Source organism: Camellia sinensis, chromosome 3, assembly GCF_055761805.1.
Source record: "Camellia sinensis isolate YWXY chromosome 3, ASM5576180v1, whole genome shotgun sequence".
NCBI lineage: Eukaryota > Viridiplantae > Streptophyta > Magnoliopsida > Ericales > Theaceae > Camellia > Camellia sinensis.
In genome coordinates, this window is record NC_138963.1 from 223,330,104 (window position 1) to 223,402,192 (window position 72,089).

The 72,089-nt window shown below is 34.2% G+C and overlaps 3 protein-coding genes, 1 long non-coding RNA gene, 2 other non-coding genes and 1 pseudogene across 15 annotated transcripts; 4 read left to right on the top strand and 3 right to left on the bottom strand.

Annotated features, from left to right (window-relative positions):
• The first annotated feature begins 17,250 nt into the window (after nt 1-17,250).
• On the top strand, nt 17,251-19,587 carry LOC114284320 (glycosyltransferase family 92 protein RCOM_0530710-like). Its single transcript, XM_028227219.2, has one exon. It carries the CDS (start codon nt 17,366-17,368, stop codon nt 19,016-19,018), a length of 1,653 nt encoding a protein of 550 aa, XP_028083020.2. The 5' UTR covers nt 17,251-17,365; the 3' UTR covers nt 19,019-19,587.
• Nucleotides 19,588-22,617: 3,030 nt separating this feature from the next.
• LOC114284319 (uncharacterized) lies at nt 22,618-28,037 on the bottom strand. Of its 2 annotated transcripts, none has more exons than XM_028227218.2 (9): nt 27,478-28,037; nt 26,867-26,903; nt 26,671-26,749; nt 26,497-26,542; nt 26,311-26,409; nt 24,882-24,950; nt 24,446-24,797; nt 24,187-24,341; nt 22,618-23,658 (listed from the first exon to the last, which is right to left on the bottom strand). In XM_028227218.2, exons 1-9 carry the CDS (start codon nt 27,880-27,882, stop codon nt 22,933-22,935), a joined length of 1,968 nt encoding a protein of 655 aa, XP_028083019.2. In that variant the 5' UTR covers nt 27,883-28,037; the 3' UTR covers nt 22,618-22,932. The 2 variants fall into 2 exon arrangements, with proteins under 2 accessions (XP_028083019.2, XP_028083018.2); XM_028227217.2 differs by having other exon boundaries at nt 26,867-26,906.
• An 8,727-nt stretch (nt 28,038-36,764) lies between these two features.
• Nucleotides 36,765-41,298, bottom strand: LOC114317282 (uncharacterized). 8 transcript variants are annotated; one of them, XR_014365320.1, is made up of 5 exons: nt 39,188-41,248; nt 38,837-38,903; nt 37,584-37,663; nt 37,413-37,504; nt 36,765-37,329 (listed from the first exon to the last, which is right to left on the bottom strand). XR_014365320.1 is itself a non-coding variant. In XM_082922346.1 (5 exons), the coding sequence occupies exons 1-5, from the start codon at nt 39,342-39,344 to the stop codon at nt 37,202-37,204; spliced, it is 498 nt and encodes a 165-aa protein (XP_082778472.1). In that variant the 5' UTR covers nt 39,345-41,248; the 3' UTR covers nt 36,765-37,201. The 8 variants fall into 8 exon arrangements, 4 of the variants coding, with proteins under 4 accessions (XP_082778472.1, XP_082778473.1, XP_082778476.1 ...); XM_082922346.1 differs by lacking the exon at nt 37,584-37,663 and adding an exon at nt 37,728-37,844 and having other exon boundaries at nt 37,413-37,441; XM_082922347.1 differs by lacking the exon at nt 37,584-37,663 and adding an exon at nt 37,728-37,844.
• LOC114284325 (small nucleolar RNA snoR101) lies at nt 40,718-40,782 on the bottom strand. Its single transcript, XR_003636853.2, has one exon. It is a non-coding gene; the product is annotated as a small nucleolar RNA snoR101 (small nucleolar RNA).
• Nucleotides 41,299-44,421: 3,123 nt separating the features above from the next.
• LOC114303263 (small nucleolar RNA snoR101) lies at nt 44,422-44,486 on the top strand. The gene has a single exon (XR_003643654.2). It is a non-coding gene; the product is annotated as a small nucleolar RNA snoR101 (small nucleolar RNA).
• Nucleotides 44,463-46,206, top strand: LOC114284318 (uncharacterized). Of its 2 annotated transcripts, none has more exons than XR_014365324.1 (2): nt 44,463-45,211; nt 45,450-46,206. It is a non-coding gene; the product is annotated as an uncharacterized LOC114284318 (long non-coding RNA). The 2 variants fall into 2 exon arrangements; XR_014365325.1 differs by having other exon boundaries at nt 44,699-45,211; nt 45,382-46,206.
• A 22,782-nt stretch (nt 46,207-68,988) lies between these two features.
• LOC145822260 (putative mediator of RNA polymerase II transcription subunit 26c) overlaps nt 68,989-72,089 on the top strand; it is a 4,252-nt pseudogene continuing 1,151 nt past the window's right edge.

Below are 72,089 nucleotides of genomic sequence, written 5' to 3' on the forward strand. Positions count from 1 at the left end.
TAATACAATAGAATATTTTAAATGAATTCGCAATTGGAATGGAATGAGATAAAAATAGTCATTCCTATTTCATTATTTGGTAAAAATATATATATATATATATATCAATGAATCCAACAAATATTGTATGGGGCCAGTGGAGGAGAAGATGTACTTTGAGTCTTGAGATTGTGATTGCTATTTTAAAATGTATATTTTGTCTTTTTTATTATCATAGAGGAACCAAATGAGAAGATAAAAATTCTGATACGATGACTATTTTACTTTAATTTTAGATTTTGTTAACATGTCTTAAGAGTATATATTGAAAAATTAAAAAATATTACTTAATTTAATTTTTTTTAATGTGTTCTAAAAAATTATGTTATGTTTTTTATTTTTCATTAAGATAAATCAAACACAATGATCAGATAATAAATAAATAAAAGGATAAAATATCACCTTGCTTGTTTCTACTTTTTAAAAAATACTTTTCAGAAAATTCTACTTTCTTATTTTCCGTATTTTTTTGTTTTTACTGAATTTTTTAATATTTTAAGCAATTTTTTTTTTACTTTTTAGACACACCCAACATAAATACACCTAAAAAGTAAAAAAATTGTAAAAAAAATCTTTTAAAAATTTACTAAATACCAAAAATATAAAAAAATATAAGAATTTAGTACATTTTTTGTATTTTTATGTATTTATTAATTTTTTAAAATATTTTTTCACAATTTTTTTACTTTTTAGATACATTTAAATAAGGTGAATCTAAAAAAGTAAAAAAAATGTTTAAAATTTAAAAAATATTCACTAAAAACAAAAAAAAACACAAAAACCAAAAAAGTCATTTTTTCAAAAAAAATTTAATCCAGAAAACACAAATTAAACACATTGAATAAATCTCAAAATATAATTTTGTAAACTGTTTAGTCTTTTCTTTATTTTTATTAACCCAAAGGTCTCATTAAAATGAAAATTACACAAAAAGGTAATCACTTACACGTTTGAATTTAATTTTTGAGGGATAAAAGTGGGTTTTTCTAAATATGAAATTACACATTTGGGCAATCCGCTCTATAGATGTTTTGGATTTTCTCTCTTTCTGGAACAAATCCCACATTACGAAAAAAAACGTAATACTTGAATATAACATACTAAAAAACTCCTTAATATACTTTTCCTAAGCGTAACACTCCAATGTAATACATTCCAATATAACACACACAAAAATTCCGTAGTGTACTTTTCTCAAACGTAACAATCGAATCAATATAATTTCAAATGTAATGCTCCAATGTAACACACATAAAAACACTAACCTAGTGTACTTTTTCTAACGTAACACTCACAGTTTGAAATTATACATTTATTCAAAATTTACTAATGAATTTTTGTACTCCCTTTTAAATGGTTTGAAAAATCCTATACTCTTTTGGAATAGTTTGAAGAATCTCATATCATTTTTTGGAGGATTACATTAGAGTATTACGTTTGGATGAAGTATACTAAAAAATTTTTTTATATGCTACATTAGAGTGTTACACTAAGGAATTGTTTTACGTTTGGAAAAACTATAGAGTGAATTACACTAACAGTCCTTATAATTTAGAGCTCGTGTCACTTTGGTCATTGACTTTTTAATTATAACACATTTGACATTGAATTTTGAATCTTGTTCTAAATAAAGACAATTGAAGATACCAATAATCAATTTCAATGGTAAAATCGTCAATTTGATAAAATATAAACTAATTTGACAAAAATAAATGTCAAAAATATATTTTTGAATTTTTAAAAATTATTTTTACTCATTAAAAATAAAATTATGTAAAATTGATAAATCTTTTACATATTTATTTATTTATTTATTTTACCAAATTAATTTTTATTATGTGTTTGGATGATAATCATGTAATAGGTGGGTTTTTTTATTTTCATTAAATTAGTTTTTATTTTTTCAAAAGTAAACTATGGCAACAATTTTGATATCATTATTAAATCAATCCATTAAATCAAAAAATTCAAAACTAAAAAATTTGTATATGTTAAATATATTGATTACACATTAAAAGTCTAACTATCACCCATTACATGATCATCATCCAAACACATAATAAAAATTAATTTGGTAAAATAAATAAATGTGTTAAAGATTTATCAATTTTACATAATTTTATCTTTAGTGGGTAGAAATAATTTTTAAAATTTTTAAAATATTTTTTTGACATTTATTTTTGTCAATTTTGTTTATGTTTTATCAAATTGACAATTTTGTCATTGAAATTGAGCAATGTTATCTTCAATTATCCTTATTTGGAACAACGTTCAAAATTTAGGATCAAATGTGTTATAATTGAAAAGTCAGGGACCAAAGTGACACAAACCCCAAATTATAGAGATCATTAGTGTAATTTGCCCAAAAGTATACTGAGGAGTTTTTTAAAATGTTACATTGAGTGTTACATTGAAGTGTTACAGATTGAAATTATACATTTACTCAAAACTTATTAAAGAGTTTTTGTACTCCTTTTGAAATATTTGAAGAATCTCACATCATTTTGGAATGAATAATCCCATATTTCAAGTTATTTTTGTAGTTCTTTTGAAATATTTGGTAAATCTTACATTTTAAGTCATTTTAAATAAAAAAAGATTTGCATATAAAAATTTATCGCAAATTTAATTTTCATTAGTTATGTATCTTACCTTTCTAGCACAAAAGGAACAAAATAAATAAATAAATAAAAAGAAAGAAGTATAATAGAAGACAAGAGCTCAACCTAAGCGAGCAGATCCCGGATTTTAAATCTCGGATCCTAAAAGACATGATCTCGGCCTAGATGAGTAGGTCCGAGAAAAGAAGAGCTCAACCTGAGTGAGCAGATCCAAGATTCCAGAAGATAAGATCTCGGCACCTGAGTTCGAGAAGAGAAGCGCACAATGAGCAGATCTCAGATCCCAGAAGATAAAAAGGAAACATACAATTTGGCGTAGTCTGTGGGAACTTAGAAGAATAGATGGCCAGTAACGGACAGAGGGAAAACATTGGGGGCGACACTCCTGCTGGGAGTGGCAGACTAATTGACCTTGACGTTGAAGGAGACAACCACAATACAGAAACTCATGACCAGGGCCACGGAGAGAAAGACGTCGGCCATGAGGGCGACGCTTCGAAGAGGACAGACCAAAGCAAGTATTATAACGAAGATAACCTTCAGGTATGGAGGGATAGGTGCCTATGAAGGGATGAGGAAGTAAAAGACTTGGCAAACAAATTGGCAGACCTACAGTCAGTGGTCAACTTCATGATGCAAAACAATGTCATGCAACCACCATACCCGCTGCAGGATGCGCCGATGCCAGCAACTAACACCCGGAAGGAAGGAAGAAGAACAATCCCCGAAGTCCCTCAGCACACCAGGAGCGGAAGGCACTCTCACCGACCTTCCAGGGAAGGCGGACGAGATGAGCCGAGACGAGAGGAGTCCCGAAAAACGTATCACACGAAGGACCCAAAACCCAAAGAACATCGGCATGTTCAAGGGCCGGCGCTTTGCTTTGACACAACACATGGAGAGAGATCAAAATGAGCCCACCACGAGGCCGAAAGTAGTGTGCCGAACAGATTGAAGTCCAGAGATAGCCGAGCTCCAGGAAGGAGTAAAGAAGACTTGAGAGATTACCTCAAGAGGAAGCAACAGAATGCTGAAGCCGAGGTAACTCTCCCGGTTAAGCCGAGGACACCATTCTCGGTGGAACTGGACAAATTTCAAGCACCAAAGCGATTCAGTATGCCGAGGTTCCAAATATATGATGGTAAGTCAGATCCCAACTTTCACGTCGGGCTATACCTGAATTCGATGGCATTATATAGTGAAAATGAGCCGTTGCTCTGCAAAGTGTTCCCCTCGTCCTTTGGGGAAATTGCATCAGATTGGTTCCATAAACTACCGAAGGGAAGCGTAAAGACTTAGGAAGGCCTGGCCGAGATGTTTGTGGCCAGGTTTGTGACGAACAAATTGCAGCCATTGAGGGTGGACGCATTGATGGCTCTGAAGATCAGCAAAGACGAAGGCCTTAGGGCCTATACGAAAAGGTACTATGAGGTGTTCAATCGAATACCAGAATATAATCAAGAAGTAGCGGTCGTGTCATTCAAGAACGGCCTGAAAGACAATTGTCCACTAAGGAAGTCTTTGGCAAAAATTTTGCCAAAAAGCATGGAAGAGCTCATGGCAAGAATTGAGAAATATGCCAGAGCCAAGGAGGACACATCGGGGAATAAGGAGGTAAAGCAGGAAAAAGGGAACGGCGAGCCGAAGCGAAGCCGAGGTGACAACGGATTTAACAAATCGGAGATAGAATTGAGGGGTAAACAGGCAGTGACGACTGTGTTCCGAATCCCAGTACACAAAGTCCTGGATCAAATCCGAAATCAACCTTATTACAGAGCACCAGCAAAGGCCCCAGGGAAAAACATGGGAATGAACGTTGGTAGGCGTTGTGCTTACCACAATGAAGAAGGGCACCCAACTCAAGGCTGCAGAGCCCTAAAAGCATACTTAGAGGACTTAGTAAGGCAAGGCCATCTGAGGGACCTCGCCGACGAAGCCAGGACAAGAGAAGAGCATGCAAGATTGCCTCAAGCACCAGCGGCCCCGCCTCCTCCAGCACAGCAACCACAGGGAAGGGAACCTAGGATGGTTAATGTAATTCACTCAAAAGTGAATGAAAGCGACATTCGGGGAGAAACCCAAAAAGTAAAACACCTGCAGCACGTGAACCAGGTCAGACATAAAAGACCTCGGCCTGAAGAGTGCCGAGGACTGATGATAGCCTTCACTGAAGCTGACCTACAGATGGTCCAGCATCTGCATAATGATGCCTTGGTAGTATCCCTCTAGGTTGGGGAGTGCCAAGTGAAACGCATCCTAATAGATCAAGGCAGCTCTTGTGACATCATCTACGTTAGATGTTACAAGGAGCTAGGCCTTCACCCAGACGACATGGAGCAATCGAATGGCCCGATGGTCGGCTTCAATGGAACGCCGACGTGGCCACTGGGCGCAACAAGCTTGGAAGTACAAGCTGGCACTAAGAAGATCAGGACAGAATTCATGGTGATTGACACACCTTCACCATATAACATCATCTTGGGAAGACCATGGTTGCATGTAATGGGGGCAGTTCCCTCAATATCGCATCAACTACTGCGGTTCCCAACAGAGCATGGGATTGAAGAAGTCAGAGGAGATCAACGGCAAGCAAAAAGTTACTCCATGGCAGCAATGAAGTCTACTTGCAGCGTTCGAGAGCCAAAAGAGGCAGAAATTGAAGATGAAGACGTGGAAGTACTAGAAGACGTCGGCAAAGAACCAGCCGAGAAGAGCGAAGAGGCGCTAAAGAAAATCCTCGTCCAGGATGGAGATGAAGAACGCTTCTTTCTTCTTGGCTCGGGCTTAGCTGAAGAAGAGGAAAAAGAGTTGGAGACTTTTTTAAGAGCCAACATTGAGGTGTTCGCCTGGACACCTTACGAAATGCCTGGCATTGACCCCGAGGTCACTTGCCATAGACTGAATGTCGACAGGTCGGCAAAACCTGTGATTCAACGAGCCAGAAGACCGACGTTGATGCACGTCAAAGCAGTAGAAGAAGAAGTGGACAGACTTCTGGAGGCCAGGGCCATCCGAGAAGTTCATTACCCGACATGGCTATCCAACACAGTAGTGGTAAAGAAGAAGAATGGTAAATGGCGGGTCTGCGTAGATTTTATAAGCCTGAACAAAGCTTGTCCTAAAGACTGCTTTCCGCTACCCAAGATTGATCAGTTAGTAGACGCCACATCTGGACATGGAAGGATGAGCTTCCTGGACGCTTACAGAGGATACCACCAGATAGCCATATACCCTCCAGACGAAGAGAAGACAGCGTTTATCACCCCGAAAGGACTGTATTGTTACAAGGTAATGCCTTTTGGATTGAAAAATGCAGGAGCAACTTACCAAAGGCTGGTAACCAAAATGTTCAAACACCTGATTGGCCAAACAGTAGAAGTCTACATCGATGACATGGTCGTGAAGACCAAGGAGCCTAAGAGTCATCTTACCGACCTAAAAGAGGTATTCAAGATCCTCAAAACATATCGGCTCCGACTCAACGCATCAAAGTGCGCGTTTGGAGTTAGATCTGGAAAAGTTCTGGGGTACCTGGTAACAAGGAAGGGCATAGAGGCCAACCCAGATCAGATCAAGGCCATTCTAGACCTACAGAGCCCAACATCGGCAAAGCAGGTACAAATGCTTACTGGAAGGGCCGCAGCCCTAAACAGGTTCATAAGCCGAAGCTCAGACAAATGTAAACCCTTCTTCAACCTGGTGAAGAAGACCACGGACTTCCTATGGATTGAGGAATGTGAGGCCGCTTTGGCCGACCTAAAGAAATATCTGACCACGGCTCCAGTCCTCTCGACACCTGAACCTGGGGAAGAGCTGTTTTTGTACTTAGCTGTGTCAGAAGATGCAGTAAGTGCAGTGCTAATCTGAGAAGAACAAGGAGAACAAAAGGCTGTTTATTATGTAAGTAAAACCTTGGCCGACGCAGAAACAAGGTATCTACCACTAGAGAAATTGATGCTGGCCTTAGTAATGGCCTCAAAAAAATTGAACCATTACTTTCAGGCGCACAAGATCGTGGTACTCACAGAGCACCCACTGAAGTCCCTATTGCAACAAGAAGACTTAACAGGAAGAATCACAAGATGGGCAGTTGCCTTGGGCCAGTATAACTTGGAGTTCAGGCCTAGAACAGTAATAAAGGGCCAAGTTTTGGCCAACTTCGTGGCAGAATTCACGCCTGAAACCATCGAACATCGGGTTCCGTTGAGCCAGGATGAGCATTGTCCCAACAAGCAAGGAGAATCCCAACCTAAGGCAAAAGAGCAAATGAAGGAAAAACTCAGACCCTGCAGCATCTACATCGGCGACTCATTCAGACTGCTTGTCGATGGAAGTTCGAACCGACAAGGAGCGGGGGCAGAAGTACTGCTGATATCTCCAGATGGAGAAATAATAGAACAGTCCATCCGTTTGGGGTTCAAGGCCTCAAACAATGAAGCAGAATACGAAACATTAATTGCAGGGCTAAAACTGGCAGCAGCAGTAGAAGCAGATGAGGTAATCGTTTTTTGTGATTCACAGCTTATTGTTAACCAGTCAACAGGAGAATTTGCAGCCAGAAATGAAAGGATGTCGGCATATGCAAAAGAGGTCATCAGATTGGCAGCCCTATTTCAGAACTGCCGACTACTCCAAGTTAGCCGAGATGACAACACCCACGCTGACGCGTTGGCTAACCTGGAAAGTTCAATGCAGACTGGAAAAACAAGGACAATTATGATCGACTATATGTCGAGCCCGAGCATAGAACCACAGAGCACAGAGCAGGAAGCAATGTGTGTGGACTTGGGTCCAAGCTGAATGGATGCAATTGTTGCATTCCTGAAGGAGGGAAAGCTGCCAGAAGACCACAAGGAGGCACACAAGATCAGATTGAAGTCGGCAAGATTCAGTCTGACAGCGGATGGACATCTTTACAGAAGGTCCTTCATAGGACCCCTTTTGAGGTGCGTACACCCTTCGCAGGTTGAAGATTTTCTATACAAAATTCATGAAGGGATTTGTGGAAGCCACGCTAGGGGCAGATCGCTAGCTCACAAGGCCATTACCCAGGGGTATTGGTGGCCCTACAGGCAAAAGGATGCCGAAGCATATGTAAAAAAGTGTGAACAATGCCAGAGGTTTGCACATTTGATACACCAGCCAGCTGCTGACCTGAACCCTGTATCCAGTCCTTGGCCATTTGCCCAATGGGGCATGGATCTCGTTGGGCAATTGTCCCAAGCAACTGGACAAAGAAAGTACTTGCTGGTAGCAACAGACTACTTCACGAAGTGGATAGAAGCAGAACCACTTGTCGAAATCCGAGATGTGGACGTCAAGAACTTTATATGGAGAAACATCATCACCAGATTTGGGATTCCAAGAGCAATAGTTGCCGACAACGGAACACAGTTTGACAGCAAACTCATCAAGAACTTTTGTGCGAAATTTAAGATCAAGAATTACTTTTCAACAATAAGTTTTCCCAAAGTAATGGGCAAGCAGAAGCATCCAACAAAGTAATTTTGGATGGAATAAAGAAGAGGCTGCAGGCAGCAAAAGGAAAATGGGTAGACGAATTGCCCAACGTGCTTTGGGCATATCGGACTACGCCAAGAAGATCAACAGGGGAAACCTCCTTTGCCATGGCTTATGGCACAGAAGCAGTCATTCCACTGGAAGTCAGCATCCTAGGGATCCGAACCCAGGGAGTTGAGAACGGGACAAATGACATACTTTTAGCCCGAGATCTGGATCTTTTAGAAGAACGAAGAGAGAAAGCTGCAATTCAGCTCGCAGTATACCAGCAACAGCTTGCCAGAGCTTACAACAAGAAGGTCAATCCAAGAGATTTTCAAGTCGGCGACCTAGTCCTGAGAAAAGTCGTCGGCAATAAGAAGGATCCCAGAGAGGGCAAGCTTGGCCCAAACTGGGAAGGACCCTACATAATTACTTCGGTATTAGGCAATGGAGCTTATCGGCTTGAAGATAACGAGGGCAAAGCACTGCCAAGACCTTGGAACACTTGTAATTTGAAATTCTTCTATCATTAGATGTACATTATTTTTGGCCGAGGTCATCAATAAAATCTTTTCCCTTTTCTTTAAACACATATGATTGATAAAGTTACATATTGGTGTTTTTGGAGACATGAATAATGAGAACCCAAGTAGAACTCAGGTTCACATTGGGGGCAGAGAGAAGACAGAGACACTTAATTCACTTGTTGAAATTTGTAGCAATTTACAAGTTGAAGTTAAGCTGAGATGGTTCCTTATCTTCACTTGTTGAAATTTGTAGCAATTTACAAGTTGAAGTTAAGCTGAGATGGTTCCTTATCTTCACTTGTTGAAATTCATAGCAATTTACAAGTTGAAGTTAAGCTGAGATTATTCCTTATCTTCACTTGTTGAAATTTGTAACAATTTACAAGTTGAAGTTAAGCCAAGATTACTGTTTCTCTTCGCTTGTTTAAATTCGTAGCAATTTACAAGATGAAGCAAAGCCGAGGTTATTGATAAAACACTTGTAGCAATCTACAGGTTGGTTAAACCAAAGAAGATGCTTAACACTTGTTGAAATTTGTAGCAATTTACAAGATAACGTTAAGCCGACATATGATCATCTGTTGAAATTTGCAGCAATTTACAGGTTGAGGAAAAAACTAAGTATGTTGTTTAAACACTTGTTGAAATTCATAGCAATTGTTTAACACTTGTTATGTTAATCCTTGTTGATCCCTGTTACAGTATATGTTAATCCTTGTTGAAATTTGTAGCAATTTACAAGTAGGCTAGACCGAGATCACCATTTAAACGCTTGTTGAAACTTGAGAAAAAGTTTGCAAAGTTAACATTGAGTAGTATATGTTTCACACTTGTTAGAATTTATGAAAAGTTTGTAGGTCAGTATCTTGCCGAAGTAAAAGTTTTGTAGCTATTATACCCGAGGTATGTAACCCCGAGAAGATTGCACAAAGGAGGCAAAGTATGAAAGGCATACAAAAAATTCTAAGTATAAAATCAAACAGAAGGCGCATCGGCCGTACAGAGAAGCTTCTACTGTCCAGGAAACAAAAAAAGTACAAAAGACAAGAAAAGAGGGACATCAAAGTTATGATTCTTCTACTTCAGGCGCAATTTGAGATTGGACCTCGGCCGATTCTTGGAGAACTACCTCGACTGATTCTTGGAGAGCTACTTCGGTAGTCTTTTCTGCCTCGATTTCGGCATCAATCTGCGCAAGGGTTTTATCAAGACTTTTTTCGGCTGGAGGAACGTCAGATGAGGCCTGTTCAGGAGTAGTTTCCTTGGCAATTGCATCACCATCATCATCTTGAGTCAGGTCCAAGACCTGCTCATTCAGAAAAGGAAACTTAGGCCCAATAGCCTCCTTGGATTTCCTTACTAAAGCCTCATCCTCACCTTCCTCCTCATCTTCAGACTCAGATTCAGATTCTTCTTTAGCTTGACTTGGAGGTGGAGGAGGAGGAGGGAATGGGAGAGGAATAGCTTTGGCCTTGCGCAGAGGCGAATCTTCAGGAATATTGAGCTTTTTGGCCAGGGACATCCAACCAAGGAAAAAGCCCCTGTTGCATGCCTGCCTAACTTGTAATTTGTATTCCTCTGTAACATCGGCCATTCCTTGGGCATAGGCTTTTTCGTCGGCCGCTTTGATTTCTGCGTCTTTAGTGGCCAAAGCCTCCTGAAGTTCCTTTTCGTCTTAGGCCTTTTTGTCTCGGCTTCTCTCTTCTCGGCCTCAGCAACCTTCTTGATGGCCTTAGCAGATTCGGTCTTTTCTTCGGCTAGGGTTTGGGCTTTGGTAGCAGCCTTAGCCTGGTCTTCCAGTTTTTTCATTTTTGATTGAAGAGTTTTGTTCTCCTTTTTAAGGGCAGAAACCTCCCTCTTTATGTCGGCCAACTTTGCCCTGTTTTCAAAAGCTTGCATAGAAAGAGAGTGGGCATGTTGAATGGCCTGAAAGAGCACAGGGAAAAAATTATTACAAAATTTTACAAAGAAAAAGAGAAGAGAAGTTTCCATGTAAAGACACTTACTTGGACAGAACGTTGGAGCATAAAGGCATAGTTCTCGTACTCACTCATCTTAGCATTCCGCTCAAGATCACCTGGGAGAAGTAGGGCGGTACTGAGTGCTATGCCGACATTAATGTCGTCGGCACTATCGCTGGCAAGAACAGGCTTATCTTCTAAAGTAATTTCAGGCGTCCAGGGGACTTTTGGTATTCTGGACCCCGAGGTCGTCGCAGATGATGACCTCGGCTTCTTTGATTTTGTGGACTCTGATGGCTGTGTCTCAGCAGACCTTTTTTTGGGAACGGAAGCCGTCTTCTCACTCCCTGCCAATTGTGAAATTGTCAGGGTATCCTCAGCCCCAACTTCAGTGGCTTTAGCCTTTGGCTGGGCTTTCTTGGTTCGTTTCGGCTTTGGTGGGGTTATGGTTTGCGTCGACTGAGCATCGACATCAACAGGGAGATCGGTAAGGAGGTCTTGAGCAACGAGCTTTGGGCGACCCATCTCAGCAGTTTTGACAAGTCTTCGCCGACGTTTTCATTCTTGTATTGGGACCAAGTATGGGGCCGAAGTAGATGGTTGATTGGTTGGGTCAGATGTTAACTCTTGATCTGTTCGTGATGTAGAGGCGGTTTGAGTTGTGGCAGTAGGAGGAGAAAGGCTTTTCTTCTTTCTTTTGGGGACGTCGGGCAAAATCGATTTGTATGTAGGAATAAAGTTGAGAAGAAGAGGTGCTTTTCTTTTGTGAACTGGCAAGTTCAGGAGTTTTTTCAGGTCCTTACTGGGAACGTAAGATTGGCGGACGTTTTTCGCTGGCTTGCAAACGTCTGCAAGAAAAAACAGACATTATAAATAGATAAAATATTGAAGATTTGAACAGAAACAACTAAGTATTGACACTGGGCTCTTACCCTTGCCCTCTTTAACTGATCGGGGAAGAGGGTAGAGATGGGCGTCCTCGTCTGCGCCAAACTCCCAATTTCCCGAAGCAATAACATAATCATCTCCAGCCCCCTTGTTAGAGTCTGGGAGGTCGGCTACGATTTTGAATTCTGTAGACTTTGGCTTAAGATAATAAATGAAGTCTTTTTCTTTCAAGTTAAGGGCACACATGGTGTAACAATACTGTATGTCGGCTAAGGTGATCCTAACGTTTTCCTATTTAGCTAAGGCGATAATACCAAAAATCACTCGATAAGAGTTGATTGCCAGTTACATGGGGTTCAACTTATAATAATGAAGAATCTCGCGAAAAATGATGTTGAGTGGGAGCCGGAGTCCGCACTCAGTAAAAGCTACAATGGGAAGGGGCATGGCGTTTTCTGTAGGCATGATGGAGTCGTCATCCTCAGCCAGTCTCAGGTGGACATCGGCAGGGATGGAGAACTCTTGCCTAAAGTACTCAAGTTTGGTCAGGGTATCTACCCTATGTCTCCACATACCCATGATATCGGTTTCTATTAGAAGGGTTGAAATTCAGCAAGATGTTTCTTATTGATGGGACCTCGGCAAACAGTGAAAGTAGGTGCAGGTTTTAGTTTTTTCCTAAGTTATGGGTTCTACAAACAAATCCCAAACCTAAAGCTATGAAGATGAAGATCAAAGGTACAGATCTGGAAAAGATATAAAAAAACAGAAAACAAATACGAAGTTTCAGAGTCAAGAACAGAGATGGACTAACAAGAACATAAAGAATACAAAGAGTTGAAGGCCAGGAAACAGTAGCAAGATGTGCAAGAAACACTAAGAACAGTACATGTATTCAGGGCATAAGCAAAAACCAAAATCAACGCATTCAGCTGTATGATCTACAAATTGATTACTTAAGTAAAGCAGTAGTAAACAAGAAATTCCAGGAAAGATCAAGAACTGGAATAGAAAGAAACAGATGCTTACCAGAAAAAGGGAGGCCGGAAAGGGATTTGCCGACGTCCTACGACGGTTGCAAGAGCAGAAGACCGGTGGAAATCTTGCCGGAAGGGCTGAACGGAGAAGGATGCAGAGCTTTGGAAGCTTGAGAAATGGCGGATTTGAAAGAAAGAGTTTTAGAGAGAGAAAAAAGCAAGAGAACTCAGATGCAAAAGTGAAGAGACGAAAGAAAGGGGGAAAGATTTTGTCAAAAAAAAAAAATGAAAATGGCGGCAAAAGTAATCAATACGCCTAAAAGAGCGCATACGTCAGACGGCGCATGTGAAGAAGAGATGACTTATGGGCGCGTCACAAGCACGAGCCAGTAAGAAAGAAACGCGTGTCTAAAACGGTTGAATTGAAGTGCATGACAGCTCATGCGCGTAAAAGGTTCCTTAAAAATCTTTGATTTTTTAGGGAAAGCATGTCGGCCAGAAATGAATGATCTCGACTGTCAAATCTTAAGCCGATTTACTGGAAGAAAATACAGATATAGGTTTCATCACCTCAGAATGCCGAGGTAATAGAACCTAGGGGGCAGTTGTGGGGATATATTTTCTGAGTACCAACACGAGGCAAGGTGACGCCGACGTGTCAGCCGAGCTGCCACGTGTCCTGGTCGTGACGTCGAGGTGATCCCAGTAAGGCCGAGGTTATTTCCGAAGATATCAGAATCCGAGATAAGCGGATAATGGATAAGGGGCAAGAGTCCTAGAGTAAAGAGAAGACTTTGCTAAGATAAGGATAAAGCTCTTAGGGAGTTTATCTTTATCTCTTGAGAAATACCAAAGTAAGCACTGAATGAGAATCCATAGAAGTCAGGCTTCTAGTGGGACTAGGATTGAGTAAACTATAAAAGAGAGGCACCCCCGTGGGTCTAAGGTACGCAGTTTTATGCTTTGAATAGTGAGTTTAGCACTTGATTATCTTTGAAAGATATACTGACTTGATTGTCGGAGTGCCCCTGGGTGAAAGAGCCATCGCCGGAGCCTTTTCTTTCTGTTACAGGTTTGCTGAAGCCATCTATTCTGCCGGTGCTGTCAGCTGATTACTAGGCGGGCAGTGTGGTAAGAAAATCACCCACACAGAAATAAAGGCATATTAATACTGTGTTTGGTTGAGGGATTTGAAAATGAATTTAGAAAGAGAAATGAAAAAGTTACGTAAAATGTAAATAAAATATACATATGTTTCACATAGTTTCACATATTTTTTTTTCTTTTCATTTCTAAATTCATTTCTAAATCTCTCAATTAAACACAATATAAATCTAATTTTCAAATAATATTGAGAGGGAAATTTGAGATGAACAGTGGGCCGAGCTACACCAACATGAAATATGGTGTTGGGCTGTGAAAGGAGAACTTGGAGCCTGTTGTGAGGCCGAATTGGATCCACACTAAATATAGTGCACCACCGGATTAGGATTGTCTAGGATATATTGCGTCGAGCTAAGATTTCACAGAACACGATGTCGGATCGAGTTTGACCCATGTAGATTACGGTGTTGGGCCAGACCGAGCCGAGCTGTGGATGGTTCGGATTGGAGTTGTGAAGACAGACAGTCCACGAGACCACAGTGCGCAGCCGAGATGCCGAACAGCATGCTTGACTTGGTCAGCGCTAATAGGTCGGTTTGGTCCGATTTGACATTAAGCAGTCCAACGTCATGTTTATATTTTGCCAAGTAATAGCTTGGTTCATTATTCCACGTAGACCAATGACAAGAAGAGGGGGAATCCAGTCCTGGCATGCGTCAATACCGTTTGGCGGTTTCGATCTCTACACGTGTAAGAAAGGTAGAGGGGAGCACAGCCCCCTGTCCAGGAAGGACAACAGGGGTAGTGCGCCCACAATCTCTGTGGTCGCGTAGCCAGCCTTGAAAAGGAGGAACAGACACACGTTAGAGGTAAGCAACCTGAAGCAATCTTGAATTCTTTCTCTCTCTCTCTAGAGTGCTCTGCCTTCTCTCTTCTCCTAGAAAGTTAACTTGATCATCAGAGGAGTTTTTTGACAAACCCACTGGCCGGATAGCTCACCCTTGTTTTGTTCACAGTGTGACAGAGTCTTAACGGAGCGAGACGAGCTTAGTAGTAAAGAGGTACGAAGCGAAACGAATATTTCTCTCCTGTATAAATATATTAAATTTATTTTTTCAAAATCAACAAAATTAATTGATCTATAAAAAAAAAATTCTTAGAACTAACCAAATTACCTTTTCTCTGGGATTTATAAATATAATTTCCTAAATAAAAAGAGAATACTTGCGTGAGTTGATATTCACCACGTGGTGCGGAGTGTTTGAGGAATGGAATAGGAATCAAAGCGAACAAGCCAGCACATTTATCATTAGAATCATCCATGAAAAATTATTAATTGGTCCTGAGGCATCATATGATTATACTTTATATTAATTATAATTTATTATAAATTTTTATATTTTTTAATCATCAAATATAAATTTATAAATTTTATTTGCTTTATCAATCACAATACTATTAGAAGACCATGCGAAGGTGCCCCCACAAGGAACCAATAACTTCTCCAATAATGAGTCCATTAATTCATCAATCAATATAAATCTAATCTACATCAAATCAAAAAAAAAAAAAAATAAATAAATAAAATAAACCTAATCTACATCAAATTAAAAAAAAAAAATCTAATCTACATCCAAAAAAGACACAAACACCACCATTATTATGGCTTTTCGTTTTCAGCTCCAAACTGTCATGAGATGGGAAAATTATTGGAAATAATGTAAATAAATGATATTTTTACAAAATATTTACAAATTTATGAAAAAATTTATAATTTTAATTATTGATAAACTTTTTCACCTATGTAAAAAAATTTAAAAACTTGCACTGAAAAGCAATTTTCAGAAAATTAATTGATAATTTTTAACAAATTTCCATAACATCCCAACTTGATTAAAAATACAAAAAATCGGTTATAGAATAATAAGACAAAACATTTTTACATAAGATAGATCTCACACCTTTGTGAGAAGATTGTATTTGATTATACACAAGTACAAGAATTGTAAATTAAAACATCTATTATTATGATTTATATATATTACTTATATATCACTTTGATTAAATTTATAAAAATTTATATCTCTAAAAATAATTTTGTGTTACAATAATATGCTCTTAAGAGCAACTCCAACTATACTTTTCATTTTTTACTAGCTAATATATAAAAAAAGTAATTCTTTATGTTGGGTATCTTTTTTATTCATGTACTTCAATATTACTCTTTATTTTATCTATCTATACACATAAATATGAAAAAATCTCTCAAGACTCTTTAAATTTAACTAGCCTTAAATTTTTTTATTAAAATAATTATAGTAATAACTAATCTATTAAAGTGACTAAAATTTAATAATACTAATTATAATAAATAACAAATCTCTTTTAAAATATTCCTTGTGAATACTCTAGCAAACACTAAAAAGCTTTTGAATTCAAAAAAACATAAAAAATAAATAAAATCATACCAGCAGAAAGAGAACAAGAACGAGTAACTGAACGAGGATCCTCTCCTTGCAGCTCTTGTACTTGCGTCCGTCCTTGTAGGCTTTCGGGTCTACTTTTAGACCCAATTTTGATAATCCGAACCGTTCATATTTTATGATTTATTCAGTATATCATACCTGTAAAAAATCAAGTTGATCGGATATCAAAAAGTATGTGTTCAAAAAATTGAACTAAAAACTATTTTTTAAAGAATTTAATAAACAGTTTTCCGAACATATGCTTTCGGATATCCGATCAACTTGATTTTTTACAGGTATGATATAATGAATAAATAATAAAATATGAACGGTTCGGATTATTAAAATTGGGCCTAAAAGTAGACCCGAAGGCCTGCAAGGACGAGCGCAAGTACAAGACCGCAAGGAGAGAACCTTGGCTCGGGGTCTGGGGCTTTTTTTTTTAGTTAAAATAGTTATAAATAAATAAATAATATAAAATTTTTAATTTAATAAGATAAAATATCACATTTAATTTATAATCATTATATTATTTTTTTCACAAAAATATCAAAAAACCCTTTACAAACTAAACTTTTTAACTCCAAATTAAAATAACTAAAAAATTAAAAAAACAACTCATTTCACAAACGAATCCAATATTAATCTCAAAGGCCAAATAAAAAGGGCCACATAAATATAAATATAAATATAAAAAAAAAGTTAATTTATTAATTTATTAAGCCTCTGTTTGGCAAGTGAGGTTGGAGGCTTTTTTGGCTATTTTAGCCACAAAAAACAAAATAGGCTATTTTAGCCATAACAAACAAAACATCACATCCAACCCATAATCATTACATTCTTCTCTCACAAAAAAATTCAAAAAAGCCAAAAAGCCAAAAAGACCTTCCCAAACCAAGCTTTTAAGCCCAGGCTAAAATAGCCAAAAAAGCCAAAAAGCCAAAAAGCCAACCCACTTCCCAAACCAAGCCTAACTTATTTAGATTATATCACTTCTTTATTTTTATTTTTATATATTTCCTAAAAAAAAATTAAAAACTAGTTTTCTTCTTTCGAAACAAACCATAGAATAATACATAGTCCACCTCGCATGACTTGCGACCCACATTCCATATTCCAAACTATACAACTTACAAAAAAAAAAAAATAATAATAATAATAATAATAATTTTTTTGAAATAATAATAAAAATTCAAACCGAGTCTCAAAACTTATAAAAAGGCGGCTGGCTTTTATCTGTTTTCAACTTCACAAACTCCATCCCTCTCTCTCTCCGTTTCAATGGCCTGCAATATTCGCACGATCTTTATCGCCTCCCTGGCCTCGATCGTCTTCTTGACTTCTCTCTATCACCACCACCACCTTTTCCATCCCCAACCCATTATCTCCTCCGAAAATCTCCCTCTCCACCCCCACATCCACCCCAATTACGCCATCCAAGAACATCACCACCACCAACAACAAATCGTCCCCGACTCCATCCCCTCCGTCTCGATTCTTCTTCCTGCCTGGGAAGTCCTCGTCGTTGTATCTCCGGCTACTCCGATTCCGCCGGACTTCATCGCCGGCCCCTTCACCTGCCTCTTCCCCAACAACGTTTCTTCGCCGGCGAAGCCCGCCGGCTTTCTACCTGCCCCTTATCGAACCACATTTAAATGTGATTTTCCTACCATACTCCACCGCCGATTGCCTTTCCCCCAACCTATACTGACGAGATCGCCGGAGAGGAGTACTCTGCCTCAGTCGCCGGAGCTACTCCGGTGGAATTTCCTCGTCTACGACTCTCTCTCCACAGAAAACGACGTCGCCTTGTTCGTGAAAGGCCTCAACCATCGCCAGGGCGGTTACCGACTAGCGAACGAGTTTCGGTGCGTGTTCGGCGACGATGACGGAGTTAACGGCGTCAAAACAACCGTTACGACTTCATACCAAGAGGTGTTTCGATGTCGAATCCCGGAAACGTCGGCGTTTTCCAATTCTGGAGGAGGGCGAATCCGAATCTCCCTCGAAATGTCGGAACAGAAACGTGTGGTCCCTTCTTTGGCGTACTACACTCCTGCGCGCAAGGTAGTAGTTGAGCAGCCGAAGTCGCTACTGTGCGCGTGCACCATGGTTTACAACGTTGCCAAGTTCTTGAAAGAGTGGGTTGTGTACCATTCTTCGATTGGGGTTGATAGATTCATATTATACGACAACGAGAGTGACGATGATTTGCAGAGAGTCGTCCAAGAGCTAGTCCAAGAAGGCTATAATGTAACCATTTTGTTTTGGCTATGGCCCAAGACTCAGGAAGCTGGGTTTTCTCACTCTGCCATTTACGCAAACACCTCGTGCTCATGGATGATGTATATCGATGTCGACGAATTCGTTTACTCTCCTTCATGGCTGAATTCACCAAACCCATCACACCAAATGTTGAAATCTCTCTTGCCACAATCACCATCATCGAAAATCGGGCAAGTCATGATTAGTTGTTACGAGTTTGGGCCGTCGAATCAGAGCTCGCACCCATTAATGGGGGTAACGCAAGGGTACAACTGTCGAAGGCGATCAGACAACAGGCACAAATCGATTGTGTTGTTAGACGCTGTCGACGAGTCCTTGCTAAACGTGATTCACCATTTCAAATTGAAGCAAGGGTACAGGGAGATGAAGATGAGTGTTGAAGATGCGGTGGTGAATCACTACAAGTTTCAGGCGTGGTCGGAGTTCAAGACAAAGTTTCGGCGAAGAGTGTCGGCATACGTGGTGGATTGGATGCAAGAGATGAATCCAGAGTCTAAGGATAGGACGCCGGGATTAGGGTTTGTGCCGGTGGAGCCCGAAGGGTGGCTGGAGAAGTTTTGCGAGGAGTACGATGAGCGGTTGAAGGATTTAACGAGGCGGTGGTTCGGGTTCGAATCACCGCCGGCTGATGTTGGCAAAGATGAATGAAGTAGTCTTTAGCCAGGAATTGAGTTTGTAGTTTTGACGTAGACAAAACAAATAGGTGTTTGCATTAACACTGTTGCATGCATTGGTTTGGAGGTGATTAGGAATTAGATTGGATGAAGGTAAGGTAAACAGAATTGGGCTATACTTCGTCTAGGTCTTAATATGTAAATTTATTGTCTAATAGATTTTATAAAAAAAATTTATCATAAAAAAAGTCACTAATTATAAATTTTAGTAATAATTTATAAAAATCATGACAAAAAAAAAAATCACTAATTGTTAATTTTTAAAGACATATAAAAAAATGTCACAAAAAAATTAATTTTAGTGACAATTTTACTAAGACTTATTTTCAATAGGACTTGATAGAAATTAAATCTAACTATTAGGACTTATTAGTAGTTTACCGAATAGAATTTTGTGTAAAGATTTTTTTTTTTTAGATAGAAATTGATTTATTTATTTTTGTTATCTTTTCATTTCAAATTAAAACAATTCCCATATAAATGGGAATTTTAAATAAAATTAGTATCTTGATGGATTTTTATAAAGATTATTCTCTATTTACATATCATTTTTCAATTCTTTAGTACGTTCTCTTTTTGGAAGTTCGATTTTGAGTGAGTGAATAATTAGTACACAATTTTTTTATGGATATAAATGTTGAGATTTATAATTTTTTTTATGAGATTAATATACTTTTTGAATGTAAGATTCATTACATTGAACTAATTGTAAAATGCAAGGACAAAATCTTTTTTTTTTATTTTTAGGCAAGGACAGACCAAAAAATAGGTGAGTATAGCATAAAAAAAATCAATACACTTATTAGTATCATGAAATTATACTTTTATTAAAATTTCATATTATTGATGCCTCAACTTTCAATTATGAGTCAACTTTTACATTTAACATTTCAGCAATACTACAGACCCCAGTGACCCCCTCCCCCCTCCCCCGCCACGTGTTGGCCTGCCATTGGTTGAAAAAAAAAAAAAACAATTTTTTTGGACTAATGGGAAGGGACCCCAGCACCCCCACTGGGGGTCCGAAGCTTTATTCTTAACATTTTAAGTCAATTTTACTTTTTTGTCCGTTTAAGGTTAATGAAATTGATGGAAATTGACAAGTGATTCACACAGGATAAATATATACAATACATCAATTTCTTTAGTAACTCTACACTTTAACTGAAATCCGATTTTTTCAATTTAAATTGTGAATTCAAAAAATATAATTAACTTTCTTTTTCTTTCTCAAACAAAGAATAGCACAGAGATTATTTGTTCAATTCTCTATCTCATCTTTTATTTCATAATCCAGTATATATTATTATATTATTAAAATTAATAATTAAAAGAAAACGAGACAAACAATGGTAAAATAAATGGAATAAATGTGGGTTGACTTTTTAACTTTTTAGTTATTTTAACCTAGGGTTAACAAGTTTCGTTTGAGAAGAGTCTTTTAGCTTTTTTAACTTTTATGAAAGAAATAATAAAATAATTATGATTTAAATGTAATCTTTTTATTTTATTAATTTTTAAATTTTTTTTTTTTATGATTATTCTAACCCAAACCTTTTGGCAAGCGTATGCCAAGAAAGTTTGCTTGTGAATAGGAAAAACTTTTCCGAGCATTTTTCTTTTAATACTACTAAAAGAATGGCGTCGAAGTTAAGGGGAGAGAACCTGCTTTTTATCTTGTTTGTTAAACCAATCAAAGCATGCCATGTAGCTATCTCCTATACGAAGAAAATAGTTTAATGATGATGATGATGATATTCAATAAATTATCGTTATATAAATAAGATTTTTGTATAAAATATTATAGCATAGGATGATCCTTTCATTTTAAATTAATCTACACAAAATCTAATGAAAACTAATAAATTTTCATAGAATAAAGAAATTTTAAAATATGAAACTAGACACATTCAAAAATATAATGAGTGTTATAACAATCGGTAAAAAAAATTTAAGATATTTATTAATTTATATAACATTCCTCAAATCTAATATTCTATACTTAACCATTTAACTATTTCATAATGAATTAGATTCAATCTCTTATCATATATTAGATGAGTTTGGTTGTGGATTGGCCACTCCAAACAAAAGGTAATTATTTAGTAATTTGGGAATATAGATACGTGATATTTTATAATATTGTGATTGGTGGATAAGATGGATATGTAAGATATTGTGTTGGGTAATTGAAGAACATGATATGACATATTAAATGATGATTGGTTAAGGAGTACGAATACATGGAACTTCGGAAATATTAAATAATTTCCCCCAAACAAGTGGGTTGTTAAGTCGCTGTTTGACATTAGCTTTTTTAGTTGATTTTTTTGAGTTAAGACTTTTTTAGCTTGAAACTAAAAAGTTTGTTTGGTTTGACTTTTTTGACTTTTATAAGAGAAAAAGTAAAATGATTATGGTTTAGATGTGACATTTTGTCTTATAAACTTATTTGGCCTATTTTATCTTTTGTATTTTTTTAACCTAACTAGTGCTCTTTTGGGAACCCCAACAAAAAGCTGCGTTTCGCAGCCTCACAAAACGCCAAAGCTGCGTTTTTGGTCATTTGGGAAGTGACCGAAAAACATATTGTGAAATTACATAACTACCCTCCATGTTTACATCTTAAGAGTAAGGGCAAAATGTAAATTTCTTAAGTGTTCGTTTGGCAATGACTTTTTTAGTTGACTTTTTGACTTTTTTAGCCTAGGACCTTTTTGGTCTTTGGTATTCTTATTTGGTTTTTTTTGGCTTTTTGACTTTGGAATAGCAAATTTTTTTTGTCTTTTTGTAATTTTTGTCGTTTTGTGATTTTTTGACTTTTTTTTTTTTGGATCCTTTTGTGATTTTTTAGCCTAACTCAAAAACCAAACGACCCCTAAGTTGAATGGAATATTTGAGTCATTTTATTGTGATGTGACATCATAAATAAATATTAGCCCAAAAAGCAAAAAAATAATTTTTTACCAACTTCTCAAATCATTTTTCAAAAAAACCAAAAAACTTGATTAAAAGTCAAAAATCAAATTTTAACTATCTTTCTAAAACATCCTAAGTTAGCCAAACGAAGGCTAAGATGATCCTACATTTTTGTTCTTAATGATTTATTATTTTTGTAAATTGTGGGGGAATCTGGTTTTTAGCATTCTAGGTTAATGCTTAATATATGAGAAATGCATGACTTTGAGCAGTTGACCCCTTTTGAATATGCCAATATATCCTTTATTATTCTACAATATTAATGATAGTCTTAATTCATACACCTAACAGTTTGACAAAGTCATAGCCATCCCTGTAGAATTCAATTGTTTCCTTTTTTTCCAATAAAGAACGAAATTAAGCTTAAAAAATAAATGATTTTGAGTAAGAATTTGCAGAGGAAAGGCAAAAAAAAAGAAAGGGAAAAAAAAAACTACCACTTTCACTTTTGAAGGGTGAGTGTCTAAAAAAACAAACAAATGGCTAGTAGCAACACCCTTATTTGTTTATTCCTCACCATTTTGCATTTATTTGTCTCAAAAGCCAAAATTCTCCCAACTTTTGAAGGGTTAAATTCAAACCAAGGAAGTAGGATTTTTAAAACATTAAAAAAAAAAAAATTAATTAAATTATACTTAACGGTACAGTATGCAGTACATGCACATTACTGACATAACACTTTTCCTGCTTTTCCTCTTTTATTGAGAACTAATTTGAAGTATCTCACTAAAACCAATTCACATCTCACAAATCAAGATTTTGTGGATTTAACCTAATAAATTGGTACATCAATCTGTACATGACCTCTTCTCTCACTACACTATCCTATGATGACTTGAAGAAGAAACATGAGGAGAGTAAAGAATTCTAACCTCCCCAAGTCAAACAAGACACATGACCAATCTCAAGTCACAGCTGCAATGCTAAATCTGGCTGCTGAGGTGACCCAATACGAAAACTAGAAGAACTCGGCGATCCTGGCGTCTGAAATCTGACATTCAGGTCGGGTTGAACCTGAAGAGAATACTGTCTATGTTGCGATGAAACATTTTCATTATGTGTACTTCTTGAACTTCCTGGCAACTTCGGTTCTGAAATTATATGGTTTGCTGCCATTGGAGTCGATGATGTATTGCTTCTGGAAACCACACCAAGCATTTGAGATTGCACCAAAGCCTCTTCCAACCCAGATTGTCCAGTTGGCATGGATAGCCTTACTGGTATCGTCCCTGTTTGAGGTGAAAGATCATGTCCTGACCCACTATTGAAACCATTCCGATCAGAACCACTCTTCAAAACTGCTAAATTGCTATTAGAATTTTGTCCACTAACAGCTTCAACCATTTCTCCTTTAGAAGACAAAGAAGACCTGTATGTGACAACAGAATTTGTGCCAGAGATAGCTGAAAGTGGATGGCCATCATGGACCGCATTGTTTGACGAATTCTGCTCAGGTAATGCAGATAGTGGCTGTGCTGATGCCTCATTTTCTCCTACCCATCCAGGACCAAACTTTACCCCAGTAGGCAAAACACGCTGAATTTTCTTCGAAGTGAATTTCCAAACGTCTGGCCCCAGATTTGCAGCGAATCGAGCTAAGCTTCTTGCATAACCATGCTCTGAATGTAGACCCACCTGAATTGGGTTAAAAAGGAAATAAAAAAGTTAGTGCACTTAGGTTACGAGATATTCTCCAGAGCCCATAAAAGTTAACGATACATCCAACAAACAGCAATTAGCACAGCATATGGTGTAAGGTACCATTGGCCCTAAAGCTTAAGCTATTAGAAAATGCACCCAACAATGTAACCTTACTTCATGTGAAGCAGGGTGCTAAATAGCTTGATATATGTTACTGGGGTAATTTCCTAATAGCTTAAACTTCTGGGACAATTGTTGATCTGACATATGGCATAAACCGGACTAGTATTCTGTTGTACCAGACCATTCGATTAAAATAATTACCATGCCAAATATCTTTTTAGGAGGACCAAGTGGTCTTCAACCCATCTTCTAAGTTCTATTGATAATAATAGTACCAATTACTAGGAGATATTTGAACGCCGGTAGCACTTGATAGTCATAACAATATGTTCTAACATAAGAAGTTGCGACTACAAACCAACTAAAATCCAAATATAATAACAATCTCACAATACATACCCCCATTAACTGCTTCATGTCTCCATTGAAAATAGTTAATACAGATGGCTCGTCGCCAAAAGCTGAAGGATGGAATTGTTGGTAGGTGCCACGCCTGTTCTCATCCAATGAAAATTGTTTCTTCCCATATTTTGCCTCAGCCTTCAAAACAGAAGCTGCAAAACGGATCCAAATAGGGCTTTATACTACATACAGAGAAGCCAGAGAACAAAATTAAAAATGTGGTGCCATCGAAAGACACAAGATAAAAGTCCTAAACCTGGAAATTCACTATTCCATTCAGATAATGAGTCAACGTAAGTATCATTATTGCGAGATTGGTGAGAGGCCCTGAAAAATGAATCATTGGACCGAAACCTGAATGGCACAGGTGGTCCTCTTCTAAGATTGTAAGAGTTAGACCCAATTGCATTCTCTCCCCCAGTAGCAAGTGTTGCATCAGAGGAAGACTCAAGACCAACATGCTCAAATGGAGGACTTCCAAGAGAGGATTTTAAGTTCTTGCCAGGTGGCCTGCCTCTCCTCACAACTTTCGGTTGTGGTTCACCATCATCATTGACTTGTCTCAAATTTTCAAAGTCCCTTTTTGCCAGCTCTTGTATGGACCGCGCCTATGGAAAAGCCTCCACATTAAAAAGTAGAACACAAGTGAACTGGATTTGCAAACCTTGGAGTGAGTCCAAACATGACCATACCTGTCGAAAATAAATGGTGTCTGGAGCATTGTACTCCATTGCATTTGAACATATCAAAAATACGTCTGCCTGCAGAATTAAATAGTTGTTCAGAATCCTAAAAAACCAACATCCAATACTTTGGCAGCAGTCAAACCAAAAGCTAACAAAACCAAGTTCCATTCCACAGGGGAATATATCCTGAAGATGTTGCTTTAAGAGAAAAGCCCATAATATAAGTTCATGGAAGAAACAACAGCATCAGATGTCATAAGTTCTAGAACATTATTTTATCATGAAATATAGCAATACAAAATCACAAGAAAATATTTCAAATGGATAACAAGATAAAAATCACAAGTCCCTTCCTTGTACAAGTATGCCATCATGCACTAAGCACAGATCACGTCAAGGCTGCCTGCCCTGTCTATCCCGGCATAATCATATCCTTTAAAAGTTTTCTTTATTTTTTTCAAATATAATGACAAAAAATTCAAACTATACAAACATACTAACAAAGCCTATTTAATTAAACCAGACTCGTCACAAGGTAAACCAAACCAAGTTTTAAGTCCCATCAAATAGGGTCGGCTACATGAATCCTTCTTCTCCATGCGGCTCTATCAAAAGCCATTTCGTTAGTCAAATTAAATAGATCCATATCTCTATTTACAACACCAGCCAACGTTAATTTAAACCTACCTGGTCTGCTAACACTTCCATCTACTGTTGAATATGACCAAGCCATTTCAATCGATTCTCTCTCAACTTATCTTCTATCGGTACTACTCTTACCCATTCCCAAATACACTCATTCCTAATTCTGTCTTGTTTAGTCTTACCCCACATTTACCTTAACATCCTCATCTCAGCAACACTCATTTTATCTACATATTATTTTTTGATTGCCTAACACTCTGTCTCATATAGCATAGCTGGTCTAATAGTCGTTCTATAGAACTTACCTTTTAGACTTCACAGGGTGCCAGTCAAAAATTGTAATCTACAAAACTAGACCTAAGAAATTCAAGGCACATGTCCCGTGTCTGCTTGAACAAGAACTTCAAGGTAACACAAAAGTAGATGGCAATACTTAGAATATTTAGGAGTGAAATGATAGATGGCAGACCTATGATCACAATCAAGAATATAAATAAATATAGGGAAAAATGAGTTATGTATGCATGAATTCAAAGGGAATGTCCACATCAAAATTCTGTTTTGAAAACCCACTTATCATCCATTCCAGTCATACAACTGTCAACGGGTTCCCACTAAGACCCAAGAGCATACAAGAACCTCATATTGCAACCAAGATCCAACATGAGGAAGTATAATTATCTTCAACCTCCTCCTCCTCTAATATGTGTGACCTTCAATAGAAACAGAACGCATGACAAACAAATCTACAAATATCAAGCAAATCAACAAAAGAGAGTCCATAACCAACCTCAAATTTGTCCAAGTTGGAATAACACCCCTCGTCTAGTTTCCTCCTCACAGTTCCAAAATCCATAGGGCGTTGTATAATTTCATGGTAATCAGGAAGCTGCATAAAAACTGTTTCAGTACCAATTTATGAAAACAGGGGAATGAAGAATCATCATCATCATTGCAACATTTCCAAAAGAAGCACCTCATTGGGATCAGCAGGCTCTGAGAAGACTCTATAAATATCTTTCCTGCAGTTGAGTTTAAAGGAACCCACAAGGTTACAATCAGACCCAAAATGGAACAGTACAACAAGAAGTAAAAAAAGAAAGAAAGAAAATCTAAGGAGCTAGCTAGTATAGAAAAAGAAAACACACACTTTTGAAGCCTATCAAGAATGAACAGCAACAACTTTTTCTGTGGCAAAGGTGTTGTGGGGCCAGACTCCATAGGCGACCCTATCAACAAATAAAAGACAATCAATAGATTAAAATAAAATAAAAAATAATTACTGGGAATTCCCCCCAAAAAATGTCTTTTGTTCAAGATTGGAGAATTTGATTGGAACCATGTACCATGTATAGTGTCCGTCGCTTTCTCAACCATTTCGATCTGCTGCACAAAATTAATCCAATACCAGTTGTTGGGTTAGAAAGAAAAGAAAAACATAAATTTGAAAATACCAAACAGTCATTAAAGATTCATCAAACGAAAGTTACGGTAAAAAGGACATATGAAGTAGTTAATTAAACAGCGACAGAAGAGGAAGAAGTACAATGTGAAAATAACTGAGAATAATTAAAGAAAAGACAAAACTTTTTCAAGACTTATAGTGGGTATACACATACGTATTCTCTGCACACATAAATAAAGATTGTTTGAATACAAACAATCAAATAGTAAAATAGTAGTGGTAAGAATTTATATTTAGAAACTAAAAACAACCATATTTCAAAATCTTTTTAAGAAAACGTTTACATATATATTTTTTATTAAATAATATATATATACACACATGCACTCACTTTCATCGGATCTTGGAAGCCACATAGGAGAGAACAATAAATAAGGTTCGAATTGCGCGCGAAATCCCAACAACAGTTACACTTCAACCCACCAGAAAATTCGAATTTTTCAATTTTCCAGAAATAGAAAGCGATACAAAAAATCAAACGGTCATCATCACCTGATCAGAAGCAACGAGGTCCATAGATCTGTCACCGGTGGCATTGATCTTGGGTTTCTCACCATCGGCATTCGAATCAGAGGTCGAATTCACAGAGACAAAATTCGAAGACGATCTAGGATGCGGAAAATGGTGATCGGAATGGGGCAAACGGACCACAAGCTTGACCTTTTTCTCCTTGCGCTCGTCGTCATCGTCATCGCCGTCGTCCGACGCCGAAGAGATTCCGTTGAGATTAGGGTTCCGGCGAGTGGATCGAGGGTTGTTAGGGGTGTTGAAATTGGGAAAAGAATCAATTAGGGTTTGTTGCTGTTGTTTGGGATTGCGTTTACGGAGATCGGAGAGAGAGGGACGCCCTTTCTTCTTCTTCTTCTTCATCATCTCTGCTGCTGCTACCTTACCCATTCTCGGCCTTTTCTCTCTCTCTTTCTCTCGAACCAAACAGGCGCTAATTTTTTTTTTTTTTTATTTTATTTAAAAAAAAAAATTCCTCGAATGAAATTGTGTTGTGTTGTGGGGGTTCGTACGTGAGGGTCACACGGATTAAATGAACGGGGGACGGCATCTTCTGTATCCCTCATTACACTTAAACCCCTCGAATAAGTTTGAAATTACACTGAAACCCCTCTGTTCTCTAATGTATCATTCACCTCCCGTAATTTTTATTTTAACAGTGTAAAATAACGGTCATACTGATGACGTGATATTACTAATAGATAATAAATTTTACCTGTAGAGGTTAACCCTCACTTTTTAAGTGTCATTATATAATTAAAATAAGTAAAAATATTGTTAGTTTATATTGAGGTCAAGTTTGGCATGATCAAAAAAAAGACAAAAAGTCATTATCCTATGTAAGTCACATCATCTTATTTAAGTCACATCACCTCTCTAACACATCACTTCAAACCCAACCCAAACCCAAACCCAACCCATTTTTCATAAAAAAGTCAAAAAGTGCACTTATTTAGTCTTCCCAAACTAGGCCTGAATCTTAAAGTTCTAACTATATTTTTATAAATTTTTAAATTAAAATATCAGTAATGATAGAGATCACTAAAAATTGTGCTCTAAATTACCACTAATGAGTTGGCATCTACTTTTTTTTTTTAAAAAAAGAAAGACACGACAACATTGTGGTTAGTGGTGACACTAATTAGTGCTCTCACTCATTTTTCTTAAAATATTATGAAAATACACATGACACATTATCATTGGTTCTTCTATTTTAATATTTTAATTAAATCTTTGATTAATATGATTTTTTTTAATTTATTAATTTATGAACTATTTATGGTATCTATTCTCATTGCTATCCATATCTATATTCTATATTTATAATTTTAAATTTCAAAATTAAAAGTCAAAAAAATAAATTTTAACTACATCTTTTATCAAAATCTAAGTCATATCTAATTTGAAATTAAAAAATAATATATAAATTAATTTTATCCTCATAAAATTTGAAAATATTTGTATTTCTTTGAAAATAAAATATAAATGTAGCATGAAACACTTGTGGCAAAAAATTATTGGCCTATCTAGCCATATCTAACTTTAAATTTGGAAAAAATAAATGTAAATAGAATTTCGAAACAAGAATTTATCTATACTTAACCCTACAACTAATTTAAAATTTAGAAGAAATATCGAAATAAGATTTTAATAATAATTTATAAAGGGTTATAAAATTCAAGTATAGATGTCCTAATCCTATTTTAAAAATATATGAAATTAAAACTTAAAATTTTTAATATAAGGTTTAAATTAATAATTAATACTTCACTTCTCTTAAACAAGTTCTAGGCCAAAAGCATAGCACATGCCTGATCTAATATTAGATAATGTTTTCAAATGTAAATATTAATAGAGTATACATTAGTTATATTTTAAGAATAAATATATAAATTTCGTTGTTAAAATTTTAAAATGTTAATAAATATGCAAAAAAAATTATATAAATATTTCTTATTTTGATTATATATATATAACAATTTAATATAAATAAATAAATAAGTAAGCAAGTAACTCATGATTCACCATCAAATAACAATTCTCCAATAACTGGATTAATTTAGGACAATAACAGTATAAAAGTCAATCCAAGATCAATTTTTAGGCTATGCTCAGTGTCTAATACTCATAATCTAATACATGCTCGTCAACCCTATTAACTAATCATTTAACTTAGGGAAATGGCTCATATGGCAGTCCATAATTGGACAAAAAAAAAACTGTTTTTTTTTTTTTTTTTTTTTGGGTTTCGGATAGTGGGGGCACGACGGAGGTATGCAGCAGGATTGTTTAACTTATTTACCTTTAATCATGAAAACTTACTACTATCACCACAAGTTCTTTCTACAATTAAAATTCACCACAACAATCAAAAGTAGGTATAAAAATTCAAATTTTTTTTTTTCTACAATTAAAATTCACCACAACAATTACGGTACGTGGGCAATCTTGACAGGTTTAAGAAGCTCCAGCGATAGCGGGGGTTGAGGAGGAGAGAGAAATGATTGTTGTGGAGAAATTTGAAATCCTGGAGGGAAGAGAATGAGAGAGATGAGTGAGAATGAGAGAGTAGGTGGGAAAAAAATATATTGATTTTTCAATAAAATATATTGTGGATTTAGTAAGGGAAGTTAGACTAAGGCCTCGTTTGGTAACTGAACGTTTTAGTCAAAAAGTTATTAAATTAGTTAAAAAGTCAACAACTCATACCAAAAAGTCAAATATTCTCTTTTCTCTCTATTTTTTGTATATATTTTCGTAAAAAGTCAAAAAGTCATCCCAAACATACTAATTTTTTTTAGCTCATATTTTAGTCAAATAGCCAAAAAGTTACTAAATTAGCATGTTCCCAAATGAGGCCTAAGTCTTTTCAATAAAATATAAAAAATTAAAAAATATATAGAATAGAAGGAAGAGAGAGAAATAGAGATACCAAAAAGAATCGAAAAGAAATCACTTTGCTTGGTTTGGGTTTTTTGAAAACATTTTTCAGTAAATTCTATTTTTTTGTTTTTCATATTTTTTTATTTTTATTGATTTTTTAAAATATTTTAAGCAATTTTTTTTTAATTTTTAGACACACTTAACATAAATACACTTAAAAAGTATAATTTTTGTGAAAAAATTCTCTAAAAAATTCACTAAACACCAAAAATGCAAAAATACAAAAAAAGAAAGAAAAGAAAATTCAATACATTTTTTGTATTTTTGTGTATTTATTAATTTTTTAAAATATTTTTTCACAAATATTTTACTTTTTAATATATCTAAGTAAGACGCATCTAAAAAAGTAAAAAAAAAAATACTTAAAATTTTAAAAATATTTACTTAAAACAAAAAAATATAAAAAATAAAAAATTCAATTTTCAAAAAACTGAAACTAAATACATTGAATAGTATTATTTTGTCATCTAATAAATTTTGATATGACTTATAATTATAAATATAAAAATTTTATAGGCAGAATATAATTATGCTCAGCATAAAGCAGTTTTTATAATTTATGTAAATTTATTTGCTTTTAATTACATTGAATAGTATTGTTTTGTCATCTAATAAATTTTGATATGACTTATAATTATAAATATAAAAATTTTATAGACAGAATATAACTATTCTCCACATAAAGCAGTTTTTGTAATTTATGTAAATTTATTTGCTTTTAATTTTACCAATTGAATTATGATCCATGTATTTTATTATAGAACAAGATAGTAATAGAAGACTTAAAATAGAACAAGATAGTAATAGAAGACTTAAATAATTACTCAAGATAGTAATAGAAGACTTAAATAATTACTGAAATTTATTTAATCTTATCCATTTATTTATTTTAAAATTGTTTCTAATTAATTTTAAAATTAAGTTTTGAATCATTTTCTAAAACCGTGCATAGTACAGGTTTTATGCTAATATACACATATGATGGTAAATGGTATGAAATTATTAAACGATATTACCGATGACATAGTATCACCGTTGGACTGATTTTTTTTTTTTTTCCTTTTCATTTATTGATCTAACAGGCAACGTCATCTGGGTTAAAAGTTTAAAATGTCAAAATTATCCTTATCCATTTAACATAATTTAAAACACATTATATTTATTTTTTTTAAAGGTTGTCCAAAAACATTGTTGACTTATTATTTGATAAAGAAATGTTTGGCAAATTAATTTTTGTATTAAATTCATGTAAAATAATGTGATGGTAGTAATTTTGAAATTATGATTGTAGGATTTTATAACCTTATACAAAAATTTTATTTCTATAAATCATTTTCTTTAACAAGTGAATCATGAACACCAATTAATAGTTAGATAGGTGATTATAAAGAGGAGCCTTTTGAAGATTTTTTGGTACGGCTATTAAAAAAAAAGAAAAGAAAAGAAAAAAGAAGAAGAAGATTTATTGGTACAATCGAATTAATAAAGCCTGATTTAGTAACTCAAACAGAAATCAAATCATCAAAAGTTTATTTTGAAAAATAAGTTAAAAATTAATTTTATATTTTATTTTATATTTAAAAAAAAAATATATAAAAAAATAGAAAATTGATATGATTTAAAAAAATTGAAAAACTGACTTTTAATCAAATTATCAAAATAGGCTGAACTCACATTAGATATTGGCAATGTATTAGCTTTTACTTTCACATTAATGCCATTTACCGATATTGGCAATCATCCAGCTTTTATTTTCACGCCGTTTACCTTTTTCATATTTTTTTTTAGGGCAAATTACATATACCTCTCTTGAGGTTTAGCTAAATTACAAATACCCTCTTGAGGTTTCGGAAATTATATCCCGCCTCCTGAGGTTTGTATTTTCATAACAATTTGCCCCCTGAGGTTATATTTCATAACAAATTATCCCCTAATTTCTTATGCAAATATAGCATTCATGGAAGAATTTGTAATTTCTCAAATCTCAGAGAGTATTTGTAATTTAGCCAAACCTCGAGAGGTATATGTAATTTGCCCTTTTTTTTTTTGCGAGAAATAAAAGAGAGATGTGATTTTTTTTTAATTTTTACATCAGATATGAATTTTAATTATTTTTAAATTTACAACAAAGATATATTTATGTGAATCTGTGGTCTAATTGACCAGAGCATTCCCAATTCAAAACTTTCAATTAGAGGATGGAAATATATTTTTTTATTAAAAAAGTGAATATAGAGCAATTTACTATTCACCTAAACTCTAACTATAAATCATCATTTTCTTCTTTAAATATTTTCCTCTAAAATATTTTCATCAAAAAGTGAATAATTTTTGTTCATAAATAAATATTTAATTTTCAAATATTTGTTAAATATATTCAATAGTATACTCATTTTAAAGGTATAATTTCATTCTTTTTAATGCTACCAATTTTTAAAAAACTAAATATATATATATTAAAATTTATTTATAATATAATTATAAAATATAAAATATAAAATAAATAGCATTTTAGAGGACATCTTCTATTTTAATCATCCATCTATATTTAAAGGATGCATACATCATCCTCTCAAATAGAGAGAGTTTTAGAGGATAAGTTGGATTGCTCAATCCTTCACCTTTGAAGATTTGAAGGATGTGTTGAAGATTTGAAATTATTAGATGATACTACCGATGGCATGTATCACCGTTGGATTGATTTTTTTTTTTTTTTGTTTTTTTCATTTATTAATCTAACAGGCAATGTCATTTGGGTTAAACGTTTAAGGATAAATTATAAACGCACTTTTTGAGATTTATTTACAAATTATTTTTTGTGATTTTAAAAATTATATTATGTTTCTTAAGGTTTTTAATTTCATAACAAATAAGTCATTTTATTAATAAATTATCAAGTTAATTAAAAGTTTTTAATAATGTTAAAACTTTATTTTAATTAATAGTTCAAATAATTTTATTATTGTATAGGTGAACAGTTAGAAATTTTACTTTTTCAATTAATTCTGTTAAATAAAAAAATTCTGGCAAGGAGATATTTGTAATTTTCCAAACCACAAGGAGGAATTCGCATTGTAAGCAAACCTTAGGGTGTATTTGTAATTTACCGAAAATTTAAAATGTCAAAATTATCCCTATGCATTATTTAAAACACATTATATTTATTTTTTTTAAAGGTTGTCCAACAACGTTGCTGACATATTATTTGAGAAAGAAAATGTTTGGCAAATTATTTGTATTAAATTCATTTAAAATAATGTGATAGTAGTAATTTTGAAATTATGATTAAAGGATTTCATAGCCTTATACAAAAATTTTATTTCTATAAATCATTTTCTTTAACAAGTGAATTATGAAAATCAATTAATAGTTAGATAGGTGATTATAAAGGCGTCCAGATTCTCCACTTGCACTCCTTACTTGCACTCCCTTCTTGTAGGGCCTTTGGGCCTATTTTTAGGTCCAATTTTGATAATTCGAACTGTTCATATTTTAAGATTTATTCAGTATATCATACCTGTAAAAAATTAAGTTGATCGGATATTAGAAAACATGTGTTCGAAAAAATCCAACTAAAAATTATTTTTTTAAAGAATTTAATAAACAGTTTTTCGAACACATACTTTCTGATATCCGATCAGCTTAATTTTTATAAGTATGATATACTGAATAAATTTTAAAATATGAATAATTTACATTATCAAAATTGAACCTAAAAATAGACCCGTAATCCCTGCATGGAGGGAGTGCAGGGAGGATCCCAATTCATTATAAAGAGGGAGCCCTTTGAAGATTTTTTGGTACGGCTATCAAAAAAAAAGAAAAAGAAAAAAGATTTATTGGTACAATCGAATTAATAAAGCCTGATTTAGTAACCCAAACAGAAATCAGATCATTGAAAGTTTATTTTGAAAAATAAGTTTAAAGTTAATTTTTTGTTTTATTTTTAATTTTTGTTCAAAAAAATGTATAAAAAATAAAAAGAGGTGATGTGATTTAAAAAAATTAAAAAATTGACATTTAATCTAATTGTCAAAATAGGCTGAAATCACATTAGATATTGACAATGTACTAGCTTTTATTTTCACATTAATGCCATTTACCTATGAGATATTGGCAATCTTCCAGCTTTTATTTTAACGCCATTTACCTTTTTCAATTTTTTTTTTTTTGAGAGAAATAAAAGAGAGATGTGAATTTTTTTACATCATATATGAATTTTAATTTTTTTTAAATTTAAAATAAAGATATATTTATGTGAATCTTTGGTCGTATTGATCAGAGCATTCCCAATTCAAAACTTTCAATTAGAGGATGGAAATATATTTTTTTTATTAAAAAAGTGGATATAGAGCAATTTACCATTCACTTAAACTCCTACCACAAATTATCATTTTCTTCTTTAAATATTTCCCTCAAAAATATTTTTATCAAAAAGTGAATAATTTTTGTTCATAAATAAATATTTAATTTTCAAATATTTGTCAAATATATTTAATAGTACACTCATTTTAAAGGTATAATTTCATTCTTTTTAATGCTACCAATTTTTAAAAAATTAAATATATATTAAAAGTTATTTATAATATAATTATATAATTAAAAATATAAAATACATTAATGTGTTTGGTTTCAGTTTTCTGAATTTAGTTTTTTGAAAATTGAATTTTTTATTTTTCGTGTTTTTTTTTTGTTTGTAGTGAATAGTTTTAAAATTTTAAACATTTTTTTTACTTTTTTAGATGCACCTTATTTAGATATATTTAAATAGTAAAATATTTGTGAAAAAATATTTTAAAAATTTAATAAATACACAAAAATACGAAAAATATATTGAATTTTTGGATTTTTTTTTTGATATTTAGTGAATTTTTTAAAGATTTTTTCACAAACATTATACTTTTAAGTGTATTTATGTTAGGTGTGTCTAAAAATTAAAAAAATTACTTAAAATATTAAAAAAATTTAGTGAAAATAAAAATATATGGGAAACGAAAATGTAAAATTTTTTGAAAAATGAATTCTGAAAACTAAAAACAAACAGAATAAATAGTGTTTTAGAGTTTCTTGTATTTTTTATCATCCCTCTATATTTAGAAGATGCATCCGTCATCCTCTTAAATAGAGAGAGTTTTAGAAGATAAGTTGGATTGCTCAATCCTGCAAATTTGAAGATTTGAAGGATGTGTTGAATATTTGTAAGATGTGTTGGAGATGCTCACGTGACGGAAATGGTTTTAATTTATATTACTATTTTTCATACTTCTTTATACTTTATTTTGTTAATCTCACTTAGGATTCACAATGAAAATTGAAACTGCTTATCTTATAAATTTTGCAATAAAGACGGTTTATGTAAGAAATCAACTTTATTGAATATTGATAAATAGAAGAATAAATCAAATTTTATTATATAAAATAGACAATTTAAGTTTAAATTCATAGTTGTCATCCAATTTAAAATAATAAAATTTGTTTATGCATCTAGTGATATCCAATAAAATTGATATTTTGCACAACTCATCTTTACTGTTAGGCATTTTAGATGAACGGTAGAATTATCATCGTGGGCCTGATATGGAATCCATCAAATAAAGTATGAAGGAACCTGATTAGAGAACAATGATATAAAAACTCACTTTCTAGATCTATTTTTTGAAAAAGAAACTCAATGATGCACAAAAGAGATAATTAATTAATTATTAGAGAAAATATGAGAAAGAAAGCTATTTTAAATATTCTAATATGCTACTACATTATTGAGTTTGAAAAATGAATCGAACTTTTGAGTTAGAATAACATTATTATTCTTACCGATTATGACATGGTGATATTCAAACCACATGATTCCACAAATCATTAATTTAAATTGTGTTTAAATTAAGGATTTGACCAGAGATTTATAAAAATAAAAAAAAATAAAAAATTCTGTTATTTTCACTTCATAAATTCCTAAACTAAATACAATCATAGTCCCAAAGGCTTGTGTCTATTTATATTGGAGAAAACATGGACCAATTTCACAAAATTGTTCACAATGAGACAAGAAATGAGTCCCACTTGTGGGTTTCACAAAAGGTGAGTCCTACTTTTTGTATCTCATTTGTGAACAATACTACGAAATTATTATGTGTTTGTGGTAGAATTCTTTATATTCACAATCTTTGATCGGGATTGATCATGGTGATCATGCAGTCATTAGTTTAGATTGTGTTTAAATTAAGGATATAACGAGAGATTTATGAAAATTTCCCTTCCTTTTTTCTTTTCACTTCACAAATCCTCTCAAATTCTTAATCTAAACACAATCTTAATGCCAAAACAAAACAGTCAAAAAAGTAACTGTTGTTCATATAAAAATCTTCTCCATTCTTCCCAGACAAATCTCTTTTTTTCATATCAGAAAAAAATAAAATAAAAAAGTTCTTCAATTTTTCATTATTTGTGTAAAGCCAAACTTCTAAAATCTCTCAGCAAGTTAGGAGTTACACTTGGCAGACTTCGTGTGTATCAGTGTTTGTTTGGCAAGCTCACCCTCTGTACCCATTTCTCCTCTTGTTCAACAGAGATGAATACCACAACAGGCAAGTCTAGTTTTGCGTTCTCTCTCTCTCTCATTTGAATGTTGTTTGTGAAGGCCTACAAAGCCGGCAGCGTGGTGGGAAGGCAGTGAGATACTAGGAGGGAGAGATGAGGTTGCAGGGGGAACATGGCTGGCTTGTTTGAGAAGAGCGAGAGTGGCTTTCCTCACCAACGTGATGGAGCTTCATACCCTTCCCGATGCCAAAAGCAGAGGAGACCTCCCGCTGCGTTTCGTGGAGGTACCATTACCAAACTCCTCTTTCTCTTTCTTCATTTCATTGATTCTCAGCAATAGAATAGTACTGCAACATACTGTGTGGTTGCAGAGCACGAAGAGTCTCAGAGAATTTGCAGAGGAAGTGGCTGAAGAAGCACATCAGTATAATGGATTTAACCTGATAATAGCTGATCTTTCCTCGGAGACCTGGTTTATGTCTCCAACAGGCCAGAGGGGGACATAAGGTCAACAGCAAATCTACTATTCAAACTGAAACTCATTGCAAAGCGTTTCATGAGGAAAAATATTAATTACAAATACAAATAAAAGGCATAGGATCATCCTCTACCTCAAAATCCTGACTCGAGATTCTTTCAGGAGACAATTAATTTCAGAACAGAAGATCATGGTCCAAATTAAGAATAGCTACTGTAAAAGAACATATATGCGTACGTGTCAATGTGAATTCAAAGAGAGAGAGAAAGAGATGTACCTTGAAACATGGAAATAGTCAATATGTGAATGATTAATTAACTTGCAATAATGCCTTTTTTTCCCTTTCAGGAACAGCGTTTGGAACAGAATTTTAGGGAACTGCTTACTGAATATGCTGAAAGTGAAATTCCAATGAATGAGATGGTAGAAAGCTAATGAGAGACACAGTTAAAGCTGATGAAAGTAAGTTGCCTGGCATTTTTTTTGCTTGATTGGGAATTAAATCTAAGCTCCATTTTCATTGACTGGTAGGTATCATTACTTTATTGGGGAAATTGCAATTCGGTTGAAAGACCAAATCTAAATTGCAATTTAGTGGTAAACCTCATCAACTTTAATAATTGAAGTGATAAACTTTTCCATGATTTTGCAATTTTTTTTGGTCTTTCCACTGATTTGCAATTTCCCCCTACTTTATTTCCAAGTTTCACATCCACAACATGTTTGAAAATGTTTAACATACTCTCTCTCTCTCTCATGTACATATATAGGGACGCTGTGGGACTGTAAGCACTGCTGTGTTGACAGTTAGAGCTGGAGGGGATGTGAAATTTTATGAGATTTATCGGGAGAATGAAAAATGGAATGAACACACAGTCCAGTATGAGATTGAGACGCCAAAATAGATGAAGACTGAATGTCATAGATCCACTGGAGACCTAAGACTAAGAGATAACTCTTCCCCAGTATATTTATGGGTTAATGTTTCCACCCATTAATTTGAATGTTGCAGTATTAAAGACGGTTTTTGAATCTATTTTTATTATATAATGCCTACAGTCCAGTGGAACTTTGTCACACTTTTTTCATTCCAAAATTGTCCCGCAAACTGCCTCACTTCACTATTTTATGTTCAAAATTTTATAATTTCTTCAGTTTTCTTTTCCTCTTCATCTGCTTTTTATTTATTATATATATATATATATATATATTAATAAAAGAACTTGATTTTCATAATACACCCATCAAGCATGCACACCATTTAGTACCTATATATATCTCCCATACGTTCATGGTAAATGGATCACTTTGAACGATCTGAACCTTGAACATAACATTCAACAAATTTACTGTTCTACATTTGATAGACAGAAAGCAAAAACTTACCAGAGTTCCAATTGAACCCAAAATAGGCCATGGACCTTGTGCGCCGCCGTCTTCAGGTCTATTTCTCCTGCATTAACAATAATGAAAATAAAAGGTAAGCCGTCTTAACTTTTTCTGTTCTTGGGGTAACCAGCCCATATCAATTTGTTAGACCCATTGAAAGCACATTTAGCTGTAAAAAGCCTCACATCAACTGAGACAGTAGATTAAAATGACTTCAAAAACAAAAAACAAACTCGACATATCAATTCAGGAGATTAAAAAAGACATACTGGAGAGTGGGTAAATTTTGACTACTGTGCATACAAATAACATAAAAATCACAGTTGACAAGATTAAAGAACTACACACCTAATCTGCTACATTTCTTCTTCAGATGAATGGCTCTGAAATTCTGAATCATAATAATGTAGACAACCACACTTGGACCATGCCCAGATTGCTTCCAGCCACTGAAAAGACCATCCATACATAATTTTGAATTTCGCGAACCTTGTGCAACTTTCATGACAGCTATCCTGTGCTGCAAGTTTAAAGATACCTTCCACGCTCTTTGGGTAAGGCCAACACCAGCATCTTTGATAGTTTCCCAATCACACACACAGAAACGGGAAAAAAAAAAAAAAGAAGAAGAAGAAGAAGCTTTAAATGTTGGAGTCCGTCATTTTTCACAATTGTTCACAACTAAGAGAAGCATGTAGGAAAAAACCAAACTTCTGATGCAATGAACCCCCATCAAAAGAAGCATCTGCCCAGCTTGTCTTAATTCTCTCTGCACCAAGCTAATGAACTTTTTCCATGGAGAACAGCATTTTTGTGCCCTGAGGGCTCAGACCTCAATAGATAAGGCCAATCTTGATCAACTGGAAATCATAACAGTTGTTTCCCCAACAAAAGGTCTGCGAAGTCATGTCTGAAGGACCCATGTGGTACAATTCCAGATTGTCAAAACCAGTATCGTAGGAATCACTGCCACTTGTTCCAAAGCTTCCTCAAAAGGAAAACTTATAGTATCTTTGGGAAGATAATCTCGGTTCTTGTAATCTTATTTGGGGGCAACTAATCAAAGTATGAACTTTTTGAAGACTCAATAAAAAGTACTTTATTAAAAAAAGGACCAATTTAATCACATGTAAGCATCAAAATGGTGCATCAAGGTGAGTGAACTTATCTACAATACTTACTTTACGTATAGTCATTTCTCTCACACCATCTAGTGGAAAAAGTTCAAGACAAAGCACACCAAAGTAAAAAGTATGGACAGAACAGATTTCCTGGGTTATGTTACTAAATAAAAAATAAAAAATTTATTGTTATCTTTGGAAGTAAAATGGAGATCAGACCATGGTCATCCAGTATTTCTAGCTTGTGTTTAAAATTTAATTTCAAAGTAAACACCATTTTTTCTATTTGAAATACCTTCTAATCCAAAATGGTAAAAAGAAATAAATAAGAGGTGGGAAAAGGAAGGAAAAATGAAGTAGCCGAAGCTAACATATCAGCAACCACGTGTTGAACAGTTTTATATTTTAAAAAAATGAATGGTTCAATTCGAACACGTGGTTGTCATTATCTGATCGACTTATTTTTTTACAGGAATGACGTACTCGACCAACCTTAAAATATGAACACTTTGTATTATCCAAACAGCGCCCAAAAGTGGGCCCATTGGACTGGACTGGACAACACCTCTCCATTATGGACTGGAGAGAAGCCCATCTCAGTCATTTAGACATCCCATGGAAATTGAATCATTACATTGTTTACCATTCACATAACACTTGGAATGAGAAGTTAATATGACAACCAATGTTACATTAGAAAGTGAGAAAGACAACAAAATTTCTGAAAATTTTCTGAAGTAAGACGTGCAAAGACAATAGCATCAGTAGTGAATAATTATCAACAGGTGAACTTACCTGAAGTTCAGAGATCAAGTGTAAGCCATCATATGCACAGTCTTTGCACACAGACATACCAACATCAAAGAAATAAATAAAAGGAGCAGACAAACCGAAATTATATAATTATTTTTTTACACATATATATAATCACTTTTGCATAAAATTGAAACCTGTCTACAAATTGAATAGATAAAAAAAAAAAAAAATACTATTACGCAATGCTCTAAAAACCCATTAAGAATAGTTGCAATGATACGAAGGTTTAAAATTCAACACAAATTCGTATACATTGTGAGTTTCAGATAAGAAGAACAATAAGAAGTGAAGTGTGGGGAACTTTAAACCTTCTGAGAAAAACGACTCGATTCTTACTCGGTAGGAAGACGATGCTGGAACAGCGGACCGAATTGTAGTTGGATTGCTCTTCCCGGCGGCTGCTGTTACTACTGATGTTTGAACCCTCGTTTTTATTTCACCTTCAACCCCCTGAAACTTTGAGCTATTTCTCACTTTGGTCCCTGAACAAAATATTCTCTTACTTTACTCCCTAAATTATTTTAAATTTTTTACTTTCATCTCGTTATTCACGATTGAAATATAATTTCAGAGTTGGTTTGAATGTGATTATTTTAGTTAATTTTTTAATTTTTTATCAAAAAGATATATAAAAAATAAAGAGTGATGTGATTTGGTGTTTAAACTAGTAAAAAAGTTAACATCCTAAACATTTTCTAATAATTTTAAAAATTAAATTTCTCACTTTAATTCTTGAAAAAATAAATGTTCTCATTTTGGTATATAAATTTAAACTCCATCTACTCACAAAACCAATTTTACTTTCAATCTTATTTGTGGGAGTAAAAAAAAACAAAACACAATGCATCGGCATAAGGAGACATCATTGACGATTTCAAGAAGATGAGAAGGATGATAAATAAGATTATGCTTCAGTATTATGCTTTGTAAAAGGATTTGAGGTTAAGGAAATACATTTAGCATAAGAAGACATTATCGACGATTTCAAGAAGTTGAGAAGGATGACAAGCAAGATTAACCTTCTGTATTATGCTTTGTCAAAGGATTTGATGTTAAGGAAATACACTTTAAAAAAAGCAAGAGGGGTATCAAAATACCAAGGAAAAGATGAGTTGGGCTTATTTTGGCAACATAGTTTTTAGTCACTTTTTTTGGTTAGTAGCAAAAGTCAAAAGTTGGCTTTTTTGATTTTTTTTTTCATTTGGGAAGTTGGTTTTTAGCCAACGGTGAAATTACAATTTTATCCCTCATGGGTCAAAATGTGTTACATAGGTGAAGTTGTAAATATTTTAAATAAATGGGGGTAATTTAGTCATTTTATTATGATTTGACATCATAAACAAATATTAATCAAAAAAGTCAAAAGTCATTTTTTACTAACTTCCCAAATCATTTGTCTAAAAAAACTAAAAACTTAGTTAAAAGTAAAAAAAAATACTTCTTACCATCTTTCCAAAATAAGCCTTAGACTCTCCTAAGTAAGGAGTAGATGACATCACTAACAATAACATAATAATGATTACGAAGGGATAAACAAAATTGTATAAATAAAGGAGATGACTCAAAAATCAATGTATGAAATATAAACCATACAAATATTATCCTTATTCCTCTCGTACAAAGCTAGAATAAAGTTTCGGACTCCCAGTGGGGTGTTGGGGTCCCTTTCCATTGGTCCAAAAAAATTGTTTTTCTCTTATTTATTTTTATTTTTTTTTTGTTTTTGTTTTTATTTTCAGTCAATAACAGGCCGACACGTGACATTGGAGGGTCACTAGGGGTCTGTAACATTGTGCAAAGCTAATCCAATTGTTGGAGTGCTCATTTAGCAGAACAACTCAGCCAAACTCTATTGTCTGCAAGAAAGATTAACCAGATTAACTATTCAACTAACGTTAGCTCTATAGGAAAACAAGAGTATATTTCCTGTGCCACCACATGATCCAATATCGAAAAACAATTTTCGGGCACTTCATTAAGTATTTATCAGCATGGCCGGTGCTTCAAATACCCAATAATCATGGTTACATTGTTATTATTTTTTATTTAATATTTAGGATAAATTATAAATATATCACTTGAGATTTTTTTTTAAAATACAAGTTGCCCTTTATGATTTGAAAAATTACGATTTTTTATTTAACAGAATTAATTAAAAAATGAAATTCATAATTGCTCTCCTATATAATAATAAAATTTTCTACATTATTAATTGAAACATATTTTTAACATCATTAAAAACTGTTAATTGACTTGATAATTAATAATAAAAATAACGATTTGTTATGAAATTAGAAACCTTAAGGAGTGAAATGTAATTTCTAAAACCACAAGGGACGATTCGTATTTTAATCATATACTAAGAATGTATTTATAATTTACCCTAATATTTAATATGCGAATATTATATCATTATAATAGATATCACTTAAAAAAATGTTATTCAAAAATAAATTTCCCCAAAAATTATACAATATTTTCTTATATTATATGATTCCACTCTTAGTATTGTGTTATTCAATTTTTTTAGTAATAATCCTTAATATTGGGCATGTATATTTCCAATAGTAAAAGCATCGTGTAAAGTGAAATTTTTTGAACTGGGGGTTTGGGTTTGGGTTTGGGTTTCGGGTTGCACCGACTCCATATAAAATGCCCTAAAAATTTAAGGGTTCACTTTCACGTTCACGTATCAGTGACAGCAGCCGGCGGCGAGAGCAATCTGCTTTACCTCTTCGAAGGTTTAAAGTTGCATACTTTAATTGTTATTATGCTAGTTCTTATATTGAAAGTCACACAATATACAAGTTTGTGTATATTTCAATCTTCATATATCACCAAATCATCCTGATGAGTTTCCGCGATACTTCTATTTGTAGATGCTTTGTGGGTTTTCGTTTCTACTGTTGAATAGCTTGCTTGCTTGTATCCATGATGTGTCCCAGTGATTGTTATTAGTATTTATTTTTCCCTTTTTATTCTTCTCTTTTTGATTCCTCTTAAAAATCTCATGTATTCTCTCCCCTCTCTATCATTTAAATGGAAATATAATTTTTCAAACAATATTAGGAAAAATTATCTTTAGGTTCTTTATGTTCATAATTTACAAGTGAAATCTTGTAGTCAATCTATGTTCAGTGTCAATTTTATCATCTTGATGGCATCTTTATTGAGAATTTACTTAAGTTTATCTTGGCATCCTTTTTTTTCCCATTTCAATGTTTTGTATTTTTTCTTAACACTTGACAGTGACTTGGCATAATTTTCCATTTAATACTCTTTCAGCCACATTTACCTTTACGCGTCACATGCCGCGTCTCTAGAACTAATTTATGTGTAGCAGATGCTGTCACCAAACTGCAGAATTATAATAAATTTACAGACATAGGTGCATTGTTATTTCACTTGCCTTTCTGTCTTTTGGTATAACTTTAAATCACTATCTCTCTCAAGCACACACGCTACACGTGTACGTAAATATGTTTGTATTTATGTATTTTTATTTATATTTTCAATATATAGATGGGTTTCATTGTTTATGCAAATGTGATGCATATATTCGTGTAAAAATAATTATATAATTCTTGTCACTATGCTTCTTTATTTTTTTCCCTGGTATGTTGGTGCAAAGACTGTGCATATGATGGCTTACACTTGATCTCTGAACTTCAGGTAAGTTTTCCTGTTGAGAATTCTTAACCACTGATGCCATTGTCTTTGCACATCTTATTGATGCAATTTTGTTGTTTTTCCATTTATTTATATAAGTTTTAACATTGGTTGTCATCTTAAAACCTCATGGGTAGTTATCTTATTTTTCAGATGCAAGTGATGACGTGGAGGAGAGCATAATGTGGCTTCGTTTCTCCACATTAGAGGCTTGTCCACATTGTTTGAGTTTCGCTTGTCAAACATTTCAAACTTTCACATGAACTGTGAATCAAGTGAATCTGTTTTCAATTGTATGGTGTAGGATATTTCCTTGGTGTTGATTTTTGGGTAGTGTTTGCTTGTTATTTGGCAAACACACATAGAATTGCTTTGATTGTTTGGTTGTCTAAAGTTGTTTTACATGAACTGTGAATCAAGTGAATCTGTTTTCAATTGTATGGTGTAGGATATTTCCTTGGTGTTGATTTTTGGGTAGTGTTTGCTTGTTATTTGCCAAACACACATAGAATTGCTTTGATTGTTTGGTTGTCTAAAGTTGTTTCTCTAGATCTAATGAAACAATGTTTCACTTCACTCCAGTGTTTCACTTTTTTATCGTAGATTTATACTGCCGCTAATGATTATCTCTCAGATTGATTAATTTTAATGCTGTAGAAAAAATGTGGCAGACTCTTTCCAAATGTTAATGTGAATGTTAAACCATGTTAAGTACCATGAAGTGATTCAATTTGCATGGGATGTTTAAATGACTAGTTAGCGTCAGGTACTTTGACTTTCCTTCCATTTTTTTTATTGTCTTTATTTCTTTCTTTTTAGCATTTTGGGTTAGAAGGTGTTTTAAATTAAGCAAAACTGATGTTGTTTTTGAAATTAATTTTTTCCAAAAAATTGCTTTCTCAACTCTCCTTAAAAAAATTTGTGTACCTTGATTAGATGCCCCCAAGCAAGATTACAGAAACCAAGGTTTTCTACCCAACGATATTGGAAGTTCTCCTTTTCAGGTAGTCATGGAACAAGTGCCATTGATTCATATAATACTGGCTTTAACGATCTGGAATTGGGTTCCATGGTTCCTTCAGAGATGACACTGCCGACCTGTTGGGCTCAGAAACAACCGCTGTGACTCTTGGATGATCAAGTTTTGGCTTTATTTATTGAGGTCTCAGAGCAGACCTATATGGCATTCACGATGGAAAAGTTATTGAGCTTTCTGCAGGGTGGATTAAGTCTGGCTGGACAGATGCTTCTGTTGATGGGAGTTCATTGAAGTGGAATCATGGTGAAAAATATTGCTCTAGCATTTAAAGTTTATATTGTGATTAGGAGACTATCAAATGTGCTGGTGTTTCCCTTACTCGAAGAACTTGGAAGAGAAGACATTTAAACCTGCAGCACATCAAAATTGTCATGGAAGTTTGCATGAGGCTTGGGAAATTGAAAATTGTGGAGGGTCTTTTCAGTGGTTGCCAGCAATTTTGGGCATGGTCCAAAATTAGTGATCCAGGTTTCTCTATGACTTACTACATCCACTGGTGTACTTGGTTTGCTGTGTGCATTATTCCTGGGAGGGTGCCAATGTGCAAGGAGGTGAAGATGGCAGGATTCATGTTGTATTTATACATAAGGCCACGGTTGTTGAAATTATGAAGATAAATAGATTAGGCGTGTAGTTCTCTGATGTTGTCCATGTTATTTGTATGCACAGTAGTCAAAATTTACCCTCCATCATTTCTTTTTTAATCTCTTGAATTGATAATTGGACTTTTCTTAAGTGTGCAACTTACACCTTACACTTACGCCTTTCTGTTTGCTGTCTTGTTTTATATTTACACCTTCCATTTACACCTTTTGTGTTGGTTGCATATGGTGTGCAACTTTAAGGGGTTGCACACCATAACAGTACCGATATATGAATTGGTATTTGTTTTTTGTTTATTTTTTAATCTCCTGAATTGGTATTTGTTTATGAATGTTAGGTAAAAGATTCAGATGGTTTGAAGGGAAAAATCTATGGTACATGAAAGTTGTTTTCATGTATGGCACGGAAATACATATGAACCATTAGATTTGGAAAGGATAAAATTCTAGCCATTTCATGGGTTATGACTACAAATAGATAGGAAATTAAAGTGGTTTTTCAAAAGTTAAAGTAATTTTAGTTAATTTGGAAATGAAAAAATAGATCTAACTTACTATTTATTACATATATACTTACTACTTATCATTAACTCATTTACTACTTATTATAAATAAACTTACTATTTAAATATAAATAAAATATAATTCAACAATATTACCTATTAGTCGGGTCATCTTTCTTGTCTTGAAAGTTGTGCTCTTTTATTTTTTTTTTATTTTTTTATAAATTAATTTTAAACACATAAAACTAATGACACACTATATGTATAACTATTTTCGCTCCATATTTAGTCTCTATCTCTATTTTATTTTAACATTATGTGACATTTTTCATTTATAAAATTTAAGGTTTTGTTGTAATAACATTTCACCTAGTTAAAGAAAAATATTCAATAGTAAATAGAGTCTTATTGAGTAGTAAATCAAATTTAATGAAACAGTAAGTGAAATCACATTAAGAAGTAACTCAAGTCTAATAAAATAGTAAGTAGAATCTCATTAAGGCTTCATTTGTTTTGATGTAAAATGTTTTTATCAAAAATATTTTACTCATTTTCCATTGTTTGGTTGAACAAAAAGCAAGTAAAATATTTTTTACAGAAAATATTTTTGCATAATTTTTCAATAAAGAACTTACCTTTAAAAATTCCATAAATCAATTTTACAAAGTTGACTCTCGCTTATTATCTTTTTAACACATTTATCTTTTTCAAATAAATATCTTAGTTAACTCACTAAAAAGTCATAAATGACACTCTATTGAATTAAAAGTTCTCTTTTAAATAACAGTATTTTGTTTCAAGTATCAACCAAATACTGAAAAACGAAAAGAAAAATATTTTTTCTTTGTAAAATTAATTTATAAGAAAAATATTTTTTTGTGTAAAATATTTTATGTTGAAACAAACGGAATTTAAGTCGTAAACGAAATCTAATGAAATAATAAGTGAACTTTCATTTAATAGGTCAAAGCTACTTACTATGAAGTAGTAAGGGTAGTTTTATTGAATAGTAAATGGTATTTAATTGAGTAATAAGTCAAATTTAATCAAGATTAGTATCGCTCTTTGGGTAAAAACTTACTCTAAGGATTGCCGGCACACAGTGCAGGAGATTATCAATAATGTTCAACAGATTAGGTTTATTGCTTAGTTCTTGATTGTAGTATGCGATAGGCTGATGGCGGCAGCTGCTTGGTGGTGGGTGTGTTATGAGTTGTGTTTGTGTTTGTTTGTCTGGTTTTTTTGTGTTGGTACCTTACCAACTCCTTGGTCTTGAGCTAGCATATGATTAGGAAGTATAGTTTATAAACGAATACATCTACAAAAAAAATATTTTCCTTTATAGCGATCCCGGTTTTACCCTTGTTGTGTAGTGATCCGGACATGTGTCCGTGGATGATAGTAGTTGATTATTACCTGGTGTACATCCTTTCTTACTTTGTATTTGAGTTATAGGATGTGTTGGGCTGATTTGTTACAGGTTGGTTTAGATTAGAAACCACAACTAGTTGTCCAGATTTTGACCTGTCCGCTCGAACGGGGGTTTTGGCGCTCGAGCGGGAGTTTCACCCATCCAGTATTTCCTGTGCAGTGTTCGACGCTCGAGCGTGGGATTGGCCGCTCGAGCGGGATTGTATGAGTGCCGCTCAAGCGGGGAGTTGGAAGCTCGAGCGGGAGACCCGTCTGCAAAAGTTCTGGGAGTGTGTATTCGCTGCTCGAGCGGGATTGTTGACGCTCGAGCGGGAGTCTGTGAGTGACGCTCAAGCGGGGCGTTGGACGCTCGAGCGGGGAGACTGGGTTTAAGTTCCGAGTTTTGACTTTTTAAATCACTTTTTCACTTTCTCTTCTCTCTCATACTTTTCCAAAAACACCATTGTTGAGCCTCTCACTCTAGAACTCTACATTCTCTCTAGGTTTTGATCTAGTAGGAGTGATTTGTTCATCTTTGGCCTTTACAAAAAAGTTGTTGATCGTCGAGGGCTACTTTTTAATCTAAAAATTTCGAGATTTGGAGCACGTTGGGTTTTGTCATCTTCTCCCTTGGGGCTCTGGATTTGAGGTAGGGATATCCTACTCCTCTTTATGGATTTTGTCTTTAAATTTTAGTATTTTGAGATGTTGGGGTTGGTTTGGTAATTTTGTGAAAGTTTGGGGCTTTTGTGTTATTTTACAAAAGTTGGGGTTTTATTTATAATAAACCTAGATGCATGTTTGGCATAGAGAAATGAAATAAATGTTGAATCATTGATGAAAATGGGACCTTAAGGGTTGTAATGTTAATTATGGAAAATGACCTAATTACATTGTTTGATTAATTGGGATAATTAATGGTGAGAAATGAGGAAATGAAATGGAATTGTTGAGATTGGGAATGCATGGGGTTAAAGGGTGTAGTTGAATTATTTATCACTCACCGAATTGAAATGTTGATTGAATATCCATTTGTGCATTTATTTTCGGTTTAGAAATAACTGCTTTGGGCTATCGGTGGAGGATAGTCGTGATTGTTGTAGACAATGCATGATGATTAGGCAAATGAAAACTAATCAATGGAATGTGTCATGGAATTTGACGGTTGATAGAATACATTAACTGTATGTATTGAATGATGGTATATAGAACCAATGTGTTTGTATACGTTATGTGTAAAGGAGGAGATGGGGGATGTACTCCGCGGTTTAGGGGAAGATGGGGGATGTACCTCTAAACCAGATAGTATTGGGAGAAGATAGGGGATGAACTCCGTAGATACAACTCATATGCTTGTCTAGAGAAGTGAAGATAGAGCTCATATGCTTATCTTTGTGAAGTGTAGATACAGCTTATATGCTTATCTGTGAATGTGGGATATAGTTGTTATATATATCTGTTGAGAATGTGGATATAGCTTATATGCTTATCTGTGAATGTGGGATATAGTTTTTATACATGTCTGTTGAGATGATGATAGAGCTAATATGCTTATCTGTTGAAAAAGGGAAAATGAAAAGTAACTTGGACTCATAAGTCGTATGACATAAAATGTGATTTATGTGGATGTATCAGTGTTGACCATCTATCAATTGCTAATCTTTTAGTCATTGTTCATGGTTGGTTTAGTGTATTTCTACTGGGCTGTGGCTCACCCTATATGGGAATATCATTTTCAGGTACAGGTAGCATGCCACCTCCAAGGTCATAGCTTGGGAGGCTAGAGGCGGACAGATTTTTTTGTTGTTTAAGTTCCTTTTTGATGTATTACATGTATATTCAAACCGAGGGCTTAGTGTGTAGATGAGTTAGTACTCTTTTATTGTAACCAAGTGTTAACTTGGAAAGCTGTAAGCCCGTAGGGCATTTTGCTTTTGTTGTTAACATATAATACTTTTGTAATGAAACTCTGATGTATAAAAGAATGTGGATATTTCGTATGCCAATGAATGTTTTATTTGATGGGTTTAATGTTTTTTTTGAGGGCGTTACAACTTACTACAACATGAACAACATTTATTAATGACAATAAATGAATACATATAAATTAGTTAATTGAGAAAATATAGAATACCACCCAATTCATTTGCACATACTATGAATAATGTTTTTCTCTGTAAGTTTTTGACAAAAGATAAGTGATAGAGGGTGATTTTGAATTTTACAAATTCAATAAATTTTTTAGGCAAGATTTTATCCATGTCTTTATCTATGTTTTATTCCAACGTTATTTGATGTTTCTAATTTATTACTAACTAGTTATTGGGACTCTGCTTACAATTTGTTTTCATCCTACTTATGAATCAATAGTAATAGGGTCTTATTGAGTAGTACTCATATATGATTGAGTCGTAGGAAACACTTTCCGTCCCTGATTCCCAAAGCTATAAAATTCTTCATCTCTGTCCTTGATCCCCGACGGGGAACCCATCACCCCTCCACTTCTGCCCCCTAACGGGGATCGGGTTTCCCCGACCTCGAACAATCCTTGTACAAAAACAACAACAATCAACAAAGAAGATGAAGAGTAGAGAGGAGAGAGAAGAGAGAAAGTAGAGAGACAGACGACAACAGATAAATCAGATCATATATATATAAATTGATCAAGATTTTTCAAAAAAATCATAGATCTGTTTAAAAAAACCACAGATCTGTTAACAGAAAAAATTTAGATATGTTGAACAGATAAAACCCTAACAATAATACCTTAATAACAAAATCAGATCTGCATCTATCTATCTATATATATATATATATAAATTGATCAAGATTTTTCAAAACAAAATCATAGATCTATTCAAAAAAACCATAGAACAGATGCGAATGAGGATGACGATCGGTGGTGCTGCGGTAGAAGGAGTGTTGTGCAATAGATGATGGCGATCGGTGAGTCATGTCACTGTAATGGTGTGTGACGATGGTGGTGGCGGGATCGCCTTTGGAGGCGGCGGTGATAGAGGAAAAAGTAAATTAGCGGAGTGAATGAGAGAGAATGAGAGAGAGAGAGAGAGATGAGGGATTCAACGGTCACTACAACAAAAGTAATCTATGTTGACGAAAAGTAGTGAAGGAAATAAATTTTCTCACTAGATAAGAACAATTCGTGACAAATTATAAAATTTTGTCATATATAATAAAAAAATAAAAATAATAGGTGACGAAATTTATTTTCGTCAATAAATACTTCTTTTTAGGTGAGGAAAAATTAAGTTTCGTCATCGAAGGTTTTCTCGCTAATTTTTTTTGGTGGCGCCAAAATTTTGAGACTTTTGGTAAGAAAAAATTTGTCACTAATTATAAAATTATTAGTGAGGAATATATTTTTGTCACCAATAATTTTACCTTTTTTTTTTGAAAAACTTGATTTTAAAATTTTAAGATTATTTGGTGAGAAATATACTTTCGTTACTAATCATTTTTAATATTTTGAGACTTTTTAGTAAGAAAATTATTTTGTCACTAATTTTGGAGGGAAAATTTTGACAAATTGGGTGATAATGAAAAAAAATAGACTACTAATTTTTCCTCTTTTTGTGTCTCTGTGTGTGTGTGTATGTGTTTATCAGTTTTCCTCTCATATCTCTCTCTCACTACAACAAATTGCAAATTTAGCGACTAAAAAATTTCATAAAACACACAGATTTATTTTTTGGTAGGAATACTTTCACATTACTACTTAATTTATGAATTATGATTTATTTTTATTTTTTTTCATATTTTTCTCTATCTTTACGTACACCCAAAATTAAAGCACCAAAAAAATTATGATTCAGTGCCTAAATTGAATAATATCAAAATTTTAGTCCCCAAATAACTTTTCAACTCGTTGATTAGAACTTTGTGCCCTAATCTATCTATAGTTCTTTCACAAGCTGTAATAGAGAACCACCGTGAGGACAGTTCATCCACCACCGTGAGTTCATCCTCCACTGTGAGGATGGTTCGTCCTTCACACCGTAAGTTCATCCTGCACCAACATCAAGCTACAACACCACCGTGAGTTCCAGGTCAGCTTGTTGTTTCTATTTCTGTTTCTCTACCCCTCTCTCTCTCTCCCTCTCTCTCTAGGTCTATGGGTTTCTCATTCTCTACCCTTACTCTGTCTTCGAACGTGTTTGCGTAAATGGAATTCATTGTTAAGATGAGATTAAAGTCATTTCATTCATTACTTTTAACATCTCCAAAACTTCTCTACTTTAAAGGGTTCCATGAACAACTTGAATGATTTTAATTTGTGGAAAAAATATAGAAAATAAAATGATTAACATGTTATGTATTCTGATTATGATATTCATATTCTACCCAATATAATCATTGAAGTGAATGAATTGTTGGTGATTCTACCCACAGTAAAGTCTCATGCTTTTGATTATGGGCTTGCTAGGTGTTTGATAAAATGCCACAATGGCTAGTTTTTTCTTTATTGTTTTGTTTTGTTTTGCTTTTTGTTTTTTATTTTATTTTTAAGGAGCAGCAGGATTGGATAATTATAAAATTTGATTCATCTTTTTTTCCCCTCCTCCAATCACAAAGTTATTGTAATGACAATGATGTCCTTGTTTTGCATTTCACATCCTTGGTTCTTGTAATGGATGATAAATGATAATGATGTCCTTGCTAGACATGGTCTAAATTTATGCCAGAATTGCAGAATTGCTAAGTAATAGAAATTCCCTTTCTATTGTTAGATGTCCCATTCCACAATTTTCATGCCAGAATTGCTAATTTACTAAGTCATGTCCCATATTTTTCAAAGTAGAAGTATTTTTTTTATTATGTATAAAAAAGAATCTAAATCAGATGTAAGTCATTTACTTCTCAGTTTGCACCCTTGACAATACGTGTTTTATTCCCAGTGCTCGGGATTCATTTCAGCAGCCAGAACTTTATGAATTTATCACATCCATTTTGATTCAAGTATTGGAAGTCCAGTTGCAATATTGTATGGTGCTCTTGGGACTGATTGCTTCAGAGAATTTCATGTCGCATTGGTGGCAGCAGCCAAAGAGGTCTACTACCTGATGCTAAACTATATTGGACTTGGTTTATTTTTGGGAGAGTTGTTTTTAAAAAAAAATTGGGAGAGTTGTTTTAGAAATTTTTTTGGTTTGTTTGGTTGTATATTTTGAGAGATAATTTTTTTGTGGGAGTTTCGGATGATTTGATATTTTGGAAGAATTTAGTAGATGTGTGTGAGAGAAAAAGTGATTGAGAAGGAGAGAGGAGAGAGAAAAAGTGATTGATTGATGTGTAAGAGAGAGAGTGATTTTGAAATTTTTTTGAGAAAAATCTCAAACCAAACAATTTTTGAGAAATTTTTTTCTAAAACTCATCTCTCAAATTCAAACCAAACAAGCCCATTATTTTTACTTGTTACTACATTTTTTATGTACATACTAGTGAGCTATTCTATATGGTTGTGCTACGACTGGTGCATCATCAGTAAATATAGATTTTTCCATAGAGTAAACATTTGTCAAAATAGATTAGCATCAGGCTACTTTAGTGATTGATTCCCACTTATCACATAATTGAGTTGTATTTTTTCCCACATGCATCCTAGTTATCAAAAACTCATTGGATACTTCTAGGCACAAGTCCATGTCTCAGACAGAGTGGTAGAGCCTTTCTAGGATAGACTAGAGTGAGTGTATTGTATAATTAGATGAAAAGGCATCATAACTTCATAAGTTGTTTACAAGCTCCGATAGTTTCTTTTATCTTTTTCTTTGTTTAGTAAATCTATTAGAAGTGCCACAAAGATTGCACGTACATTGGAATTGTAAAACTAGTTGTTGTGCAGAAAAAATCTCAATAGTACACACATACCTCTCTCTCTCTCTCACATTTTTTTTTTTTTGATTTCATACTTCGATTGTTCTTTTTTTTTTGTATGACTCTATTGTAATTGATTTAATTATCTTATGGGATTTTCGGATAACACACAAAAGTTATGCTGGGGATCTTACTGAAAATATTACCAAAAGTTGTGTTATTTTTAACCTAAAGTTTTGTCCGGCAATGTACAGCTTTTTGTTGATTTAGATAATCTATATATGTACTTGGAGAAGCATATTCATTTCAACGTACCAATGTAACTCTTTATGCATTCTTATTTTTGAATTTTGAGACATTATTCTTTGATTTTTCTTTTACTCTAATGGAGTATGCTGTTGACTTCCAAGGAAAAGTCAAGTACGTTGCTAGACCTGTATTGCCTTCTGGTTGTCAATCAAAAAGTGGCCATTGTGTAGCTGTTGGTACAAATGATCCGGCAAACTTGGGTGGCTATGATGTAGAACTTGCTCTGAAGAATATGGAATACAAGGCTATGGATGATAGTGCAATAAAAAAAGGTTAGCATGCTTAACTCATGGTATTCTGCTAATTTAATTGACCAACTTTGAAAGCTATGCAAAGTTTCATTCTCTTCCAGTTATGAAACTCCATAGATGGTGTCATTGAAACATGTCTTCCACTTCATTTATAGAAATATGAATTGTACTCTAAGCTGAAATTATGCACTATACCTCATAGTTTTTATTAATCAGTTCTATGACGCTGAATTATGGGTGGCATGAGTATCCCAAAAAGTTATCCTAATATCCTATTGTTGTTTATCTGATAAGGAGTTTCCTTTGTTTTTTCTCTTTAAATTGATCTGTGCCAGTCAACTCTTCTTCTGATGCCTTTCCAACAAAGTAGTGCGTTTCTAAATTGTGATATTTTACTTCAGAATGTGTGAATTTGATCTGTTATTTGTCAACTTATCTATATTGTCCTTATCTTATTCCTGTAGGTACAGTGTTTCAGTTCTTTTATTTGAGTTAGGAATAGATTCTTAAACAATATAATGTTGGAGATGCAGGTGTAACTCTTGAAGATCCTCACATTGAAGATCTCAACCAAGAAGTTAGGGGCTTCATATTCTCTAGAATTCTGGTTCGTTTTTGAAAGTCATATTTGCCTCGATTGCAATTCCATTTCAAAATACTTTTGGTCACTTTTATAGCTACATTAATTGCTGATCTTTCTCTCTATACATGATGTAGATATATTTAGTAGATGTTGTATGTTTACTGGAGACCATTATAATCGTTTATTTTTTGGATGGAGAATCTTTTTTGCCTGAAAACTCAAGTTTGAAAAATGTTTTCAAGCAATCATGAGTGGACTTTTCTTCATTTTGTAACAGCCTATCACACATATAGGAAAATAAAGTTCTGCTTGACTATTAACCATAAACAGTTTGACTATTAACACTTTTTGACAAATACTTTATTGACTGTTATTATTATTTTTATTGTTATATTTAGTAAGACAAGAAAATTGATTATCACTAATACATAGGATGTAGTTACAGCATGGAAATGAACTTTTTTCAATAAATCTTAAATGCTGTACATATCATTTTTTGGTGACATTTAAAATCTGCCAGCATTTTATGACTGCCTTTACTTGAGTGTTGAAAATTCCTTCTTAGAACCTTGACTGTACTAGCAACATTATTTTTTTGGGTATTTTTGCTAGGCAGTGTTGGAGTTGCTCTAAGTTAGTGATGCGATTAATAGGAGCTTGCCATGTACAAAGGAACTTTTGGTTGTTAAGCTAGACTCATTGTGTACACAATTTGTATTGACATGGATAAAGAGGTCTATACAATGTAACTGATAATGTGTTAATGTTTTTCTTGTTAATTTTCTTTGCAGATTGGTTTTTGATGACGTTTAGAAGCATACTTGCAAATCAAGATCAAGTGTTAATTTTTTTTTTTCCTGAACTGATACTTAGTTGTAGTTGCAAATCAAGATTGAGTGTTGATTTTTTTTTTTTTTTTTTTGTGGACTCCACGTTAGTTCATTTTGGGATTTGCTTTGATGGTTTTTTTGTTATACTTAGTGGATTATTATTAAAGTTATTTAATGGATATATTTTGATTTATAATATAAATTGTTTAGTGAATTTTTTTGTGGAGTGGTGTATAATAGTTAGTGGATTTCTTAGTACATTTAAAAGGCTATTGGGATATGAGCAAGGATATTTGTGAAATAATAATTTAAATTGAAATATAAAATATGGAACAAGTTTAGTGACGAATTTGTTTCGTCATTTGTACTTGTTATTATGACAAAGTGATTATTCGTCACTACTAAATATTTTTTGTGACAAAATTTATTATAGATTATATATGAAAGTTTTTATTGATTTTGTTGTTTGGTGACTAAAATTTTTTTCATGTATATAAATTTTGCAACGAAATATATTTCGTCACCCATTTGACTTTTGGAGGCGAAAAATTTCGTCAACTTTACATCTTACTGTGACGAAATTATTTCCTCATCAATGATTAACATGTGTGACAAATTTATTCGTCAACTAAAGTTATAAATATGGTATTGAATAACGATTTGGTGGCGAAAATGAGGATTTTTGGCGACAAAATGTTGTTTTATTGGTGACAAAAAACCTCGTCACTGAAGTAATTTCATTGGTGATGAAATTATTTTTTGTCAGGGTAGTTTTTAGTGACAAACATTCAATAACAAAACTGGTGAGGAAAATATTTCCTCACAAATATCTACAGTGACGAAAATAGCTCTTTGGAAGCAAAAAAAATCGTCATTCAAGACCCAACTTGTTATAGTAGAAGTTTTGAAGATTAATTCCATGTTTTGAAAGTCTTGGCAGGAAATTGAAGTTAAATTGATGCGTGTGTAGAAGTTTTGATCTCAATTTTGGCAATTCATAACACTTTTGAGATCATGGTTTCAAGTTGAGCACATACATATGTATTTCCATGTATTTTGTGGAGGAGTTCTAAGAAGTCCCAATTGAACATTCCCAATTAATTTTATACCCTTAACCACGATCTTGTCTGATTGACAGTCACATCTCTTATTACCCAACTCAATACCATTAAGCAATCTCGTCACACCTTTGTTATTAAATTTAACGTCCCTTAATTATTCATCGTACAGTTGTAACTTCCTTACTCCCCTCTTAGTCTTCTTAATATATCGGGGAATATTCTGAATATACCGTCTACGAATGTACACCTCCTTAAAAGGTGCACGACCACAGTAACTACGCTTATATCCACTGGCCGCCGGTGTCCTTGACTGGCGGTACGCAAGGGGAGTTCGATACTGGCTGCTCATTACTCATTCCATTCTTTATAAAACACTCCAAATCTTTTATCCTACAAATTCTGCAGATTCTCTTATCTCTACTAACCCTTCTGTTCAGACATCTTAGCTTTGATATTTTTTCCCTCTGTTCTTCGTACCCACGAACAAACTTCGCCGGAGCTGACTGCCGCCTCTCTTCCCACAGTCCTATTTGCCATGTCAAAAAATGATCTACACATATTTGAGTGAACTGCCGTAATTCTTGGGATACTGTTTTAAGGAGTATAACATTGTATACCAAAACAATCAAAAAAAAAAAAAAAAAAAGACTGAAAAGGAAGGACGGAACAAGGTACCAGAAAACAACTTCACCACAATAGCTATCCCACTGCAAAAACATATTCATCTACACCATCAAATGTGTTTTGGTACAAAATAAATAGCAAAACTGCCTTGTGATTAAGTATGAAGATTCCCCATTCAAAATAATTCAAACACATTTATTTTCCCGCCTTTGCTTTATGTTTATCATTTTGCAAGAATATTTACTTTACAACCATGCAAACCACCAGAAAAGTGACACGTGTATAGCACTATCTGGCAAAGGAATCAAAAGTACTCACGCTACTCACACCTGAGCCTGGGTGTGACTTCTTTTTAACCCCATCCATACACGTGTCCATAAGTACAATAATGGACGGCCCAGATCAGTGGGAGTGGGGCGTTGGTGATATTAATACAGCGCCTCCTCAGTCACACCACTCACACCATTCACACCAGATTTTTTAACTAATAGGGAGGCCTTATACGGCTAGTGTGAGTTCACTGTTTATCACTACAAAATGCCTCGCCAAGCCTCTTTCCGTTTCTATGCCAAGAATATTTTCCTCACCTATCCACAATGCCCATACCCAAAAGGACAACTCTTAGAACTCCTCCAATCCCTTCTCCAACTAACCTGTCAGCCATACTATATACTTGTCGCAAGGGAGCTCCACGAAGATGGAAACCCTTATCTTCATGCCATGGTTCAATGCACAAAGAAGATCCAAACTACCAACCCGAGATTTTTTAATCTCACCAGAACCAACGACAGAATCTATCATCCAAATATAGAAAAACTCCACTCTCCAATAGTAAGTCGACTGTATATATAGAAATGGGGTGAGTTCGTCGAATGGGGAGAATTTTCATCTAAGGGAAAAAGTCCTTCGAAGAATAAAGACGAACTCTAGCGGGGAATATTTGCAGAAGCAGAAGCGGAGGAACAATTCTTTGCACTCTGCAAAGAAATATGTCCCACCGATTACGTCGCAAAATACCCCCAATTAAAAACATTTTCGAGGAATCATTACAAATGAGAGAGGCCCTCCATATGCTAGCCCTTTTAATTCATTTCATTTCTTAAATGAAGAAGTAAAAAAAGGGCAAAAAATAATATTTTGTTTGTAAGTCGAAATTTTGTACGATACAAGTTATGTCAAAATTGTTGTCTCTCTATTTGAAGGGAAGACGATTGGATTAGATTAGGGATACACAAAAATAATATTAATAATTAATATATTGACGAAGAACTCTCCTCATCTTCTGATAACAGGAACTAGAACAGCAGCCTATCCGCCCAATCTCCTTCTACCTCGAAGGACCCTCAAGAATGGATCCATAACAACTGATTCTCTCCGATCAACTTCTTCTTTTCTAACACCAACCTTAGAAATCGAAGGACCAGGATCAATATCACTAGTTCTATCACCACCTCTGCGTATATCAATCTCAAACAAACTCAGACGACCTCTCCGTTCATGAATAACTAAATCACTTTCCCCAAAACCTCCTAACAACAAATCTCTACGCCTCTCCGGTAAACCCACAGACATAGTCCGTGTCAGAATCGGAATAGCCTTGGTTGGAGCACAATGCCAAACATTAACATTATCATTAGTATATTTTTTAGATAACACAACAGTAGATGGGGCCTTCATCTACGCATCTTCTGACATGTTACTCGTAGAATACTTCAAATACCCCTTCATTTTACAATACGTAATCCCCCTTTTAATATTAAAATTTTCAAGTCGATACTTTACCATTCATGGCACCTGTTTGTTGTTAATTGAACAATAACCATTCCCATAATACACTAATTCACACTGGCAATCCACGGGGAAAACAAAGTATGTCTGGACATTGTCATTATCATCTAACCTCATGTCATACACATTTACTCTGACCAATCTACTGGCATTGGGTGCGCAAAGGGGGGAATATTTTATCAATATTTTATTAACCTTAATACTCTTTTGTTTGTATCTCAACCTCAACTGAGAAAATAAATTAGGCAAAGCAAGTTCAATATAACTGCAATCACTTGCTGAAACACCTTTAACAACACCAGTTCTTATATCGTCCATTTCCATTCACCTGAACATTACAAATAAAAATACATAAAATTAATTTTCTAAACAGTTTTAAAGGACATTTGACTCCTTAACGTAATTTTGCATTCTTTTCCACTAATAGTAACAGCCACTAAATATATAGCATCTTTTTGAATACTTCCAACATTTCCCAACAGCGTATCTTTGTAGTTCATCCAAACATCATGTGAGACCCATAACTTTAGTAAACCCTATTAGGTCTCTAAATTTTGAGTTATTATAATAAAGCCCTTTTTTCGTTGATTATTCACAAATTAAACCATAAAATCGAAAACGCATCACGGATGAATCCATGCAAACCTTAATCGACCCTGGAAGCTTATAAATCATTTCTAACACTCTAATATTAATTATTTAACTCTCAAATTTTAGATTAATCTCTCTAAACCTTAACTTCTCATTTTAACAGTTTTCGTTCGGTTATTCACCTTTAAATTCAAAGTAAGATAATACAAACCGAATTATTTTTCCTAACACTAATTTATTAACTCTTCACTTGAAATTGATATCTTAATTGAACCCAAGCCCTCATAATTTTCTTGAATAACATTTTTGACCCCAAACTAGTACCATTATATATTTATATATACACTTGTACTCTAAAACTTTTTTTAAACATTATATTTTACAATTTCCAACATTTGTACCCAAAATAATAATAAAATAAGTCCCTTAAATCACCATTTATTGCCAGCCATAACCTATATAGATACTATGAATGTACTTTGAGACAATTTTGCATGATTTAAGGAAAATATCTTTGACCTGGTACAAACATATATATATATATATATATATGTGTGTGTGTGTGTGCGCGCGCGCGCGCGTATATGCAACTAGATTGGTTTGATTAGGAGGAAAACACTAACTAGATCATGTTTAGAAACCTAATTAAGGCCTCTAATCATCCATTATTCCATTGAATTCAAACTAAATCCAAACTATCCAATCCAATTCCAACCAATGGGCATTTATGACCTTTTGCACCAAATTCGTTATAAAAACAACCTCTCCCATAGCATTTTACATGCAAGAATATATTTAGCTAAGAGAGAAGAGATGGAGGGTGAGCTTGGTAAAAGAGAGGAGAGGAAGAAAAAGTTTGCTAGCAATTCAAACAACCCTCAAGTAAGCCACAACACAACTCTCTCTTTCATTTTCCTTTTTCAAATACATGTTATTAAAAGTTTTAAATGGTATTTTAGGATGTGTTTTAATGGTATTCTCGTGTTCAAAATGAAAGAAGTTGAGCCTTGATTCTATTCTTCTTGTATTTCTCTTAATCGGTATAAGACTACATTTTTTCATATCAAACTCTCAAAATTTCCAAAGGCACACATTCACCTTAAATTTCTGAGTTTAATACATATTATTTAGCAAATTTTCATCACAAGAGAAGTGGAAAATTTCCTCTAGTTGACCTCTTTTCTCACTAAATTTCCATTTTCAAGAACTGTGCCAGAAAAATCTGTTTTACAGCTAACCTGCAAAAATTCTATAAAAATGTATAAGAATATTTTGGACCTCCATTTTATGTCAAAATATTTCTTAAGGAGTTAGATTTCAAGAAAAATTGGTTTCATTGAAAAACAGCGAGTGGTTTGTGAGAAAATTTGATTTTTGTAACTGTTGACGAATTTGGACAGCGCTGGCGTGTTTCTTAAATAATTAAAAACCTAGGAAGGCTACAAAACTTCTAAAATATGTTCTAAAAACTAGATAAAATTTTCTACGAACCATAGGAAGGACAAGTTTAGGAAAAATCTGAAAATGCCTTTTTGTTTACAATTTCTATGACAATGAAATCGGGAAATTTACATTTTTTTGTGATATTATCCCCTTAACTTCATGAATATGCCTAGAACTACTTGTGCATATTTTGATATGTTAATCTCATGTGCTGTAACTTTGTTTCCTTCCATTCATGCTATGTAGTTGTTCATACTTGTGCAATAAATGTTGTTTCAAAAGTTTGTTCTAACTTGAGTTAAAACATTTAACTCAACGGGAAACTTAATTGGGGTGGTATTGAGTTTTCGATCATTGAATATTAAAGAGATGATGATGTGTTATGTATGGATTGATGAGATGTGCTCCCTAATTGAAGGTTAAGTCCTGCGCAAGCGGTTGTCGTGTAAACCGTAGAATGGAACGGATGTATTCAGACTCTTTGCGATGGTTTGATTTGTGAGATAAGGTTGGGTCTGGATGGGACATTCAGGAGGATAAAACTTTTTTGGAAAGATAAGGTTGGATTCTAGGTGATAAAACTTTTTTCTTTTCGTTGTCCCTTTTGAAGCCCTACGGTTGGCGCTACGTGGTATATAACCGTTGGTAGGCATCTGAGGTAAGTTCTGTAACAAAGAAGCAAAAGAGGGAGTTTCGAATAATCCGGTGCCCAATTCTTGTGGTTGGGAGGATGAAATCTCTTTGGGGAATTTCTAGAATACTAACATCTAACCTTGTAATCCTTGTTATTGACTTGAATATCATGCTTTATTACTTGCTTGTTATAAATGTGATGGTGTATTGGATTGGGAAAAAAAGGGACGGGGTGTGTGTGCACTTACTGGGCATTCAAAGCTCATGGCATTTCATGCCAGGTATTGAAGACTACTAGACCGGTCGAAGGCAAAGCTAAAGCATTTGGGGACGTACGGTTACCTTAGGAGGATTAGAAACTAGTTTGTAAACGTGTTTTGAGGTTGTAAGTGAAAGATCCCATGTTGTATTTAAGACTTGATTTTGTAATTATTATATATCTATACATATCTTTTATATTACTCATCCCTTATGTTTTATCGACTTATGTAGATCTTATGTTAATATCTTGTTAAGATCTATCAAAAGGGTAGCTTTGCTATCTAAGGAGATTGAACTTTGAAGGGAGGCTAGTTTGACTTCTCCAATCTTTCTTGGGATCCTACTTGGTTATTGACCAAAGGACTTTTTGATGACATTCTTTAACTCATAATCTTAGATAAACCCTATATTTATTTGTTAATATATTCTCTGATGCTCTCGATTTTTGGGGCGTCACACATCAACTGGGAAGAACTAGTCCACAACTGCTATCCCGTGACGAACGTACTCTTTGTCCTTGCCACCAACGAGCTTGAATCTCATTTTCTTTAGCATCTAAAACCGGTCGAACTGGTCAGGATCAACAATCCAGGTTTTAGAATTACCCTCGCCAACTCTAATAAATATTTTGTCAGGTGTGGGGACGGAATCTGACGGACTATTATCACTTATGACCAAAAATAATATGTGGTGGATCACAATTTCGTCTTTAGCATCTTGTCTCAATTGAACATTCCTAATTAATTTTATACCCTTAACCACGATCTTGTCTGATTCACGGTCACATCTCTTATTCCCTAACTCAATACCATTAAGTAATCTCATCACACCTTTATTATCAAATTTAACATCCCTTAATTGTTCATCATACAGTTGTAACTTCCTTACTCCCCTCTTAGTCTTCTTAATATATCGGGGAATATTCTGAACATACCGTCTGTGAATGTACGCTACCTTAAAAGGTGCATGACCACGGTAACTACGCTTATATCCACTGGTCGCCGGTGTCCTTGACCGACGGTACGCAAGGGGAGTCCGATATTGGCTGCTCATTACTCCTTCTATTCTTTATAAAATACTCCAAATCTTTTATCCTACAAATTTTACAGATTCTCTTATCTCTACAAATCCTTCTGTTCAGACATCTTAGCTTTGATATTTTTTGTTCCTCTGTTTCTCATACCCATGAACAAACTTCGTCGGAGCTGACTGCCGCCTCTCTTCCCACAGTCCTATTTGCCACGTCAAAAAATGATCTACACACATGTGAGTGAATTACCTGTAATTCTCGGGATACTCTTCTAAGGAGTACAACATTGTATATCAAAACAATCAACAAAAAAAAAAGACTGAAAAAGAGGGACGAAACAAGGTACCAGAAAATAACTTCACCACAATAGCTATCCCACTGTAAAAGCATATTCCTCTATACCATCAAATGTGTTCTGGTACCAAATAAATAGCAAAATTGTCCCGTGATTAAGTACGAAGATTTCCTATTCAAAATAATTAAAACACATTTATTTTTCTGCCTTTGCTTTATGTCTATCATTTTGCAAGAATATTTACTTTACAACCACGCAAACCACTAGAAAAGTGACAAGTGTATAGCACTATCTGGAAAAGGAATCAAAAGTACTCACAGCACTCACACCTGGGCCCAGGTGTGACTTCCTTTTAACCCTATCCATACACGTGTCTATAAGTACAACAATGGACGACCCATATTAACGGGAGGGGGGGCTAGTGAGGGAAAAAATATCAAAGCTAAGATACCTGAACAGAAGGGTTAGCAGAGGTAAGAGAATCTACAGAATTTATAAGATAAAAGATTTGGAGTGTTTTATAAAGAATGGAAGAAGTAATGAACAGCCAGTATCGGACTCCCCTTGCGTACCGCTGGTCAAGGATAGGGCTGCAAACGAACCGAGCTGTTCATGAACAAGCTCGGCTCGGCTCGTTAAGGGCTCGGCTCGTTTAGTAAACGAGCCGAGCTCGAGCTCGAATATTAGGCTCATTTAGTAAACGAGCCGAGCTCGAACTCGCATGAGCTTGGCTCGTTAAGCTCGACTCGTTTATCTTTATTTAAATTATATATAAATACATTATTTATATATTAAAAATATATAAATATATATAAAAATAATAATATAAATACATTTTTTATATATTAAAGAATATAAATAATATTTTTTATTTAAATATTTATATTTAAATAATATAAATAATATTAAAAAAAATTATCGAGCCGAGCCGAGCTCGAGTTTCATTAAAATTAACAAGCCGAGTCGAGCTCGAGCTCAATAAACGAGCTTGATAAGTTAACGAGCCGAGCTCGCGCTCAGCAAAGCTCAGCTCGGCTCGGTTCATTTGCAGCCCTAGTCAAGGACATCGGCAGCCAGTGGATATAAGCGTAGTTACCGTGGTCATGCACCTTTTAAGGCGGCGTACATTCGCAGACGGTATGTTCAGAATATTCCCCAATATATTAAGAAGACTAAGAGGAGAGTAAGGAAGCCACAACTGTACAATAAACAATTAAGGGACGTTAAATTTAATAATAAAGGTGTGGCGAGATTGCTTAATGGTATTGAGTTGAGTAATAAGAGATGTGACCGTCAATTAGACAAGATCGTAGTTAAGGGTATAAAATTAATTGGGAATGGTCAATTGGGACAAGATGCTAAAGACGAAGTTGTGGTCCACAACATATTGTTTTTGGTCATAAGTGATAATAGTCTGTCAGATTCCGTCCCCACACCTGACATGATATTTATTGGAGTTGGCGAGGGTAATCCTGAAACCTGGATTGTTGATCCTGACCAGTCCGACCGGTTTCGAATGCTAAAGAAAATGAGATTCAAGGTCGTTGGTGGCAAGGGCAAAGAGTATGTTCGTCACGGGATAGAAGTTGTGGATTGGTTCTTCCCATTTGATGTTTGGACGGACTACAAAGATACGCTTTTGGGAAATGTTGGAAGTATTCAAAAGGGTGTCATATATTTAGTAGCTGCTACTGTTAGTGGAAAAGAATGAAAAATTACGTTAATGGGTCAAATGTACTTTAAAACTGTTTGGAAAATTAATTTTATGTATTTTTATTTGTAATGTTCAGGTGAATGGAGATGGACGACATAAGAATCGGTGTTGTTGAAGGTGTTTTAGCAAGTGATTTCAGTTATATTGAACTTGTTTTACATAATTTATTTTCTCAGTTGAGGTTGAGATACAAACAAAAGAGTATTAAGGTTGATAAAATATTGATAAAATATTTCCCCTTTTGCTTACCTAATGCTAGTGGGTTGGTCAGAATAAATGTGTATAACAGAAGGTTAGATGGTAATGACAGTTTGCAGGCATACTTTGTTTTCCCTATGGATTGCCAGTGCGAATTAATGAATTATGGGAATGGTTATTGTTCAATTAACGACAAACAGGTGCCATGGATGGTGAAGTATTGACTTGAAAATTCTAATATTAAAAGGGAGATTACATATTGTAAAATGAAGGGGGTATTTGAAGTATTTTACGAGTGACATGCCAGAAGATGCACAGATGAGGGCCCTATTTATTGTTGTGTTATCTAAAAAATATACTAATGATAATGTTGATGTTTGGCATTGTGCTCCAACCAAGGCTGTTCCGATTCTAACACGGACTATGTCTGTGGGTTTACTAGAGAGCGTAGAGATTTGTTGTTAGGAGGTTTTGGGAAAAGTGGTTCAGTTATTCATGAATAGAGAGGTCGTCTGAGTTTGTCTGAGATTGATGTACGCAGAGGTGGTGATGGAACTAGTGATATTGATCATAGTCTTTCAATTTCTACACTTTCGAGTTAAGTTTTGAGAAACGAGTTTGAAAATCTTGCATACGTGAGGGTTTTAATCTCAATTTTGCCAAATTGAAGAGATTTTAAAGCAAAAGGTTTTCAATGGGATCATGTATATATGTTTTCTAAAGTAATTTTGTGTTTTTGAATGAGCCAAACATGACCTAAGGCTTTGAATTTGTGTTTGGAAGCCAAACTTTATGTTTTGAAACTCTGAAATTTCATAGATGGCTTGAGCGACTAAGTGGTGGCTCGAGGCAATGTTGTAAGCTCCCAGTGCTTTTTCACTTTGTAAAAGTTGGCTCGAGCGACCAATTGGCTCGAGCAAACTCAATTTATGTCTTTCGATGGCTCTAGCATTATTTTCAGTATGTTTCCAAAAGGTGTTTTTGTTGGAAAATGGCTTTTGAAACTTTTGAAAAAACTTTATTTTTTGCTAACTTTGAGCATTAATTAAGGTGGGAACCAAGCGCTATTTTTAACGTTTCTAATTAGGTTTGTGTTTAGTGCCTCATAGTGAATAAATCATAGATTTGGTTGCTCAAAATCATTTCCGGATGAATGAGAATTCAATGCGCGTTTTCGGATTTGTGGAAATGGCTTTAGGTGGGTTTCTTACACATTTGTAAAATGTGCTTGTCCCACATTGGAAAGGCTTATGGATTTGTGTGGGTTTATATACCTTAACTTGGGATACTTAGAATGGGCCCCAGGGGGTACCCAAGTTTGTGGAAGGGTGAGGTTATGGGTAAAGTGGGCTAGACCCATTGGACCCAAAACAAAAACTACACTCGCATGCCGCCGTCGTCCGTTCGGTTAGTCGGGCTGAGCTTGGGCGCGGGTGCGTGGTGTGAGGTTGGGTTGGGCTTGTCCAGCTAAATACTTATCTTTTTGGGCCAAAACATTTGTAATTTATTTATTTATTTATAATTTTGGTTTCAAAATTCAAAATAAATTGGTCCAAAATTTTTTCCTTCACCCAAACAGATCCTAACCCACCCGAACAGGTTTGAACCTGTTGAATCCTTTCTCAGATAGATCTATAACTGTCCAAACAGTCCAAACAGAATTTTTATCTATTGAAATCTGTCCGAACAATTGCCTATCTTTTGGAACCTATTCGGAACAACCGTCTTTCCATCTATATAAAGCCTGCCATTCCAACATTTCTGGTATCGAAAATTTTCCAAACTTCTTCCTTTTTCTCTTGTGTTCGTCCTCCTTTGCCCCTGCATCTGTTTTTGCATTTATTTTTGGAAAAATAAAGAGAAAGAGTTACAATATCATTTGGTTTGCCAGACTTGATTTTATAGTTCTGTAAAATCAAGTGTTAGTCGTTGCATCTTGGGAAGTAGACACCGGTAAAACTCGAAGCACCGGAGCTAGGGCAAAATCTACTTTAAGGAGATTATGTCCAACACAAGCCTTGACATTAATTTCTGTAAGCATTTAATTCGAAAAATAATTTATATAATTATTTTCTGAATTATTTTATTTTATTGTTTATTAAATTTATACATTTAATTTACACACGCACCACTGTGAATATAACAATCTTGAAGTAGATTTTTTATTTTTATTTTTCTATGTTAGACAGACAAATATTTTGTTTTGGAAAATTAAATAGTAGGCATATATTGTTTTATTTCTTAAATAGTAGTAATATACTGTTCAATGATTTCTTTGATAACATAGTAGTAATATACTGTTTATCATTGGAATTTTGTTACAAAATATTTTCTATATATTTTGTGTGTAATTTCTTTTGTGTATAAATTTGTGATTGGTACATTTTTATTTCGTCAGAAACATGACAACTAACAGTACTGAGATTGTTATTACACCGACCCCCACACTTGTTGTGCTGGTGATGACTCCGGTAGTATCGGTAAATCATGAGGAGAAACTAGAAAAATTCAATGATAATGATTTTAAAAGATGGTAACAAAAAATGATGTTTTATTTTACGACATTGAATTTGGCTCGCTTTACTCAAGAAAAGGCGCCAGCACTAAACGAGGCAGAAATTGACCGGCAAGTGGTTGCCACAGTTGATGCATGGAAACATGGTGATTTTTTGTGTCGGAATTATATTCTCAATGGGTTTGACAATACACTGTATAATGTGTATAGTGTTAAAAGCACTGCTAATGAACTGTGGGAACCTCTAGATCATAAGTATAAGACAGAGGACGCCGGTACACAAAAATTTGTTATCGACCGTTTTTTGGATTTTAAAATGATGGATTCCAAGATGATTATTAGCCAGGTTCAAGATCTCCAACTAATTCTCCATGACATACATGCGGAAGGGATGGTTCTCAATGAATCTTTCCAAGTAACGGTAATCATTGAAAAATTTCCACAATTCTGGAAAGAATTCAAGAATTATCTGAAGCATAAGCACAAGGAGATGAAATTGGAGGAACTAATATTGCGGCTCCGAATTGAGGAGGACAATCGTGGTTCCGAAAAGAAGTCGGGAAACCATTTCATGCAGGCTAAAGCAAATGTTGTGAAACATGGACAAGGGTCAAAGTTCAATAACAAGAAGCGGCAACATAATGGCAATGGGCCCAAACAAAGATCCACTAGTAAGATCAATAAAGGGATCAACAACGGGTTCAACAAGAGGTTCAAAGGCAAGTGTTTTGTGTGCGGCAAAGATGGGCATCGCGCTAAGGATTGTCATGTTCGCAAGGATGGAGGGAGTTCAAGCAAAAAGCCAGCACAAGCCAACATAGCCGATGATTTTTATCTTTCTGATGGAGTGGCAGACATCAATCTTGCTGCAGTAGTCTCTTAAGCAAAGTTGGTGAGCAATCCCAAGGAGTGGTGGGTGGATACTTGGAGCAACCCGCCATATCTGTGCAGATAAGAAGATGTTCACAACCTACAAAGTGGTTAAAAGTGGGGAACAACTTTTTATGGGAAACTCCTCCACTTCAACTATGGAAGGACAAGGAAAGATCGTACTGAAAATGACCTCGAGGAAAGAACTCACTCTTAACAATGCACTCCATGTGCCAGAAATTCGTAAAAATTTGATTTCTAAGTCATTGTTGATTAAGAATGGGTTTAAATTAGTCTTTGAATCCCACAAGGTTGTACTCTCCAAGAATGACATGTATGTGTGGCGAGGTTATATGAGTGATGTGCTTTTTTAAGCTCAATGTAAAACTGTTGTACCTAATTTGGCTATTAATAATAAGAACACATCTTCTGTTTATATTGCTGAGTCTTTTTTTTTTATGGCATGGTAGATTAAGACATGTTAATTTTAATTCTTTGTGTAGACTTGTTGCTTTAGAATGTTTACAAAACTTAGAGTTTGATCCTAATTATAAATGTGAGATTTGTGTTGAAGCAAAACTCACTAAGGCATTATTTAATAAAGTAAAAAGAAGTATTGAACCTCTAAGTTTAATTTACATAGACATCTGTGATTTAAATATAACAAAAAAAGTGACTTTTTGCGTCTAATTTTTTGCGACCCACTTTTTAGCCGTCGTAAAAAGAAAACATTCTTAGAAATAATCAGTGGCAAAAGGCATATTTTACCCCTTATTTTTTTTTTCCCTCCACTGACCCCAATTTATTTTGCCCTTTTGTTACACCTATGCCCTAAGCCCCTTGCACTGTCATTTTCATGACATTGATAAACAGAGAGGTCTCTCTAGCTCTCTCGCACTCTCTGTCTCTCTCGCTCTCTTTGCTCGCCATGGTCGTAACTTTAGTGGTATGAATCTCTTTCTCTCTCTCTCCTTTCTCTCTCTATATATACATACATATTTGTATATTTATATATGTACATATATTGTGGATTGCAGGTAAAGTTCTCCATATGCGTGGTATTGATGATCTTAGGTTACATTCTTGGAATAGTTTACGATCTCTATGTGATGCTCTGTGTGGATCGTGATATGACTTGCATCGATTACCGTCCACTCGCCTAGGCTCTGTGTGTGTGTGTGTGTGTGTGTGTGGAAATCTGTGTTTGTTTAGCTGTAATCTCATGGTATTATACTCTGGCCCTATATGTGAAATCAATTTGAATGAGTTTGAACTCTTGCTATATGATTGAATCGCTTTGATTTAATTCAATTCTTCTTTTATTTATTTGTATTTCAAATACCTGTGTATAGATTTTGGAGTGATTTGGTACGTATTATATGTGATTGAGTGGAAGTTTGTAATGATATGTTGGACTAATTTCTGGATTTGTTGGCTCTTTTTTTATATTTGTTGCTTCAATCTCTCTATTAATTTGTTTGCTTGCTTAGAAATTGAAGGGAAAAAATGGAAAATGTGATTTTGAATATTTGTATTTGGTTGCTTCAATCTCTCTATCCTTATCTAGCTTTCTCATATTCTATCTATGATTTTGGATCATTTATGATCTCTCTGTGCATCCTTAGGTTTGCAGACTTTGAGTTCAAGTTCTAAGTTAAGAAAATGGAAATCTATAGACTAGAATAATCAAGAAAATATAGCCATCATGATGAAGAATGATTAAAATTTGGAACAATGCCTTTAATAATTTTCTTATGTCTGTAATAGTTAGATAATGTTTGAATGTTGTGATTTACTTAAGTGAAAAAATCTAATTATGTTATGTTATCTACATTCTGCATGCATTGAACTAAATATATATATTTTGTCTATTTTTGTTTCCATTATTGTTGATGTTTATATATATATATGTATATATATTGTCTATTTTTGTTTCCATAGACGGACATATTTTATGTTTGGATTTAAGTATTTATTGCACTGGTTGTTAGTGATATTCAACATTCTGAATTGATTTTTTCCTCTCTTTGTTGGTGGTCATTTACTATGCTATTACTATGTGATTTAGTTGAATTTGGCAATGTATATAGAATTTGCTTTATTTATCACGTGCCTACCTCTCTTTCTCTTCTCAAGTTGAAACTGAGCGAATCCTTGCTAATTGATAGTTGTGTGCTCATGTGGTAATTGTTTAATAAATTATTTTTTTGGTTTATCTCTGGACTTCTATGACCATGATGGAATGTGAAGGCATTTATTCCTCTGTGAATTGTTGTGTTCAATAGTGAGTTTTCGCCCATCAGAAATAAGAAACAAATTATTTGTTTCTTTGTGAATTCATAGGCTTGCTGTAGAGACATCTCAATCTCGAAATGAATAGCAAGGGACCAAATTATTTGTCAAGTTTTTGTTTGTGTGTAAGAAATTGCTAGGTATAGCAGAGGTAAAAAGAGGAGGTTGAGAATGAACAAGAGACTTTGAGCTATAGTATTGTAACCAAGCGAAACTCAAAGGTTAAAATCTAGATTTATAAAGAAAAAACAGAACAAAAAATATGCATGTATATGTGTCTGCCTAAAAGTAAGTCGGATTAATTTTTTATTAGCACATCTGGTAGATATACATGGTTTGGCCATATGTAATCTTTAGCCTTAAAACCAACTTTACTACTGCTCTTAAAACCATTTTTTCTCCAATAATGCTTTCATTTTATAAAGTTAAACAAACAGAACCATATTTGTCTAGTTGTTCCAATTTGTCTTCTTTTTATTTATTTATTTTTTGTTTGTGTGTGTGTGTGTGTGTGTGTGTGTGTGGCAATGAAGAACGATGAAGAGATCCGTACGGAGGTTTGTTCGACGATGAAGAGACCAGAATTCTTAACATCAAAGAACAGCTTGAAGGTCCAGACTAGGTATTCATTCAATTTAATCTTCAATTATTCAATCTTAGTTTTTTGATTATTATTATTATTATTATGAGTATTAATTTTTAAAACTGTGTTGTTGAACTATAATTTCTCTGTTTCAGTCTGAAGATTCCCTAGTTGAATTGCTTCAAAGCCTTGCAGATATGGATATAACATTCAAAGCACTTAAGGTAATCGAAAATATGTCTAATATATATATATATATATATATATTTCATTTTCATTCTTTCTAAGAGTCTCTGTCTCAGGAAACTGATATTGGGAGACATGTGAATCGTTTGTGGAAGAATCCATCGAATGATGTGCGGAGATTGGTTAAACAACTCATCA

What these genes read in the sequence shown, in the direction of transcription:
- LOC114284319 (XM_028227217.2), bottom strand. Translation starts at nt 27,882, where the DNA reads ATGGGTAAGGTAGCAGCAGCAGAGATGATGAAGAAGAAGAAGAAGAAA. An exon ending in ATTCTTGATAGGCTTCAAAA is followed by an intron (nt 26,543 to 26,670) that starts GTGTGTGTTTTC and finishes ACTCAACTGCAG; the next exon opens with GAAAGATATTTATAGAGTCT. An exon ending in ACATGAAGCAGTTAATGGGG is followed by an intron (nt 23,659 to 24,186) that starts GTATGTATTGTG and finishes AACCCAATTCAG; the next exon opens with GTGGGTCTACATTCAGAGCA.
- LOC114284320 (XM_028227219.2), top strand. Translation starts at nt 17,366, where the DNA reads ATGGCCTGCAATATTCGCACGATCTTTATCGCCTCCCTGGCCTCGATC.
- LOC114317282 (XM_082922346.1), bottom strand. Translation starts at nt 39,344, where the DNA reads ATGAAAGTTGCACAAGGTTCGCGAAATTCAAAATTATGTATGGATGGT. An exon ending in GAAGAAATGTAGCAGATTAG is followed by an intron (nt 38,904 to 39,187) that starts GTGTGTAGTTCT and finishes TTGTTAATGCAG; the next exon opens with GAGAAATAGACCTGAAGACG. An exon ending in GAAAGATCAGCTATTATCAG is followed by an intron (nt 37,330 to 37,412) that starts GTTAAATCCATT and finishes GCAACCACACAG; the next exon opens with TATGTTGCAGTACTATTCTA.